Source organism: Adiantum capillus-veneris, chromosome 3 (assembly GCF_014529385.1).
Source record: "Adiantum capillus-veneris isolate H3 chromosome 3, ASM1452938v2, whole genome shotgun sequence".
Lineage (NCBI taxonomy): Eukaryota > Viridiplantae > Streptophyta > Polypodiopsida > Polypodiales > Pteridaceae > Adiantum > Adiantum capillus-veneris.
In genome coordinates, this window is record NC_140933.1 from 11,862,568 (window position 1) to 11,934,656 (window position 72,089).

Sequence of the window (72,089 nt, forward strand, 5' to 3'; positions counted from 1 at the left end):
TCTACCTCTCTTCGAAAGACAATTTATCAAGGCCACCACCGTTATCTTCCAGATGGCCATCACTTGCGCGAAGGTCAGCTTGGTCGCGTCGAATGTCGTCCTATGCATGTACAAGAGTGGCGTCGCCGATGGGAGCAACATGAGGGACAACCTGTTCCAAGAATGAAACGTTTGTCCATTCTCCATACGTTGCCGTACTGGGGTGATCTACTAATTAACCATTTGCTGGATCCAATGCATATATTCAAGAATGTGGGAGAGCTCCTCTGGAAGACAATCATGGGAATGAAAGACAATCGAGCTTCACGAAATGATTTGTAGTCGGTTGGAAAGATGCCAGAGCTATGGCCTTTCACCAATGCAGCTGGCCAAAAAAAACTTCCAAGAGTGCCATGGGTATTGCTAAAAAACGAAGAGCGACAAGTGAAAAGGGTGATTTCAGAGTTCAGGACGCCAACAGGATATATGCGATGTCTCAAGACAGCAGTCACCCGTGACGATCAACTGTCAGGATTGAAATCGCACGACTGGCATAAGTTCTTGCAGTTCATTCTTCCAATTGCGATCAAGGGGTGTTTAACGGAGAAAGTGCGGACCTGCATATACAAGATTTCAGAGCTAGTGCGGTGGATCTCTTCCAAGGAAATACGGGAGGAATCTATTGCAGTCGCAAGGGCTAACTCCATTGAGGCAGTTTGCATGATTGAGAAGTATCTACCCACGAGTTGCCTATCTATCCAAATGCACTTGCTCGTCCATGTAGTAGATGAGGTTGCAGTGGCAGGTACAGTCCACAGCCCTTGGATGTTCTTTCTAGAGCGGTTCATGAAAACACTTAAGGGTTTTGTTCGTCAAAAAGCGCGTTCAGAGGGGAGCATGGCAGAAGGATGGCTGGTGCAAGAGTCTCTTGTATTGAAAACCGAATTTCTATCCGTTTCTGACCCAGAAATGCCTCGATTGTGGAGCGATGAGGAGGATGCAAGACTGGTGGGGGAGGATCCGCAAGGGCAAGGGGTGCCGAAGAAAATGAACCTAGCCATGCGAGAAAAGATCATGAAGTTCTGTATACTAAATTCAGCGCCGATGCAAAAATGGCTTGAAAGGTACGAAGAAGAGAAAGAGAGACGCAATAGGGAGCGACAGGATTTCAGGCGAAGTCGAACGACTAGAGGCTTACCCTTGCCAGACTATCTCGCTCCTCTACCTGAATTCCCTACAATGGCATGGTTGGACAAGACAGTGAGAGCAGCTCGACAGATCGGAGAACCCATATCTCTAGAAGAGGAAGAGCTGGCTATTGGATGTGACTCGAAGTATCATACATACATGGCACTGTGGTCGCATGGAAAGCATTTCAGAACACAACAAATTGACAGCAGAAGAAACACGTTTGACAGTGGGGTAATGGTTAGTTTCATGCAAAAGAGCAGGGCCAATGCTAGAGACACGAATGAAAGCACTAGCAACCTGGATTACTGTGGTCTGGTGTCAGATATCCTGAAAGTAAGCTTCAGGTGGTTTGAGATGTTTTTGTTGGATGTGAAGTGGTTCAAGGTGATTACTTCTGGTCACAATGCAACGGTACGCAGAGATGGAAACAAACTTGTGCAAATAGATTCTACAAAGATTTGGACAGATGCGAGCGACACATTTTCTCTCCCCAAACATTGCGAGCAAGTGGTCTTTGTACCGGACCCTCGAGAGCGACAATGGTGGTTTGTGGTTCAAGTTGCTCCAAGAAATAAACAAGTATTTGAAGGGCAAGATCTCCTGGAGGAAAGCCAGTCAGACGACGTCCATACTACTGTGACATTAGATGAGATGGAGAAAGGTATGACAGAGGAAGCTGACAGATATACGAGGGATGACGCAGACGAGCCAGAATTGACACTTGTAGATGAAGATGCAATGGATGAAGACAATCTGCCAGAACGAGTTGGGACAGAGTTATGTTTTCAATTAGAGATAGACGATGATACGGTGCAAGATCTTATCGATGATGCCTCACTCGTCGAGGCCTAGGCCTGTAAGTGTTTGTGTGACGACGTTGATTTAAAATTAAGTGGACCATGGCATGCCTATAGCTATTTCTTGTATAGACATAGTTATGGTTCAGGTTTTGTTAATGGTTATGTTTAACTTTCTGGTTATGCTTATGGTTATTGTTAATTTTGTTTATCGTTATGGTTATCTGCATTATGGTTATGCTTTTAAGTTATGGTTATGGTTCGTTACGGTTATGCTTTTAAGTTATGGTTATGGTTCGTTATGGTTATGCTTTTAAGTTATGGTTATGTTTCGTTATGGTTATGCTTTTCAGTTGGTACAATACTTGTCTTTCATTGGCCTTAAATCTCATGTGAGATCCTACATGGATAGCATGTAGGAGGCGTATACATGATATGGTTTTTTTAAAAAAGTTTATGTAAAAACAAAGGGAACTCTGCCGAAATTTCTGCGCACGAGAGCATGGTTGATTTTGGTGTTGCTCGCTTTCTTGGGCAGAGGGCAGGAAGTCTGGCTGTGGCTGTGTCCATCTTTTAACTGGGCACAGGCCAGGCTACCTGCCCTCTGCCCAAGAAAAAAAAAAATCTGTTATGGTCGTCGCTATCTGCGTCACTATGCGCGTCGCTATCTGCGTCTATATTTGCGTCACTATCTGCGTCTATATATGCATCGCAAATAGCAATAGGTTTACAGGGACACGTATATCGACGCATATAGCGACGTTGTGCGTCGATGACACCTTTTTTGGTTGTAGTATCTGTTTCATACATTTGTCACTAGAATTCTCATGTGTAATGCTTACTATCCAAAGAAGAAGAATTGAAGGTAGCAGCATTACCATTCTTACTATTAGTAGCCACAAAGGCTTAATTCAACAACACATTGCTTCGCTCTATTTCTCCTTCACTCAGCCTTCTATAGCAATATAGAGATGAGCATATTGAAGTTCACAACATTAGGGATGCTTCCTGTCCAAACTCCAAGTGGGACACAGGACTAATAAAAATCCAAAAATATGGCAAGGATTGTCTACGAAAGGAAGCTATTAAGCTTGACCTTACCATGCACAATCAATTGCTTCGTGAGAGTTATAGTCTTTGTCAGAAAAGCATCCATATCATCATCCTCCCACACAATCTAAGATTGTATTTACTCTCATTGTGACTTGGATACAAAGTAGTTAGAATATTAGAATATCCCATGTCTATCTTACTAGTTTGCTAATGAGAAAAGGTATGGAGTATGAGAATTCTTAATAGAGCGCACAATCAATATATGAACATGTAGTTACTAGAAAGTGGGTAAAACAATTGCAGCAACAAAATTGCTAGAACCTATACCATCCTCAGCATACTCTGTGTCAACGTAAGACAGTTTACATTATGGTCATGTCCACTATTCCATACATCCTTGCCAACGAGAACATGTTGCCAACAAGAACACGAGCCTACCTTAAGGGATTTTCACTCAATGAATGCTAATCAAAGACCCCCTCAACATAGAAAAGTAAGATAAGAAGGTGTTGGTGACCTTACCAACAAGCACATGTTGCATCATATAACCCACAATGGGTAGGTGTCTCCATCCACTTTGTCATTAGCAAAGAACAAGCAAAAAACATCATTGATGTCATTCAAACTAGTGATTGCGTTTAATGCAAAAGTTTCCTATGTAGGGGAAAAAGTACAGAAAACATATGTGTGTTTTATAGCACAACCTATAGATGACTACAAAATGTTTATTCTGCAAAAAAATATGCTATCAAATATTTTACGCCTGTAGAAACATTGCATGTGCAATGCTATGTAATGAAAATCAAGGTCAAAATGCTCTCAAATGAGAATTTTAAGAGCAGGGGTCACTAGGAGCCCACCTAAAGGTTTTTTCACTCGATGAAGACCCTTGAGTTAGACATTGTTAAAAATAAGTCTCTCTTAGCTGCCTTCACGTGCCAAAATACTCACACTCTAGTGAACTCTCTAGGCCATTCAAGTAGAGTGAATTAATTGAGCACAACTCACACTTCAAGGACGTCACAATATGTTTTTCATTCCTTTCAAGTAAAAATCATGCTTCAAAAATTAAACTTAAGCCCATGCAAACGACAAATTTCACAAAATTTATTCTCCTAATGTCAGAGTGAATATTACTACCTTTATACCTTTCTGCAAAAAATTTCCTTGACAAAATTATCAAACATAACATGGCCAACCAAGCAAGAGATCTTCAACAATATCAAAATTGGCCTCCCGTGCAATACACCGCAGAATCTGTACCTATTGGGGCGATAACGGCCCTCTCTGGAACAGAATCTGCCCTTTCCGAGCGTGAAGCTCCTACGTTCCTTGCTCGAGTGGACGTGTTGTGAAAGAACGTTATACATCGTGTTGACATGTGCAGCTTGCCTTGATACATCCGAGAAGGAGATGTTGGCGCATCTCGCGATGCACGTGCCCAGGGTGGGCTTGGACATTGAAATAGATTCCCACGAGCTGTATCCTTTCTACTTGATTACATTCCTAGTAAGGGATTCTTGCAATTTTTTGAATAAGCCCCTAGTGTCATTCAACACTTTCACTCTTAGGTAAAACATTTTTTCTTTCATTATGAACTGCTTATGCTCTATGGCCTGATCTTGCCATTTAGCAACCAGCTGTGTCTTGTGACACACGTCCACTCGGGCAAGGAACGCGCGGAGCTTCAGGCTCAGAAAGGGAAGATTTTGTTTCAGAGTGGAAGGGTTGAATGACACCAGGGGCTTATTCCTTGGAGCAACATTTCGCAAACGCATGAAAGGAAGTTTTCGCCACCGTCAAAGATGCAGTGTACCACGAGAAACAGCTCGCTGCTAAATGGCACAATGTGTCCTTGACGCTAGCGAAAACTTCCTTTCCTGCATATGCGACATGCTGCTCCAAGGAATAAGCCCCTGGTGTCATTCAACCCTTTCACTCTGGAACAAAATCTTCCCTTTCTGAGCCTAAATATCCGCATGTTCCTTGCCCGAGTGGATGTGTGCCAAGAGAAATAGATGGCTGTTGAATGGTAGGATCGGGTCATAGAACAGAAGCAGTTCAAGATGAAAGAGGAATTGTTTTACCTAAGAGTGAAAGGGTTGAATGACACCAAGGGCTTATTCAAAAAATTGCAAGAATTCCTTGCTAAGAATGTAATCAAGCAGAAAGGATACACCTTATGGAAATCTATTTTAATGTCCAAGCCCACCCTGGGCGCATGCATCGAGAGAGATGCGCCAACATCCCCTCCTCGATGTAACAAGACAAGCTGCGCACGTCGAAATTTTTTGAAGAGTGTCACTAAAGAAGCACTTGTGTGTCAAAAGGTCAAAATATTTGTTGTGTTACTCATACATGCCTTCTTATTGGCTCACCTACCCTAGTGTGTTAGTCAATGAGCCCAACCCAACCCGCGCACCCCAATGGTAGTGGTGGTTTGGGGGGGGCGGGGGGGGGGGGTGGTCTTCATCTAAACCCACTAAGGTGAAGGGGCCCATGCTGCTGCAGTAAATAGAGCATTTTTTCCCCTCATAAGGATTTTACTGCTTCACAATACACTACACATGGCAACGGAAAAGCCCTGCGTTGATCGACATTGACTAAAGAGATTGAGCGACTAAGCGAAGCCAAAAAGTAATGTTGCACCAAGGGACCAATGGCGAGGAGGATGTGACCCCTAGACTCAAGCGCCAGGGTAGAGACACATCAACCACTAGGGTTACGTGTGTTCTATATAGTGATGCTCGCCCGCAATACTATAGGCCCACAGTAGCTCTTGTAAAGGGGGCCGCCACTTTACTGGCCCTCTTACCTTAACGAGTAGGCATGGCAAAAATAGCAACTTGAAGAAATCAAAAACAGAAAATATTTGTACAACGATAATCTCACAAGGAATTACCTAGGACATCACAATCTTTTTTGGGCAAATCGCACAAATCTCGTGCGCAACGACCAACACGTCCATGAACGCTACCAGGGTCGCTTGGCTGCACTCAAACCCATGACCCGGGTCACGACGATTGAGTGCTCAACCAACCAAGCTAGTTCCTTTGGACTGGACATCAAAATCTTACAAATGCAAACTTGCAACAAGGACAACTATATGTCTCTAGTCACCATAATTTGTCAATGGTAAAGATATTTTTGGTTCCCACATTTTGTGGAATAGGGCAGTGCCATTGTGCACATGGGCTATTTGTTTATATGCCATCCATTAAAGCAATTAAGAAGCTCTTGTCAACGAGTGCTAGCTCAGTTGGAAGAGTCATAGCCTATGAGTTCAAAGGTGGTCAGTTCAACACCCCTTCCCTGCTCGAAGACATGTTCTAGCCCTTAGAGGCATTTCCCATGTGGTTTGACCAACCTTATCCGGCCGCGAGAGCTCACTTTAGGAGTTGGGCTGCCTCCACCTACAAGGGTTGGGGTGTGTTGTAACTCTCCAAAAAGGAAAAAGCTTACGTTTCGCATTAAATCTTTTCCATTACTCCACTAATGGCAAATTTGTTATTATCCACACACTTCCTGTGCTTCATGTGACTATGCCAGTGAAGGTGGGAAACAATCAAAGCTATCTCCATGTGTGAGGCCATAATGTAGTACATCGTTGAGGGACCTCACCAACGGCCCTCACACACAATTCACTCATGTAGAAACTGCCCAAGGATAATAGCTCGCGAACCAAAAACACACCTAGCAATAGGCATTTCAACCTCTCTCACATTCGAGTGATCCTTCACACTACCTAAAACCTTAGAGATGTTTTGGGAATATAGCCTTTCCTCACAATACTGCAATGGATCTTCCCCACAAAATTTTTGATGCGGAAAATTGCACTCTCTTTTCTAAGCTGCCCCACATCTTTGGGCTTTGTTGATAATCAACTGTTAAAAACCATTAGCCAGAAATGGATGACTTGCCAGTTAAAGAGATACTCGGCGTCTCCGATGTATAATTTAGTTCTTCTTTACTACAATCAGAATTACATACACTGATTCTCAGACTTCTTGCTTGCTCAAATGTTCGATGTTGTCTTCATTTTCAATGGACTTTATGTGCTTTGACAACCTAATCATATTAATCCATACAAAAGTTCTGTAAAGTGGTAGTGTACAAAACGTCACTGTATAACAGTTTATAAGCACTCTTTGTTGGGTAAATACAATGTACTACGGAAACTTTGGCAATCAAAACCTGGAAACTTGGGCTCTTCCATCATAGTTTTCAGCCCCTATGCCGCCATAATTTTGGTTATCAGTTGACAGTTCTTTTGTGCAAATTGAAGCAATGTACCATCAAGGGAGACAAATAATGTATAGAGCTCGAGGCACTGCTCGAGACATCTTCGTGCTACAGAGGGTAATGATGCTTGCAGCGTTACGACTCTGAGCTGAATTGCGTCCACTCCATGTAGCTCAAAAGGGAGAACTTAACCCTCAAAGAAATTTTTCTTTTCTCGCGCTCTAATCGAGCAGCTGTAACTACCCAGTGACCAGGAGCATCTTGAGGTCCCCTCGTCAACTCTGTCGTGTCAACATACTTGAGAAGCATTGGACTCTGTATTGGCCTTGGTGGACCGCCCACAAAAACTGCAGAATCTACGACTACCTGAGGACCTTTCTTCCCTGGTCTTGCTGTAGATGAAAATGTAGTGCTCAAGGATGAAAAAAAACTACTCTTCTCTGCTGCAGGAGGCTGATCCCACCTTGATCTCTGGATAACACACCCAGGTACGTTACTGAATTGCAAATGAAGATGCAGGACACTCTTTAGTCCATGCACCTTAACCTCTAGCCTTGCACCCGTAACTACAAATGCACTGCCTTTTGTGTCCAGCCATTCAGGCTTGTACTTCACAGGTTGGGTACACACATGCGAAAAGCACTTCCATTCCACAGGCTCAAACCACTCCTTCGCTGCATCATTGGAACCATTCCAATGCAGCAGCTCCTTATGGGTATCTTCGGTCCAAAACTTCCTGAGACTTTGCGGTAGCACCGAGAGGTGCTGTAGATGAATGGCCACTCTATTACTCTTCCGACCCTCCAAGAAAAGCCGAAGTCCAGTTACTGGCTTTTTATCAACAATGACCTGCAGAATGACAGCAAGGCACATGTAAACATATAATCCAAGAAGTATAATAAGTATGGCAATGGTGCTTTTTCCAACCTCGCTAGTATTGACGTAGAGTTTCGAGCCCATAAAGCTGAATTGAAGCGACGGTGAAAAGGCCTGCTTCCTAGCAAGTCTTAGCGGTAGCTCATTGTGGCTTGGTATCCATTGCCTTGGGACTTGGAAATCCAAAAAGTATTGAATATCGCTCACAGGAGGTTTATCTGAAAAGAAGGAAAAGTGGTAAGCTTCTACCAGAGACAGGTTACACAGTGTAAGCAGTCAAGATCTCTTTTCGAACATAAAACAAAAAATTGAGCTTATAGCTATAAGACATTATCGAAATAGAAGCGTTCGACTAAGAAGGGAGAAACAACATACATCGAAGGTAAAGATTGATAGCGTGCTGTAAAAAGCCACACCCGGCCACTCCCAATAACAAAGATGTTATTGGGACAAAAGACAGCGAATTAGCTTCGGGAAAAACATTTACTGTTTCCTGCCATTCAGAATGGGACTTACAGAAGTAATGGCCTCCCCGCCTCTGGGATAGTATTGTAAAGTCCTACAAAGAACACATGAAAGATCTGTTAGCATAAAAACAGACCGTGGCCACCTCGCACATCCCCACAACTCACGTGTACAAAATAAGCATTTGGCTGTACAATCAAACAGATCTTTACCCTGTTGCTAATGAGGAGTTGTGCGCTGTGAATAAGTGGAACTGGTGTTCGAGACGCTTGGCTCTTTAATATATTCAAGGGCACAGTCTGCAAAACAACACTAAAAACGATTTTAGCATTCCCTTGACAAAAACCAGGATAATATACGCAGAGGTAAATCTGGGTAAATACAACCCACTGAGTGCACAGTTCATAAAATGCTGACAGATTCTAACACAATGAAAAATTAAATTATCCAAAGGGTGTGCACAGGTTTCAAAATTCAATACAGAAGCAAGGAGATTACAATGCAGGTTTTTTTTAAAACATCTCCACTGTTCCTGCCTACTTTGGAAGCTAATTCTTATGGCCAATTTCATCCAAAATATTTTTTGTCAAGTACACCTGGAAGATGCATGTAATTTCCTTCCACTAATAAAATAGCCGTCAGAAGACCAGTTGACAGCATCCTCTAAAATTTTTACCTCCATGGGCACTAGGAAGAGAAATGAAGTAATGGTAATCCCTAATCAACAATAGAAACAGAACCATTACTTTGCAAAATTTCCAGAACTTGGTATAATTGCTTGGGGTTATTATGTTTCCAACATCCAACAATTTCCTCTGGCATGCATAGCTCCTGAAAAACATCATCAACTAAATACAGCACATCTTTACAACGACTACTTCAAAATCTTCACTGGAGAAGAGAAGAAGCACAATGTGTGTTCCAGAAAGGCTACACTAACAATCATCCACAAACTCTAGCATAAAGTCCAATGACAAAGTGTAATGTGTCCAAAAATTGAGACAAGGGGTCACTTATATAGTGACCAAGTGCAAAACTCGACAGCTTGAAAATTGGGGGGCACCCAAAATAACTGAGAAACCTCACCTAAACTGGGTCAACTGGTTGAAAATAGCCATACTTCAGACACGAACAGTTGGGTCACAGGCTAAAGCGGTAACAGCATTTGCAAGTGAATGAGAATAGGGAAGAATGTACTGCAACCAAGAACATCCAAGATTTAGTGTAGCCAAAGAGCTTCTACAGTAGTCAGGACTCTAGATCTACAATTAAGCCATCACAAACGGACATCTCTGATGCGTCATATGATGGGTAGCATAAAGCATCGCACCAGATGCGTCACAAAATGGGTGACAGGAGCATCGGTAAGATGAGTATGAGTTACGCGTAGAAATGCAGATGCTTTTTGAAAAGCAGGTTGCTTTTTGAGTGTTTTCCTATAATGTCTGCATCGCATCTATGCATGAGATTGAATCTAGGGACGCTTGGGTTGTGTTTGTGTAAGCATGGTTTTCAGCTCATAAGTTTTTAATACGGTTTTGCAAGTACTCTACCTCTGAGAACGGAGCAAGGAGGCTTTGGCCCGCTCGAGGGATTCCGAAAACGAGATCCGAAATGGTTTGCCCCGCCATCATGCTCTGAGAGCAAATCAGAGGAACAATGAGTAGAGAGTTTGTCTCTCGAGTTCCCAAAAGGGAAGGAAACTATCATCGATTCTAAATCCTATAACGGAGGGGTTTTTCTCCGGTTCTTGTGCTTGTAAAAGATTTCCCCGTTAATAAACAATTCTCTTCGAGGGGAGGGACCTACCCATCTTTTGGTCTCAAATACTGTGATGATCTTCTCCCTTTTCTTTTTTTCTAATTATTTATTCGTGTGCGCACCCGTTTGTGACACCATCAACCTCCGCCTTGCATACTCTCTCTCTCTCTCTCTCTCTCTCTCTCTCTCTCTCTCTCTCTCTACATACATATATATATATATATATATATATATATATATATATATATATAGAGAGAGAGAGAGAGAGAGAGAGAGCATTTTCTCCAACTCACGGAGGATGGTTTTGTGATGAAACCAGGATACATGGATACTCGTCTATCCCACGGGATACGATGTGCTATTGGTTAGATACGCACATCCTCACATCAGCTAGAGATCGAGACAGGCAAATTTAGAGGAGTACCAGCTAAGTCCAGGATTTGTCAGGTGTGCCAGATAGAGCCAGAGACAGAGCTACATTACATATGTCACTGCCCAGTATACTATGAGATACGAGGCCGTCTATTCAGAGAGGGTTTTGGGCCACTTTCTAGAGTCATGAGATACCAGGATCAGAGATGCCTCGGATTATGCTTACTAGAGATTCGCAAACACAGAGAGGACCTCTTGAAGAGGGGCACAATGAGAGAGATCCAGTAACAGCCGAAGATTACAGATTTCTTTCAATCACAAACAGAGGAGTCCGAGCAAAGCCCCAACAGCATAACAACACCAGAGGCATACTGCTTGATCGCGCGATAGAGCTGGGGCAATCACGTCGCCCACGGATGAGGGGGCCCTCTCGACATCGACGCAGATTGCGACAGAGGATCCATACCATACTGGCGTGACATAGGAGCCGTCCCGACAGAGTGCCTACCTTGGAGGACATTGAATCTCTATAGCCTTTTAAATACTGATGTATATGTATACAATGCCTCGACTGTCAGAGAGCTCCATTGTATCAGCTCACCCCCCCCCCCCCCCCCCCCCCCTTTTTTTGTATTCCCTTTGTATCAGCTTTCACCCCACCCCTACCCACTATTATCTTTTCAGTTCTTTGTACTTTTTGTACCCAGACCTGGTAATAGATTCACCACATGTAACCTTTTGGTCTCATAGGTCATTTTGGCCTTTTGAAGACATTAATATTACATTTCTCTCTCTCTCTCTCTCTCTCTCTCTCTCTCTCTCTCTCTCTCTCTCTCTCTCTCTCTCTCTCTCTCTCTCTCTCTCTCTCTCTCTCTCTCTCTCTCACACACACAATTACACCGTCTGACGGATGGTGCCGAGCCCGATGGTCCCATGAATGATTTTTTGAAGCTCTAAAAGATCATTGTTGCATAAAAGATTCAACGATGCAAAGAATGCAAGTCTCGAAAGTGCTATGAATTTTCTTTCAACAAGACAACATTGGATTGCCACTCTTTTTGCAACTCTCTCTCTCTCTCTCTCTCTCTCTCTCTCTCTCTCTCTCTCTCTCTCTCTCTCTCTCTCTCTCTCTGTGCGCATTAGGGTTTCTGCTGTCCCAGCAACATGCAAGGCTGGGACAGCAGAAACCCTAATGTGCGCGCACACACACACACAGAAAGAGAGAGAGAGAGAGAGTGTGTGTGTCACATGACACATCCAACCCTCTGTGTCCGTGGACAAGCTACAACATGACAAGGGTTCAGTCAGTCCAGTCGGTCTAGAATAGGAAGTGATCTGGCACTTTTGTGAGTCTGTTCGCAGACCGTGCATGACCAGACACTTAGATTAGATGCATATCCTCCGGTTGCACACAACATGATCATCAGCATTCCCATCAAAATCCATCAGGGGAATTTTCCAATGCATTAAACCTAGTTTCCCTATTTTTGACATTTTTCACTTATTTATTAAGTGAGTTTTGTTGGGAACTGAGTAGGGCAAATTGGGTAAGATAATATATAAGCAAACCTAGGCTAGCACTATTTGGCAGATAAGGCAACAGGAGCATTGCTCAGCAGGCCGACTCTCAGCAAGAACACGAACACTCAACCTGGCGTTTTCTCTCCACAAGCCTTAACGTTTTTGGTGAAGCAACATCAGCGTTTTTCAGCCTTATGCCTTGGCGATTTCAGCAGGAGTACCAGCCAGCAAAAGGGGAAGAATTTCAGCGTTTGCTAAGCCTTCCAGATAGCGTCTACAGCAGTCAGCCACTAGCGTTTTTAAACCACAGCAGTCAGCGATTTTCAGCAGCCTTGCACAGAGTTTTTGACATCATTGCATCAGCCAGTAAGTAGGATTTGCAGCAGTAGAAAAGACAGCGTCTTAGGAACAGATTTCAGCAAGTAAAATCGGCCATCAATCTAGCGTTTTTGCACCAGCTTAGCAGCGTTTCAGCAAGGGTTTGCCACAGTTTAAAGGACCAGCAAAAACAGCGTTTTTGGCATACAATACACAGCAGCAGATCAGCCCCGATTTGGAGCAAGCACTTGCAGATTCAAAGCATGCAGTTTTCAGCCATAGCCTCGTCCTCGTCGTCCACACCGTCGACATCGACATAGCCTTAGATTTACATTCAGCCATTGTACCAGATTGTGCAATCAATAGTAGACCACTCTCGCCATCGAGAGTGGGGCCCTTGGAGGAGGGTTTTACAACGTCTCTGGTGTCGTATTCTCTTCTCTATCTCTCAGTCTCATGCACCTTCACACACAGTGTCCATTCACTTTGTTTGTGTCGATTGCACTCTCTCATTAAGAACGGAAGGCTCTCCCTTCCATAAGAACAAAAGGAACCTTGAGCACAGTTTGGAGCACTCATCTTGAGCAAAGTTCAACATTCATTCCGCTGCACCTTACATTGGTATCAGAGCTTTGGTAGTGTTCTGTATCACTCAAGGAAAAAACCACAAGAACCACAGAATTTTTTTTGCATGTTGAGGTCGCACGAACCCAAGTTCACTTGGGCGTGTCGATTCCTAATCGTGTTTTTGAAGAGTGACAAGAAACCCAAGAAAGAAGGGCTTGTCCAGCCTCCCCTTGTGCCTCTTTTCACTCATTGAGAACGGACCGTGCACTTAGCGGCCGGCCAATCGACGTGAGGTGGAAAAAAGCAACCTTGGTGTGAGCGCAAGGCCGCCAAGGGGTGCACCCGCGGAAAAGAGCAGACCTCGGGTGAAGAAAAGATCCTTCTCTAACACAAACTGCAAGCGAAAGAAGACCCTCAAGAACCCAAGAACCTCAAGAACCCAAGACCCACAAGAACCCAAGTTCCTCGTGAACTTAAGCACCAAAGATCACAGTGCATGGTCATCACCCGAAGCGGAATGGATACTTCGCATGGAGGTGATGGGCATGAAAGTAGTGAAGAAGAATTTCCTCACCATGGAGGTTTTCCTGACCCTCCCCCTTCGCCATGTACGCCAGGGATTGCACCAAATCCTATGGAGGCTTTGGTGAAATCGATGATGGACATGATGGCACAACAACAAGAAGCGAATCACGTTGCGCTGGCACAACAAGAAGCGACTCGCATTACTTTGGAACGCGAGCGCGATGCACGAAAAGAAAGAAAAGCACAAAGAAGGGAGGAAGCCGAAGCAAGACGAGCAGCCTTGGAGGCCGATCGAGAGGTTCAAAGGGACCTCCGCACGCAAGAATTGGTTCGACAAGTTCTTGCCTCGAAGTCCGAACCAGCCAAAGATGTTGGTAGTTCCTCAAGTGGCGCAAGCCGCGATTCGGACTCCAACAACCCGGTCACAGAGAAGTAGACTTTCAGTAAGTATGATGGTAAGATGGATGCTACAGTTATTCATTCTTGGTTGCATCAATTTAATGCTTAGTTTGCGACAACTAAGAAGACACGAAATAGCAAGGTTTTGACGGCAGCTATGTACCTTGCCGGTGATGCCATCAATTGGTACCACGCATGGCAAGAGGCACAGTTAGCCGCGCACCTAGAGGAAGCCGACGAATTCACGCCCCTTTCCTTCAATTGGGTTGATGTCACGTGACACATCCAACCCTATGTGTCCATGGACAAGCTACAACATGACCAGGGTTCGGTTCAGTCAAGTCAAGTCTAGAATAAGAAGTGATCTGGCACTTTTGTGAGTCTGTTCGCAGACCGTGCATATCCAGATACTTAGATTAGACGCATATCCTCCGGTTGCACACAATATGATCATAAGCATTCCCATTAGAATCCTTCAGGATAATTTTCCAGTGCATTTAGCCTATTTTACCTATTTTTGACATTTTTCACTTATTATTTTAAGTGACTTTTGTTGGAAAGTAGGTAGGGCAAATTGAGTAAGTTTGTATATAAGCAAATCTAGACTAGCACTATTTGGCAGAAGAGGCAGCAGGAGCCCAAGCTCAACACACAGCTTCTCAGCAAGACCCTTGGTGGACTTTCCTCCAAGCAAAAACCCTCTCTCCCCTAGCGTTTTCCATCAAGCATCATCGCCAGCAAATTTGCAGTCCCTAGCGTTTTCAGCAACAAGGTCCTCATCACCAGGAGTTCCCACAGCCTAGTGTTTTTGCAACAGTTGCCATCGCCAGCAGATCCCCATGCCTAGCATTTTTCAGCCCATATCGCCCTCCCTTCTGGCTCGCGTTTTTCAACAATGAAGCAACAGCAGATTCAACCCTAAAAGACCTGCAATTTCAACCCAAAGAACATTAGTTTTCAGCCCCACAGTAGATGCAGATTTTCAGCCATAAAGACCAGCAAAATCAGCGTTTTCGGCAACAGCAGATTTCAGCCCATAGCGTTTTTGGACAGCAGATAAAAGGTTGCAGATTTCAGCCCTTAAGTCGGTCTCGCCATCACCGTCGTCGACACCGACATAGCCAAGACTTGCATCAGTCACATGCATTCAGTTTGTACCAGTTTGTGCAATCAATAGTAGACCACTCTCCCCGACGAGAGTGGGGCCTTCGGAGGAGGGTTTTACGTCTCTGCTGTCATATATCTCTTCTCTCTCTATCTCTGAGTCTCATACACTTGCACGCACAATGTCCATTCACTTTGTTATGATCATTGCACTCTCTCATTAAGAACGGAAGGCTCTCCCTTCCATAAGAACAAAAGGAACCTTGAGGACATGTAGTACTTCAGAGGACTCAGTAGTGCGCTTTGACGCTCGACTGGCCGCCTTGTATGTGTCATGCAGCGACCACCAATCCAACCAAGCTTTGGGGAAGAAAACCTTGAACTGGTTGAAGACTGGTCTAGACTCTACTGCAAGTGACTAGACCCACGCTGGACCAGGGACGAGGAGGACTAGACCAGGGTCGAGGAGGACTAGACCAAGGTCGAGGAAGGACTAGTTCAAGGACGAGGGCTGGTTGGACCAGGGCGAGAGAGGACTAGGGCAGACCAGGACGAGAGGAGAACAGTGCAAGGCAAGGTAGACGAAGCTAGATAAATTCAACTAGCTTCAAGATTTGTACCTCACAGAGAGTGAGACTTCAGTTGAGATCCCATCGTGGTCGCCAAAATGAGAGCACCTGTAGCGCGGATAGTGTGTCGTGCTCTCTACAGTGGGTGCTCCTCGATGCAATGTGCGTGACAATCTCACTCAAACAGACTGAAAACAAGGAACAAATAGACAACAACTGAGCTCACAGAGACACAACAGCAGACCACAACATATGACTCGACTATCTCAAATAACTGATACAGACTCTGGCGTGGCAGCACACTCAGCTCCAACCCAGGACTCACAGGTACAATGGGGTGTCGAGGCTCAGATGCGTAGGGATAGTGAAGACGTGCCGTGTGTATAGACCCGCTACTCCTAACGACGACACTAGACCATAGAGCTAGAAGATGATCCGATGATAGCTGCTACTCATATGTACGATCATAAAGAACCACCAACGGCTCATAAATGTCAGCCATCTAAATCTATCCCCAAACTAAGTGACTGAGTGGTGGTGACCTGGCCACGATGTCCACTAGACCACCATCTATATCCCTGCTGCCACGTGTCACTGCCCAGCCAAGAGCGTCCGTCCACTGTGAACCAACCTAGATCAACTGTACTAACTGTGTATCCTGTGAAAGTGACATTGTAGCCTGCTCTACAGATTTCTACAGAGAGCATCTTCTCCAGCTTACGGAGGATGGTTTTCTGATCAAACCATGATACATGGATACTCAACTATCCCATGGGATACGATGTGCTATTGGTCAGATATGCACATCCCCACATCAGCTAGAGATCGAGACAGGCAGATTTAGAGGAGTACCCGCTAAGTCCAGGATTTGTCAGGTGTGCCAGATAGAGCCCGAGACAGAGCTACATTACATGTGTCACTGCCCAGTATACTATGAGATACGAGACCACTTTCACTGTCTATTCAGAGAGGGTTTTAGACCACTTTCTAGATTCATGAGATACCGGGATCAGAGATGCCTCGGATTATACTTACTTGAGATTCGCAGACACAGAGAGGACCTCTTGAAGAAGGGCACAATCACAGAGATCCAACGACAGCGGCCGATTACAGATTTCTTTCAGTCACAGATAGAGGAGTTCGAGTAGCCCCCACATCAAAGCAGCTCCAAAGGCACTAGAGGCATACTGCTTGATCGAGCGATAGAGTTGGGGAGGTCCCGTTGCCCACGGATGAGGGGGCCCTCTCGACATCGACGCAGATTGCGACAGAGGATCCATACCATATTGGCGCCACATAGGAGCCGTCCTTTTGGATACTGATGTATATGTATATGATGTCCCTATTATTAGAGAACTCCATTGTATCAGCTCCACCCCCCCTATTTTCTTTTTAGTTCTTTGTACTTTTTGTACCCAGATCTGGTATTAGATTCACCACATGTAACCTTTTGGTCTCATAGGTCATTTTGGCCTTTTGAAGACGTTAATATTACATTTCATTTTTATTCTTTCTCTCTCTCTCTCTCTCTCTCTCTCTCTCTCTCTCTCTCTCTCTCTCTCTCTCTCTCTCTCTCCAACAAAAAACGCAGCCGTTTTTTGACCTAGTAGATAGCAGTTCACTCTTTTGATCATAACTTCTTCATCCGAACTCCGATTTGAGTGATCTATAGCCTCAATTGAAGAGCACGAAGCCCTCTACGCATTGGTGTAAAGACAGAAATTTTTAGAGTTATGAAGGCGTTTCTGTAACAGCATTTCCGAAGTGAACAGATTCAGAAAAATTGACTCTCATATCTTATTTTACATACAATGTCTTCCGGCACTCGCAAGGGTTCTTCTTCTTCAACAAGGTCCACAACCATTGTGGAAAATGATCCAAAATCTCCTAAGTGTGGAGATAGCAACACAACCACCCAACCAACGACATCGGAAATTATGATCATGGCATACTTGGTATCATTGTAAGAGACTGTAAACAGACAAGGCGAAGACTTACGAGCACTTGCAATGGAGAATGGCACACTAAGGGTACTTGTGGTTGAGAAATAAGAATCTCAAGAGGACACTTGAGATGCAAACAACATGTTTGATGCAACTTGAAGAGGAAGTCAAGGGATGTAAACGCTCTCTTGTGGACTTGAATGCTTTGAAGGAGCGGATGAGCAAAGTAGGGCATGACCATGTATTGAAAGAGGAGAAATTTGACACCATGAGCCGGGATATATGGGACATGAAAAATGTATGCACAAACAAGTCTTGGGTTGATGTATGTGGTAGCAATGTGGTTTCTAATTCCTCACTCATACAAGATATGGTTCAAACAACGAATGTTGAGAATGTGGATGTGGAGGAGTTGAAGAAACGGGAACGACGTTCCAAGAACATTGTTATTCGTGGAATTCCTTAAGAGAAGCTAGAGACACCTCCTTCTCTTGCCATTGTTATTGAAGATATATATATATATATATATATATATATATATATATATATATATATATATATATATATATATATATATATATATATACGTACATACACGTACGTATGTATGTATGTATACACCTAGATGGATCCATGACAAGCCCAGATTCACCCTTTTAAGGAAAGTGCAATGTATAGACTCATGGTAGTCACCCACAAGACAAGTATATCCATCAGCTGCATCATGCATAGTATTGACTAAATACTACGACGTCCCCACTAACGTCGTCAGTGCCCAATAGTGGGTGCAGAACTAGGTACCAATATATGCTCCACACACACACACACACACACACAAAAGCATACATCAATACAAAGATCTACGTACTGAGTTTCTGTCATAACTCTAGAAACCTTAAGTGTATGATCACAACTTTGTACAAAAGCACAAGTTTTGAGTCATACACTTCGAGGACAAAACAATGCACAAACTTGATTTCTGAGCTTCACATTCATACAACAACACACACATAAGAGAACAAGGCAAGTTCTTATTTCCATAAGCAAGCTATAAACTAAAATGAGATACGAAAATGTACAGGTCTGGAATGAAGCAATACAAAATCAAATTAGACACAATCTGGAAAAATAAAAGCTTTGATTAAGATAAAGACATCAAGACGCAATACAGGGCCGGGGGGGGGGGGGGGGGGGGGGGGGGGGGGGGGATTAATGCAAGGACGTTCAAAAGAGACTCATTGGCAAAACACTTGAAGCTTCATGAGCAGTCTTGCAATTGACTCAGGTAAATCTATTTATGTGGTTACTGAGGAAACAACAAAAGATGAAAACAACTATGAATGCCAGCCTCGTCCTTTCTTACCATGAAATATTCTTTACAACTATCCCTTGCCCCAATGTCAGCACCCAACTTTTTGTTAGTCCCGAGTTTGTGTCTACTGTGATCCAGGCAACACTGCATGACTACTATTATGACAGTGACTCCCCAAACTCTCTGTGGCGGTGCCCAGGTTGGTTTTTGTGTAACGTGCTGACAACATGATTAATTTACCACGTTGCATTGCATCAGCCATAAAAAAAGAATGAGATAGTAACAATCACTTAAAACAGACTCATCAAAGAATTCTACCAAGCACACCCATAACAATGTTTTCAGTAACTAATTCCCGAGATACAGTATACAAAATACCTCGGAATCCTGGACATTTAGGCTTCTGCCTGCACCATTATCCAGAAAATAATCCTCTCCAGCAGACTTCAGCTGTTTATGAATATCCTGAGGTGAGAGTAATGAGGACTGATTTTCTTTTAAATATAAGACATCCTGGCCTCCTATGCTTGCAGAAACAATAATATGTGTTCCATATTTCTCTATAAATCTGCAAGCAGCATGTGATCTCTCTCTCTCTCTCTCTCTCTCTCTCTCTCTCTCTCTCTCTCTCTCTCTCTCTCTCTCTCTCTCAAATGGGCTTTTGACCCTTAGCATTACGTAAAATCAACCATACGTCCATATACAAGAGATATGAGAAAAACCTTAAAAGATATACAATAAGATCATGGGGAAAACTCCCAAAACAAACCACAAGAAACATCTAGGGATAAAGATACTCTAATCAAGAAGTGAAATGTAGCTATCTCGCTTGTGATAGGCCTACACAAATCTGCCCAAAGCTCTATCCACCTCAGACGTTATTGAAATGTTCCTGAGAGGTAGAGACTTTTGACTACTATCTTTGCTTTCTCATACCTCTACATGAGCTCACCCCCTTCCTTGGTTCAAAATTCCTTGGTGCCTTAGTTGTACATGACCTCTCTACATAGGTTGTGACATGTGGCTTTGGTGCCCATAATTGTCTTTGACCTTCAATTTAGCCTTGCTTTTCCAAGCTATATTGAGAAGAGCTATCCATCCTTTATGCTGGTCCGTAAGAAATGGTCCATCCTTGCTACATGTGGATCTTTGAGCCATACTGGACCATTGACTTGAACATAAGTGCTTGGGACAAACACTTTCTTCACTTGTTTCCACTTCAAAGATCTTAGGTAACGATATTTTGGTTGATAGACCTTTGATTACATGTGCAAAGCTTCTTGTGGTGAGCCATTCCTTGGGCTTATTACGGACTCTTGTGTCGTCTTTCCATATTTGGATGTGGAAATGTCTCTAGGATTCTTTGGTGTAGATGCATACGGGATGTTGAGGTTAGAGGCTTTGGAAAGCTCCAGTTTAGCTTTACCTTTCCCTCAATATGTGTCCTTGGCAATAGTAGAGGTTCCTTATCTAAGTTTCTAACTCTAAGGTTGTTGCATTTGGCTTCTTGTTGAACTCTTCCACCAAAGGTACCTAATGAACTCTTCCACCAAAGGTACTTGGATTTGTAGCTCTGTCTAGCCTAGAGATACAAGAAAAGTGTTATAGTTCCTCTCTAGCATTGTCGTTGTGCCATCCAATGTCAACCAAGAACTACCACTTCAAGCATTTCTCCTAGAGCCATCATTTTAAAATCCACCCTCTCTTCATGCGACACCCTATTGCCCTTCACTTGACGATCCAGTAGAGCTATGCATCTAATGTTCGCTCCATTTTCACAAGTACGTACAATTGCAATCCTTGTTGGTGGCACTGTAGAGGATGTTTGCTTGCTTTGTTTGGATTAGTGATAGAATCTAGCTCGATCTCCTTGACTTTGTCATCATTTTGCACCTCTGATTGTACCCGTTGAATGGTAGTCGTAAAGCTTGCTCCTCGGCCTTTGGGAAGCTCCATATTACCACTCTTGATTAGCTCTTGTAGATGAGTTGCTTCTTGCTTTGTTGCACCCTTAGCAACCTCTGTTTGTTTGCACTATGGATTGTGTGATCTTGTCAGTATCTTTGACAACATGTAATCTGAAATCCTTGACATCCACTTCAATCCCTTTGGTTGTGGCCAACTCCTTTAAGCTCTCCAATATTATGTGTTGGAAACATGGGCACTACGCTCAAGTTTTCCTCCTCATTTCAACCACAAACTGATGGACAGTCAGAAGAGGCTAATTCTACTGTCTTAGATTTATTGAAATGTTGTGTCAAATGATAAGGGAAAATGGGAACAGTATTTACCCATGCTTGAGTATGTATACTACATTCGTCAACAAGCAAGGCACCTGTAAGGTGCAGAGGAAGTGAATGTTGAACTTTGCTCAAGATGAGTGCTCCGAACTGTGCTCAAGGGTTCCTTTTACTTACAAACAAAGTGGTGAACACTGTGAATAAAGGTGCTGAGACTGAGAGATAGAGAGAAGAGAATACGACACCAGAATGTTGTCAAACCCTCCTCCGAAGGCCCCACTCTCTATGGCGAGAGCAGTCTACTATTGATTGCACAAATCTCTACAATGCTTTGGACTTGCCGACGATGAGGACGACGACGAGACGGGTTGAAATCTGAAAACGCTAATGACTGGAAACGCTAATGACTGCAAATCTTTATCTGCTGAATTCTGACTCTATGTCGATGACGATATCGATGGCGATGATGCGACGACAACGCGCTGAAAACGCAGATGCTGAAATCTGCGTTTTTCGGGCTGAAACTGTAAACGCTCGTTGATCTGACCGTGGGGCGAAGGATCTGCTGCGGGAAGGTGAGATCTGCGATGTTCGGGGCCTCTACTGCAGTGTCCATGCTGAAAACTGAAAACGCTGGTGCTACTCTTGGCTCTGTCGTCGCGATGGAACTGCAAAATGCTGGTCTGCTATGCTGCTCCAAAAACACCATGCTAAATTGGGGGTCTCTTGCAAAAACGCTAGGCTTCTGTTGGTCCTGCTATCGCCAGGGAAACTGCAAATTGGGGGTCTCTTGCAAAAACGGTAGGCTTCTGTTGGTCCTGCTATCGCCAGGGAAACTGCAAGTGCAAAACGCTAGCTGATTTGCACTGCTGAGAACCCTGGCTATGTCTTGGTTGAAAACACTAGGTTTTGTCGCCAGGGGGGTCTTGCTGAGAAGGTGCCTATTGAACAAGTTGTTCCTACTGCCTCTTCTGCCAAATTATGCTAGCGCTAGGTTTCTTATGTACTTGCTTATCAAGATTGCCCTACCCAGTTTCCCAACAAAAGTCACTTAAAAATAATAAGTGAAAATTGGCTAGAATAGGGAAAATAGGTTTATGCACTGTAAAAATGCTCCTGATGGGGTCTGATGGAAATCTGATGATCATGCTATGTGCAACCAGAGGATATGCATCTACTCTAAGTGTCTGGAAATGCATGGTCTGGGAACAGACTCACAAAAGTGCCAGAACACTTCCTAAGCTAGGCTATCTGCATGAACTGAACCTTAGTCATGAAGTAGCTTGTCCACGTACACATAGGGTTAGATGTGCACGTGACAACACCTTTTGAAATTGTTGAGGATGGCAAAAAGGTTCCTCCCATTTTGCACACAGAGGACAAGATTTTTGAAGCAGATAGATATGTAGAGAACATGGATGAAATGTATAAGAAAATGTAACAAACTTGGACACCCCGAGTCAAGATTCTACCGCGACACAACAGAGATTCACTTCAAAACAGTTCACAAAATTGACACGGCCCGGCGTAGTTCCGTGCCCAGATGTATTGGCCCCAATGTCACGTGACACATCCAACCCTATGTATCCGTTAACAAGCTACAGCATGACCAGGGTTCAGTTCAATCAAGTCAGTCTAGAATAGGAAGTGATCTGGAACTTTTGTGAGTCTGTTCGCAGACCGTGCATGTCCAGACACTTAGAGTAGATGCATATCCTCTGGTTGGACACAGCGTGATCATCAAATTTCCATCAGAACCCATCAGGAGCATTTTTACAGTGCATAGACCTATTTTCCCTATTTTTGACATTTTTCACTTATTTATTAAGTGACTTTTGTTGGGAACTAGGTAGGGCAATTTTGCTAAGATAATATATTAGCAAATCAAAGCTAGCACTTTCTGGCAGAGGAGGCAACAGGAGCATTGCTCAACAGGCCAAGTCTCAAGCAAGAACAAGGACCCCTTCAACCTGGCATTTTCAGCCAGAGGACTCCAGCGTTTTTCAGCCCTGCACTCAGCGTTTTTCAGACCTGCAATAGGTGATTCTGCATCAGAAAATTTCAGCCTCAGCCAGTGTTTTTCAGCCATGGAGACAGCGTTTTCCTGCACCATACCACAGCATTTTTGCACCTGCAAATTCAGCATTTGAAACCTTGCAAGAGCAGCGTTTCTGGACAGCAGCAGAGCAGCGATTTGTATGACAGCAGTCTAGCGTTTTCAGCCATAAGAAAGACAGCGTTTGTTGCACACGAAGTCACAGTAGCAGATAGTGTCGTCGTCGTCGCCGTCGTCATAGCAGCATTCATTTTTCAGCCATAGTCTCGTCATCGTCGGCACCACCGTCGGCCTCGACATAGCCCCATCTAGATTTGCATCAGCATCTTGTACCAGATTGTGCAATCAATAGCATAGACCTCTCTCGCCATCAAGAGAGGGGCCCTTGGAGGAGGGTTTGACAACTTCCCGGTGTCGTATTTTCTTCTCTCTCTATCTCTCAGTCTCAGCGCCTTCACGCACAGTGTCTATTCACTTTGTTTGTGTCCATTGCACTCTCTCATTAAAGCACAAGGCTCTCCCCTTCCATAAGTAAAAGGAACCTTGAGCACAGTTCGGAGCACTCATCTTGAGCAAAGTTCATCATTCATTCCGCTGCACCTTACATCCCCAAAGACTGGCACCCCTTTCGGTATTTCTTTTTGTATTAATCTGTGTTCAAAGTACAAGGGAGCAGGCAAGTGCTCACTCTCAGACTCTGCGTCCAGATGCTCTGAGAAGTGAGGCCTTGCCGACTTATTTAAAGGTACAAGGGATGCCCAAAAGCAGAGCCCCAAAAATCTTCTATTCTAAAAGCTTCTTACTCAAAAGCATTGAGCCCAAAAGCTTTTAAAAATAAAAGCATTCAAGCCTCAAAAGCTGCCGTAAATCAACCAACGCTTTTTAAGCAAATTTCCATACGGAGATGCCACGTCAGCACTGTCAACGCAGATTGCACCGTAAAATCCGGGTGTCCGTATAACGCCCCGTGTCAGCCTATCGGCGCATATCCGGGGTTTGCCACATCAACAGTGTGTGTTTGTGTATGTGGACACTACCACTCATTAGTTTGTGACATACCCCCCTCTTGAAAGAATTGTAATCGCCCTCGATTACGCCTGCAAAACAGACAGAGGCCATAAACTGTCTTAGCAGACACTGACTATTAGTACCAACGCACTAGGCACAACACATCTAGCACATGTACCATTCGACAGTCACATCACCAAACATCACAAGACATCACATGACAAATCACATTCAAATTCATTCCAAATCTCAAACCATGATTAATCGGCAATGTATTTAGTAATCGCATCTAGATCCACTTGGAACCTCACAGATGCCCGATTAACTAATACATATTGCAATCATGTCTATAGAGATTTATGATACCGAAATGCTACAGCCATTTCGTCTTTCAGTTCCTGCACTCAAACAAGTCAAGTACAAATCAATCAATATCATTTTCATTTTCAGGAATTCCAGTTCATAAAGTCATACAGCAGAATACTGTCAGCCCAGCAGTATCCCTGAAACCCAAAGCGGAGGTCAGTGACTATATCAAAAATCGGAGTAATCTGTTGACAAAGGAGCGGAGTGACTCCCCTCTTGTGCAAGCCCACTGCACTAGATTCACCCATGCTGAAATCGGGGTTCTATTGGAGTAAACTATGCTAAATCGAATGCTTCAAGTAAAGTTCCACAATCTGAGGAGTATCTGCTAGGTCCTCCTCCATCCACTTTGCATCCAATGCAGAATAGTTCTTGAATTTAACCAAGAACCGCCCAATCACTTTACCTTCAATCTTTCTATCTTTATGTGCCAATATCTGTTCTAGAACGAGTATCTCCTCGCTTTTCTCCGCTTCGGGTTGCTCATCTGGCTCCCCATCATCGGGCACATCTCCTTTAAAAGGCTTCAAGAGACTCACATGAAAAGCATTGTAAATTCTCCAAGTATTGGGCAGCTTCAATCTAAAGGAGACATCATTTATCTTTTCTTTTATCTAGAAAGGTCCATAGTATCTCATACTAAGCTTTGGAAAAAGCCGCTCCTTTCCCTTTTTCTTTCTCAAGCATGCCTTCTCAAAACGTAAGAGCACCCAATCATCTTCCTTTAATTTCAAATCGCGACCATGTCGATCTGCTGCTTTCTTGTGTCTTTCTTGAGATTTCGCTAGAGCCTCCCGGACCTTGGCAAAAGTAGTGTCTGAGTCCTTCGTGTACTGGTCGGCTTCAAAAAACTTATCTTTCGTGCTTAGGAAGGGTGGAACCTTCGTAGCACCTTCAATAATCTCAAATGGCGCCTTCCCCGTCGAAGAGTGGATCGTGTTATTGTAGGCAAATTCCACCAAGGGCAAAAACCTTTCCCATTGAGTCTTCTGATCAAAAATGTAAGACTTCGATAAATCCACTACGACTGAATTTGCAATCTTAGATGGCCCATCTGTCTGCGGGTGGAAAGATGACGAGAACAACAACCGTGTGCCAATGTTCTCCCAAATAGCCTTCCAAAACAAACTCGTAAATCGGGGATCTCTGTCAGAGACTATTGTCTTAGGCATGTCATCCCATATGGAATATCCTGCTACTACCTCTTCATTCTGTATTCGTGTGAATACATCTGAAAAATCTAGATCTGTGGCGTAGTGATCGACCATGTCCTCGAAGCTTCTATGATGAATCGCGAAAATAGCCAAGACCAACGGCTTCCGAGACAAAGCATCTGCCACGAAGTTCTTTTGTCCCTGTATATGGACAATCTGGAAGTGAAATTGTGACAAGATGTTCACCCACCGCATCTGCTTTTCCAAAAGATGCTTCTGTGACGAGAAGTAGCGTAAACTTTGATGATCAGTGAAGACCGTAAAATCGGCTCCGAGTAGGTAATGTCGCCACTGAGTAAGAACATGGATAACCGCCAAAAGCCCTTTCTCATAAATCTGTGCTGTCAACTCCGGCCTTGAAAACACGCGGCTCTCATAGGCAATGACATGGCCTTCTTGCATTAAGACCACCCAGACTACCACCACAAGCATCACATTATACTTTGAATGACTTTTGCAAACCCAGTTAAGTCAAAACTAATCCCGTAGTCAATTTCTCTTTCAAAGTCTGAAAGGCAGTCACCTCTGTGAGTCCCCACGAGAAAGAGACTGCTTTTTGTGTCAAAATATGCAAAGGGGAAGCAACCTCTGCAAATTTTCTAATGAACCGCCGGTAGTAAGAACATAAGCCCAAAAAGCTTCCTACTTCATGAACATTCTTCAAATCGGGCCAATCACGTATAGTCTCAATCTTAGACGGGTCCATCTGTACTCTTGCTACTGAGACTATGTGTCCCAAAAAGTGTATCTCCAGTAAGAAAAATTCACTCTTCTTCACATTGATTACTAACTTGTGATCTCGCAATGCCTGAAAGACCCGTAGCAAATGATATCTATGTTTTGCCTCATCCTTGGAGAAGACTAAAATGTCATCAAATAAAGTGCCAACAAAAGATCTGTACTCTCTGAAAATCCTATCCATCATTCGGTTAAAAGTCGTTGAAGCATTGGTAAGGCCAAAAGGCATCACCAAAAATTCATATAAGCCGAACGGCGAAGCTCGTCCAAAAAGCTGTCTTATAGACATCTCCCAGTGCAATTCCGATTTGATGATATCCGCTTTTCAAATCAATCCTATTGAAACAAGAGGATCCATGTAATCTGTCAAGAATATCATCGATCCTCGGAATTGAAAATCTGTTCTTGATGGTGATTTTATTGAGAGCTCTATAATCAATGCACATTCTCCAAGATCCGTCTTTCTTTAAAACCAACAACATCGGAGAGCAGTAGGGTGAAGTACTCGGCTGGATAAGACCCTTTTCCAAGAGGTCTTTCACTTGGTTCATAATCTCTTCATTATGGGCTCGGCTCACACGGTAAGGTGGCCGGTTCGGTGGAGTGCTTCCAGGTATCAGATCAATAGTATGATCCTTAGGACGAGATGGTGGGAACTCGCCTGAGGCCCTCAAAAAAGCAATCGGCAAGACTGTGGAGAAAATCTTGGCGTTCTTTATCAAGTTCAGACATATTTGTCATGTGTTCATCATTTAACTCTTTCAAATAGATTGAGTAAACAAACAGACTGGATTTCATTAATTTGAAAACGGTCGAAGCTGATACAATAGGGATAGACACGCCCTTCAGTTTCACACCATGTACAATTTTTCGGCCCTTTTCATTTGTCAATGTCTCTTTCTTCGCTCGATAATCAACCACGACGTTGTTCTTATGGTACCAAGGGACTCCAAGGAGGACATCACAACCTTCCAAGGGCATTATGTAGAAGTCCTCGTGCCCCAAATACCCCTGACAATGCAACCGAAGTTTGCTAATGACAGGTGCAATGGCCACGTCCCTGCCGGGTGCCGCTAGAACTGCCTCTGCTTGTGGTCCCATCCGATCGGGTGTAATCTCGAGCAGCGCCGCCAATTCAGGTGAAATGAAGTTGGCCTTGGCTCCTCCATCAAAGAAAATCAGGGCTTCTTGATCTTTCACTTTGCCCCAAGCTCGGCAAAGTTCTGTACTTTCATCAATCGTGCTTGGGTCAGTACCCATGTAATCTGGAACCAGTCCTGCTTTCATCTTGCCTTTTCTCCCACGTTCCTCAACTGCTCTCGAACTCTCTGGCATGTCTTCATTTTGTTCTTGTTGTGCCTTTTTAGAGCACTTTGCGAGACGTGCCCATGTTCCCCGCATCCCAAAACACTTTCCCTCTTTGATGTAATTGGCCCTCTCTCGTAGAGTGAGCCGGAATCGTGAATCCTGGTCTTTCTTTTCTTGGAAACTCTCTCTTTCTACTTTCATTGTTAGAAGTCTGTTGGGTTCTCTGAGTCAAGATCTCATCAGTGGGCTAAGTCAAATTGCCCGAATGTATCGCAAAACCCAGTTTTGCATGACCCATCAATTCTTGAATAGAATTTGACTTTTGTTCCAAGCAATAGTCTTGGATCTCTGTAGGAAGTCCGCAACAAAACCGCTCAATTTGTTCTTTAAACGAAACCTTCTTAAATGAAGAGGCTGGTAGAAAAGAGTTCCAAAATCTCTCGCAATAAGCGTCCAAAGAATCTCCCTTGGTCATCCGAAGATGATTCCAAGCAGTTCATATATCTCGTTCGTACTCCCGAGTTAGCCAAGAAGAAATTAAAAAACCTTTTGAATTTCAACCGTTTAATTGGAGCTTCCTTCCTCACAAGAAGGGTGGACCACCATTCGAGCATTTCCCTTGAAGAAAGATGTAGCCCTCCTAATCTTGGAGCGCTCTAAGTAATGCCCTCCAAAGAATGCTATGTCAAATTGTTGTATGAAAACCAAAGCCCTCAGAGCATCTTGGAATCCAGAAAAAGATTCAAACTTAATTGACTGTCCACCTTCTTTGAATTCTTTTACTTTCTTGCTTTTATCTTCAAGGAAGTCATATTGGTTGGCTTTGTAAAAATGCTTCTTCTTTGCATAAAACATGTGATCGTCGGAGTCCGAACTATCTGAGGATGACTCCTCTATAGAACTATCAAAAACTGGGTGAAATCTAGGCTTCTTTGCCTTTTTCTTGCCCTTTCCAAAGCTTTGCTTTTTGCTTCTCTTTTTGCCTTTTGTCTTCTTCGCTCGAGTCAGAAGAGCTAGAAGAACTGTCAGAAGAAGAAGAAGAAGAATAGGATAGTCCTTCAAATCGTACACGCTTCTTCTGCTTTCTTGCCGATGCAAAAGAAGATTGACAACCCAAAGAACCCGGGAAGTCAGTCACTTTCTTGTGCTTTTTATCGTGCTTTTTGGATTTGTTGTTGCGTCCAAAAGCCAGCTAATCTGTGTCTGAACCACCTCTTGTAATTCTTGCTCTGTAAACATCCTCGGAGAAGGAGGTTTCTTGATTGCAGGTTTGATGTGTGGTTCTGTGGCCTTCTGCCACTGGGTGTGTACTTCTGCGAGGGATTGCTGAGACAAAAATTTTGCAAATTTTGGATCCTTCGCAACTGCTTTGTTGCTCGTCAACCAATTGTCGACGTTCCATCTCTTCAATCTCGAACTGAGTAGGCCGAGGTGGGCCGTACTCTTCCTCTGATTGTTCATGAGAATCTTCTTCGTGATCTCCTCCCGCATTTGTAGATGCAAAAGAAGTCGACTGATTTTTGTTGGAATCCATAAGTGCCGCGAGAAAAGGATCAGAATTCCCGATAGAAGAGAAATTGGTCGCACTCTGATACCACTGTAACAAACTTGGACACCCCAAGTCCAGATTCTACCGTGACACAACAGAGATTCACTTCAAAACACTTCACAAAATTGACACGGCCCAACGTAGTTCCGTGCTTAGATGTATTGGCCCCAAAGACTGGCGCCCCTTTCGGCATTTCTTTTTGTATTAATCTGTGTTCAAAGTACAAGGGAGCAGGCAAGTGCTCACTCTCAGACAATGCGTCCAGATGCTCTGAAAAGTGAGGCCTTGCCCACTTATTTAAAGGTACAAGGGATGCCCAAAAGCAGAGCCCCAAAAATCTTCTATTCTAAAAGCTTCTTACTCAAAAGCATTGAGCCCAAAAGCTTTTAAAAATTAAAGCATTCAAGCCCCAAAAGCTGCCGTAAATCAACCAACGCTTTTTACGCAGTTTCTGTACGGAAACGCCACGTCAGCACTGTCAGCGCAAATTGCGCCGTAAAATCCGGGTGTCCGTACAGTGCCACGTGTCAGCTTGTCGACGCATATCCGAGATCTGCCATGTCAACAGTGTGTGTTCGTGCATGTGGGCACTGCCACATCATCAGTTTGTGACAGAAAATGTCATGTGCGCACTTCACTTGTGCTACGTGGACATGTTCTACCACAGATCTAGCATGATCCAATAGCTTAGGACTGAGCCTGGCACTTTTGTGAGCCTCTAGTAGGACGTGCATGCCTAGGCAAGTCATGATTGCATTACCCTCTCTTGCACTAAACAGTCATTTTCAGCATGTATGCATTTTGTGTCGCGTGAACGACCTCTTATTTTAGTCACTTGATTAATAAGTGACTTGGGGGCAATTTATGAAATCGTGGAGTCTTCTTATAGCTGCTCGACCCATCCTCTGACAGATATATAAGGAAGGCCAAGGCGCTCAGTAGAAGGCAAAAGAAGCAGAGACACAAGGAGGGAGGCACCTAGCAGTCAGGCAGCACCTCAGGAGCTCTAGCGTTTTCTCCAGGATCAGCCCAGTGTTTTCAGCCACAGAAATTCAGCGTTTTTCCCCGGTATCCATCTTGCATTTCTAGATCGTATCAGCATTTTCAGATTTCAACCTGTCGTCGTCGTCGACATAGACCCCAGCAGTACCTCGTCGTCGACCTCATCGTTGTTGACATAGTCCCATCAGTAGCCATACACACCATCAATACCCCTTAGCATCAGTACCTCACCATTTAGCATCATTGTACCAGCATTGTGCGAGAATAAAGAAAGTACTTGCTCTGGTAACAGAGCAAGGGGGCCCTTGAGGGTTGGGACCCGACATCCCTGTGTCGTCTCTTTTCTCTCTCGTCTCTCTTTCTTTCAGTTCAGTTCAATCTTTCCAGTGAAGTAAAGTGTCCCATGTGTTTGTGCGGAGTACTAGATCCGAGCTAAATCCATAAACACTTCTGTTGCGCCTGACAGAAAAGCCAGCTTGCCTTGGAGAAAACTCAGGCAAAGCAGAAAAAGGCTGTTAATCGACATCGTCGTGAACTCTTAATTTAACCTGGTGACTGGGTTCATTTGCCGTTTGAAAAGGCAAGGTTAAAGAAGATGAAGGGCAAGGAAAGGTTGTTTCCAAAGCTCAGCATGCATTACTATGGGCCTTCTCAAGTACTTGACAAGATCAACGATGTTGTTTATAGGTTGAAATTGCCTGACACTTGGAAGATTCATAATGCATTTCACATGAGTCTTCTAAGACCCTTGTGGGTCATGTGCCAGAAGATATGCCAGATGAAGATCAACCAAAAATTGAGGAACTTGATGAGATCTTGGTACCTGGACAGATTTTGGCACATAAGGAAAGAAAAGGGAAAAGTTGCACAACGTTATTTGATGAAGTTTAAGAACCATCCAACTATGGATGCAAAGTGGATGGAAGAGTGTGAACTGCCAGAGTCACCGAATGTATGGCAACTTTACCTTGAAGCCTTTGGGTTACAACCTACATATGCCCCAACTCAACACATTCAAAAGAGGGGTAATGATGGACCTAGCAAATCATATGTACAGTGCAGTAGAAATGTACATTGCTTGACAAGTGTATAAAGGTATAATGCTCACTTCTATGATAGATGGAAATGACAAAAGTATGAAGGTTTCATTAAGTCATGTTTCATAACCATACATATATTGATGAAAGGGTGCTAACCACACTAAATCATTTGAGGCATGTATATTTGGCATGCAATCGAGGACGTTTGCGATTTCAAGAGGGGAGTATGTCACGAGATTGTGACAACAATTGTTGGTCTTTATTTAATTTTTTAAACGCTCTTTTTATAGTCACAAATGGCCGCACATTGTATGGGCTTGTGTGAAACGGCCAATGGTCGCCCACAGCAGTGAAGGCCAGGCTGCCACTAGTTGGTCGGGCCAATCGGCACTATAATCCGAGCAGTAAAACGTTGGCTAGGTTCAGTTCAAAGTCATTTAGGCCCCACGCGACACTTTGTAAGTTGGTGGGTACTAGGAACTATACTCAAATGAGCAAATGGGACACATGGCGGCTCCAGGTGCAATTGCCAGACTAATCATCAAGAGGGGGTGCCCAAAATCGATGAAGGAGAAGAGGGAGGCTGATTTTGACTCACTGTGAGCTACTCTGTGTGTAAGTAGTGGGTGCACGTGATCACAGCTTTAATGGAAATCTTTCCTTCAATGTAGCACGATGATTCCTCTCTCGTGCACCTCTCCCCCTTTTTGAATACAGAAATGTGTGGGTTTATGAGCAGTTACCGAGGCAAGAGCCTCTTGCATAGGTACTAGATTGGCTAGTTGCTAATCCCCCGCAGGTACATGTTAATTCGGAGAGATTTCACGCAAGAAATCTCGTCCAAATCAAAGGACAAGTAGCCTACATATGCAAGAGCTCAAGAACTTGCTACGGATGCGACCGGCACGCGAAACGGAGCCCGAAACAAGAAATTACAGTCTGCTGCATATTTTTGCAGGTTTAGGGGGTTGACCCTTTTTTATCTTTAATAGTCCCAAGAGCTTCGGGGAAGCTAGAGGATCACCGTACAGGTGTTCTGATGCATTTTTGGGGCCAAAAACATAGAATTCACGTGCTGTATTTTCTCGCTAGGGGAAAGTCACCTATGTCATGGGGATTTTGTTTGTGAAGCCTCCTACAATAGTTATGCTGCCAAAATTGGGCTAGAATAGACCATTTTCAGCCCAATAAAAGTGGGACAGCACGTGGGGGATTACACGTTCTTCTCCAAAATTAATTGAATAAAGAAATACCGAAAGAGGCATCAACCTTTGGGGCCAACACGGTGTCAATGTCTACTTGGAAGCACTCTAGCTGCCAAGCCGTGGTTTGTTTGAAGTGTTAAATTCTAGTTACAAGTTTATTTGAGTATTTTCTTATGTCGTAAAGTTCAAGTAAAGATCGGGTGAAAGCTGATGTCTACCGTCCTTTAGCGATTCTACAAGCCAATTTCATAACCTCTGTCAGAAAGGTGTTACAAGAAGCAGCTATAAATCTAGGTTTCATAGGATTTTGGTGGAACTTCCAAACATTACACAAAAAAGGTAATTTAGGCTGGCACTTGAAACCAAAAGACTTACAAAAGTCTTGATGTTTCAAGATAACCTCTTGCATCGAAAGATCACAAAAGTTTGAGAGTTTATTTCACCTAACAAGCATTTTAAATAGAACTTTTTGCACATAACAACAAAGTTATTAGAGCACTTATCTACGTTAGAGATTACAAAATCAAGATCAATTTCCCTAAGAGCATAACGATCAGATAAAGATAAGCTATTTCTTCATGAAGAAACGTTCCTAGAGAAGATGCTAATTTCAAAGAAGCTTTCTTGAGGACTACATACTTCCAATGCGTAATAACATCTTAAACTCCTAAAGACTCCTAAAACTTTACTACGAAACTAGAAATTCCTTTCTCTATGGGTTTAAGAAGGCAAGAGTCATCTGAGGAAGGGCGCATATATTCAGTACCTCTAGAGAAAAGGTCTTTCAAGGAATCAGAAGGAAGAATAGAACAATCAGCACTAACAACATGACCCAAAGCTCCATTTACGTAAGAAGAATAGGCACATCTACTACAAGGGCAATCAATACCTGAGATTGCTAGCCTTTCTTGCATTTTAAGATTACGTCCCATGTCACTATAGTTGAAAGTTGTTTGTCCTAGAGTTTCCATATATGTTTGAGTATGTGTCGAAAAGATGAAATGATTGTAGCGTTTTATGTGTTTCACCTGACCTCTGATGTGAATATGCTAGTAACAAAAGTAGTAGATCGAGACATCCGTGAAAAGATCAATGCGGTTGGATGTGATTGCTAGATAAGTTACAATGATCATGATTCATATCTCAGATCTCGACGAGGATAATGATGAATGTGATGTGACTATTAAGTGATTGGTGTCTTTGTGCAAGTGTTAATTGTGTGCGATCTAGTGCACGTGTACATAAAGTTAGTGTCTACTAAGCCAGTTTCTTTCCTTTGTTTTGCAAGCGTACTTGAGGGCGATTACTCTTCTTTCAAGAGGGGGTTATGTCACAAGTGTGATGATGTGGCATGGCTATCAAGTGGCCACTGAACAGAGGGGCCAGACAAAACCAAACCAGGCCAAAAACTAACGCAGATGACACATGGCAAGCTTTCATAAAGCGCGCCGCTAATTGCGGTCTACTAACATGGGATCCATATGGCCTATTTTAAGCCAGCTTTTGAAAACACTTTTGGAGGCCCTATTTTTAGTTGCTACTTTTGGGGGCGCCCATTTCAGGGCCTCCTTGTTATCTATTTAAGAGTGCCTTGGGGGTGGCTCTCGAAAAACAACTTGGAAGCTAAACGCAGAGCACACCTCCCGACAGTTGTACTTTGCGATCATCAATCAAGAAAGAAATACCGAAAGGGCCACCAGTCTTTGGGGCCATTGCAAGGGGGCCCTAGGTTCTGGAGCCCAAGCGTATTACAGATATTCCAGGTGCAATGGCCCCAAAGACTAGTGGCCCTTTCAATAATTCTTTCTTGATTAATGATCGCAAAGTACAACTGTCGCGAGGTGTGCTCTGCGTTGAGCTTCCAAGTTGTTTTGCGAGAGCCACCCCCAAGGCACTCTTAAATAGATAACAAGGGGGCCCTAGGTCCTGGAGCCCAAGCATATTACAGATATTGTGCTCTGTCAAGTTCGTATATGTATCTACCAAGCTCTTCTTCCATGATAAAATCAAGAACCATGTGGTACTTAATCTTGGGGGTTTGGCTATGCTCGCTCTTGCCAACATTGGAACTTCCAAATTTTGGTGCAAGTCCAGGCACTTTAGAGTAGTTGCATACCCTCTAATTGCACATGAGCACGAGTGTTTGCTAGGTGTAGGCACTAGGGAGTGCTCCCTAGAATTTGAATAAAGATTTCTCCTAAGACCAACTATTCTACCTATTTGGTCTTATCTGTCCCAATTATTTCCGTCTTAAAAACTTTTTCTGATTATTTTTCGATGGGTTATCCACATGTATTAATCAGCTAACACAATCTCAACTACATGCCTACAAACTAAATTGGGTGTTTTGACGAGCAAACGAGGTTGCAATGCAATGAAACCAAAAGGAAGTGGTACACTACTCTAAAACAACATATTGGACCTTAAAAAAACGTCATTCTCAATGCACAAAATTGCGGCCCGTCGTTTCCTTGGCCATGTAGGTTCAATAAAAACTCATTTTACTATAATCTATTCACCTAAGCTCGTCGTCATCTGTGAATCCATTACAAGCTAGAACTCTTATTGAGCCCAGGTAGTTTAATACAATCCTGCCTTGCAAAAAATATAATGAGATTTTACAACTTAGCAGGAATTTTAAAGCGGCCTTGATATCCACCTTGGCAATAGCTCCAATTACTCCAATCCTCTAGTCGATTTTGCACCCTTGCTCCAATCCAACTCTTGATGTCACAAAAGCGTTGTTACATAGTGTTGTTGTTACAGAGTTACCTTGGAATCCCCAAGAACCCTGGTGGGTTCGGGAGATACAAGTGGTATCTACAAGATGAATTCTGTAGAGGTGGATCCCTACAACTATACATCTGTCTTACTAGGGGCGCTTCTATCTGCCTCTACTGCCCCATTCACCTCTTCTTTCCTTCTCTCCTCTTGCTCTCTCTCAGCCTGTCCTCCCAATACCTCTTATCCCTCCCAAGGTGGTAAGGTACATAGTGTTCGCTACGTGTTATGTACGTAGTTTTGAAAGGATTGGGTATAAGGTTCGTAAAATTCATATGTTATTTTAAAAAAGCCTAAACTCTACAACAATTTGATAGGTTCATGATATATTCATAAGTATTGACTTCAAAAAACCTTAAACTACAAACCAAGACTACCATATGGCACGAGTCACTTACCGCACGTAGAAACCCTCTTGTGCTTTTGAAATTTGTGTGGACACTATAGCAGACTTTAGCAGGCGATGATAAATTTCAAGTGCTTCTGCCTATGTGGCGGCAGCGCTTGCCATTAATAAGTTGAAGATCAAAAAAATCAACCATACTCGCTAGTGCCACGTAGGCACTAGCGCTCGAAATTTAACCGCATCAGACTTTAGCAAACCTTTGTAGCACCAAAATGCTCACTCCTTATAATATCCAACTCTCTGCAATGCCAAACCTTATAAATTCCAAGCAAAAATAACCCTCTTCGGACGTGCTGCCAACTTTGAGCTGAAAACTCAGGTCATAAAAAAAGTATTGTAATGCACACGAGAGTACTGCCATACGGTACGGTATCGATCCGTACGTATGTATGGATCCTACCTTGGTCCCTCCTGCGTCACTATCCATTGCCTCTGCTATGGACATTGTATCCTCCTAGTCCATCCAGTTGTCGCCTTCTGAACTAAGACATATTCTTCACAAGGGAGGGGTGAAGAATCGATCTAAAGGGTGGGGGGTGTAAACATCATCGCACTGTGCACCACCCTCACTCAAAACAAAACCCAAGCTACTGCCAATCTCTCTAATGTGCTGTTGAAACTCTAGAAGTAATCCTAGAAATCTGACTGGAGCTGTTAGACCCTTGCCAAGGCTAGCTAGATCCATCACCTGCCTCCATCTATACAAAGGACAGTAAGATCTGCTGAAACTGAGGAAACTGTGTGCCAATGCTAGAGTAGCCTCATCCAATGTCTCATAAACTCGACCCCAAAGCAACCTCCACCCCTTTTGAAACTTGAAGACTACTCAAATAGGTATCCCTTCACCCAGATGCTTCACAAGCACTGACTATCAACCCTTTTTTTGCATAGAGTCCTCAATTCTTTTTTCTTTTAATTGGAATACTCAATTCATGAATTTAACCAACCTAGCCTTGCCAGAAAAGTAGCACAAGCACGTCAACCTGCTCAATCTCAGCACCCAGAGCCGTCAGCAAACCAAAGAGTCTAAGTAGGGCATGTTTATAACTCTCCTCAGTCCCCCACAGCTCCACCTTGTGCTTTGCAGCTTTGAATACCTTCGAAAAGTCCAAAAGATACTCCAACAAGTTGTCTAATTTTACTATTCTCTCTTTTTCACTAACAAGAGTAAACTCATCTCGCCCTTCTTCTACATTTTCTTCCTGTGCATGCATTTCGATCAGATCTGACTTCATGATGCACAGCAGTACAACTGAAAGATAGTCTTGCTTGGTAGAAAATTTGAACAATTGGGTTTGATACCAGAGGCACCAGCCAGTCATCTCACACATAGGTAGTAAGCACTATACTAGACTCGAACCACAGAAGAAATTGAAGAATCAGAACAAGATTACCTTGATTCAGCAATTCAAGAAACCAAAGTCAATGAACATAAATAAACAGTAAAAAATGTGTCTAATTTCCACCTACACCTAAAGACCTCTGAATACTAGATAAAGCTAACATATATACACAAATAGGCACACATGGTTTCTCACCTGGCTAGACCTTGAGGATCCCATACAGAAGGAATATCATTTATCACAGCATCCTGAAGAACCAAGTTCGACCTTGTCAGATAAAGTTTATAGAGTGTGATAAAGCATCCATCAAAGGCCAGATTCTTGATTTGACTTGCATCATCTTGCCAGCATCCTGACAGATCAAACATAGCATTGAAGAGACCTAGAGGGATTTTTCCCTCAACAGAAGCATTCTGGTTGAACCACTGCGACATCTGTACACATTGCTATGTGTGAAATGTTGATCATCATAAAGAAACAAAAATACGAAACTCTCTCAAATCCTTGCCTTACAAAAGTTAAAAACAGACCCCTTGTTTGTGTATCATGTGCATACCCACAATGCTCAAATTGTACTGCAATCTTCTTAGCAACAACTCAACCAAGCCACAGCCCCTGGTAGACACGCTTAGGCATCCACTATTCCCAAAGGACAAATCTGGTTTTAGAAAAAAGCCCTGGAGACCTCTCATATGTTGCTTTCACACAAGGACAATGCTGTTTTTCCCAAAACAGTAACTTTCCATGGTCCTAAGATCTACATATGCGATACTGTAAATGCCACATGGCATATAAAAAATGCAGCATCACATGGAAGTACTGAAGGCTTAAAATGCTGCTAAGTGTTAAATGCAGTCTTTGAGGTGAATGTATAAGGACTAGATTGCAAATATTCAACTAAGTATGTAAGTCTGCATGATTTACACACATAGTGCACATTCTGCTTGCAAGAGTGCAAATGAAAAATCGCTGCCTCAATCAAGATCTATTATGGGACTCAAAACACATTCATAAATGCACGAACATAATGGCTTGTAGCAAGACAGCTTAGATCAGTAGGAGCAAAAATATGCAAAGTTCTTCTTTCCTCAATTCACATGCATGCCAAGCACAGCTATACACTTGACCTGGGCCAACCTGTTGAAACTGCATCACTTCGGAAGCAAATCGCATGCGCTCGCCTTTGTCACATTTGACATCTCTAGAAATGTCTGGGATTGTAATGCCTCCAGGAATGGTGAGGTCCCTAATGGAATTGTGCTGCAGCTGAAGTAAGGGGCCCTTTCTGTATTTTAAGCGACAATCAGAGGTGAGATCGAAACCGCAACCGAGTGACTCCACAGCAGCTAGGGCCGCATTCCGTGCTGCTTCTCTTTCAGAGGCCATGGAAAAACGTGCTAGCACATACGCTACCCACCAAGAGTCCAGCAGTGTTAAGAGAGGCTGGTTGAGAGATTTCTGATTCTTCTGTACAACCCGAATCTAGAAAACCGGGCAAAATGGCCACGGTGCAGAAAATCTGCTCAAATGCTGTGGGACGAAAACTTCTAGACTTCTGTACAACGGCAGAGAAGCGATCCTTTTCAAAAGAGTTATTGACGAGTAGACAGCGAGAGTATTGAGGACTCGCATTGTCTCAACACTGTTTTCGCTTAAGGTCTTCCCCATGTCCCGGCTGACCAGTCATGAGGAGCCTTGTTTTCAAATGCCATAATAGCCCGACCATGGAAAAAGTCTGCATCTGCTCATCATTTTGTAACCAAAGTCTTCCCACTTTTCTTCGCTTTCCAATTTCCCGAGATGCCCAAACTTCAAAGAATGCCAAAGTTCTCTCTCCCTGTCTCTCTCTCCCCCCCCCCCCCGCCCCCCTCCCCACACCATGACATTGCCTCAAAGTAAGCAAAGTTCCCCGAAAGGCCGGCTTCACAAGCGTATGCCTATGCTGCGATGCTAGGAAATATACCTTGAGCTTAATCCCACCTACAAATTTGCTCTAAATTTTAAGTTTGATGGTAAGAATAAGGGAATTAGTTCCACTCTATCTCCAAAATTTTCCATGTGTAGGTTTTCCGGTCTTTAGAAAAAAGTTTATTTCGAGCACTCGAACTTTGTCATACTTTTCAGACAAAAAGTCTAGGCAAATGGCTCGATGCCACCTCTGACCTTAAAAGCCTCGAGTTATTCACACATAAACTACGTGTGTGTGAGCTAGTGATAGCCGATTTTCAGAAATCAAAAAAAAAAAGGTTATTTTTTTTCCTCTGTCGGAGCCTTGGCGACACCGTCGGAAGGCTCGGCAATGCTTGGTCAACCTCACAACCCTGGTTTTTACTGGCATGGCCTCATCACATGCCCCCCCCCTCGATTGGTCGGCCTTATCACCCTCATGCCCTCGCTCGTCCATACGCCAACCTAGCAGGCCGCCCTCGGTTTCACTCTCCCTTCTCTCTCTCTCTCTCTCCCTCTTGTTTTATTCCCCTGGCGGGCCGTCGTAATCCATCTCTTCCTCCATCGATCCAACTCTCTTCCCCTCTCTCTGACCAAAGGCCCCACGGGCATGGAAGGAAATATCCCACTCCCTCTCTCATTTTCCCTACGCACCCCCCTCTTCCCCTCTCTCCATTCTCGGCGCACACTCTCTTTCCCTCATCCACTCAACTCTCTCTCTCTCTCTCTCTCTCTCTCTCTCTCTCTCTCTCTCTCTCTCTCTCTCTCTCTCTCTCTCTCTCTCTCTCTCTCTCTCTCACACACACACACACACACACACACTCACTCACTGACAACCAACAAGGCCACATAGCCGCAGGTGGCCTGGCCATCCTCCCTCTGTATCTCCCTTGTGGCCTACAAGAAGCCGAAACTCTCTCTCTCTCTCTCTCTCTCTCTCTCTCTCTCTCTCTCTCTCTCTCTCTCTCTCTCTCTCTCTCTCTCTCTCTCTCTACACACACACACTCACTCAGCCCTACCATTTCTCTGGCCCGCTATTCCCTCTCCCCCTCTCCCCACCCATTGACTCTCTCCCCTCCTCTCGTCCTTGAGCCACCATACAAAACAGGGGGATAATATTCCCTCTCTCTCTCACCACACACCCCCCTTACCCCACTTCATTGCCAAAACACACCCCCCCTTCCCATGCTCTCTGTCGGCCGGTAGGCTGGCCCGAATATCAACTCTCTCTCTCTGGCGCGGTGCTCACAGCCCATGCAGGCCCGAGCCTCTCACTCTCTATTTCTCACTCTCTCCCTCTCGCTCTCAGCCGCTCACGGCTCCAGCCTGTGAAGACACGCAGATAAGGAGCTCTCTCTCTCTCTTATCCACACACACACACACCCGCCCCCTCACACTCTCCCTCCCTCACCACCTCATCCACTCAACCCTCTCTCTCTCTCTCTCTCTCTCTCTCTCTCTCTCTCTCTCTCTCTCTCTCTCTCTCTCTTTCGTTCTCAGCCTGTGAAGGCGCGCAAAACAGGAACTCTCTCTGTCTCTAACACACACACACTCACACACACACACACGTCAGACCCGAGCCATCTCACTCTCGTTCCCCACTCTCTCCCTCGCTCTGAGCAGTCGGCAGGCCTGCGAAGAAAAAAAAAGATTTTTAATATTTATATAAACTATAGATAGTTTATTACACCCTCATTCCCACCCACACTCTTATCCACACACACACTCATCCACACGGCACACTCTCCTGCCTACACACATACACACGCTCACATACACAAACACTCACACTCCCGCCTACATACACACGCAGCATATACGCACACACCGCTAAAATACAAAAAAACGAAGGACTAAACGACATCGATGCCATCAACAAGAAGGAAGACGGCCTAAATCTCGCGACACTGACACCAAAACAAGCAAAGGCGCCGAAGGCATGCCCTGGCTAACCCCGAAGTAACAAACGCGCTACACCGACACACCAACGAAGCTGCTATTCACCGGCATCACGTCCACGACGCCCTCTTCAGTAAAACCGTAGGTTATTATCATCATTTTTTTCCAGTCTCGACCAAATCTTGTAAAACAATCCCAAACTTGTAAATTCTCATCTCTCTAGGTGATGGTCACAAAGGCCCACCTAGAGGTTTTCCTTATAATATTTCCCAAGACAAAGCAAGGGTCAACCACCCAGGGCCCATCGCCTTGCTTTGTCTCCCCTGATTAGATTACCCTAATCACATCAGATTATCCTAATCTAAAGCAGCCAACACCTATAAAAAGGCACTGAGAGGTCACTATGGGGGGGGCAAGTTCATGAGAGGTCAACACTTGTAGTATTTTGGTGGGAGGAATTGGCAACATTTGCATCACAAGAGAGGGGACTTAGCATAGTGGTTTGCTTTAGGAATTGTATGATGTAAAGGAAGCGATGTCCACATCTCAACTCCAACGGTCGATGCACACACACTCATGTTAGCAAGTTTTCATGTCAATGAGTCATCTCTAGAGTGTTAGGAAATAAGACGTAGCTAAATAGATAATTGAGTAGATTACTTAATGGAGAGAGACAGATTTACATACACGAGATTATAGAGTAGAGAGAGAGAGAGAGAGTACACACGATATACGTGGTTCACCCAATGTGGGCTACATCCACGGGAAAGCAGCCACTCAATGGCTTTAGTACTTCAAAACAACAGGTAGTTTACAAAGGGATTATACCCTTAATGGAGCTCCCGCCTTGCTTCACTCTCACCACCTCACACTCACCTTGTTGCATCAACTTCACACTATGAAATGTGTATAGAAATGGCCTCCTTTTATAGGCCAAAAGGGCTACCCTCTCTCATGAGAGGCAGCCATGTGTAGCCGCCCTTGTGTAGATAAGTCCAAATCGGACCCTCCAATCTGCCCATGTGTGGCCGCCCTTGAGAAGACAAGTCCGCTTTTGAATTTGGCCACCGGCCATTGACTTCCGACCACCGGCCAACCGACGGTTGTTTTCCGACCGCCGTCCGGCCATAATATTCCAGCGAAAATGAATATTCCAGCGAGGGAAAAAAAAGTCTCGGGGGCAGAACCGAGGCCCCTAAAGTTGCCCCTGGTTTTTGGCTTCTCCTCATAATGGGGGCCTTACAAATGTACGCTTTTACCACAGAAAATTACAAGGGTAAATCAAGGCTCCATACTTAACAATCTCCCACTTGGAGACTGATCTCCAAACCAAACCTGTGACTGCTTTCCATCCTGGCTTCTTATCCTTGAATGCCGAGTGAAGATGAGCAAAAGCTCAACTTCTCCTTGTTGACCACCTTTGTAAACATGTCCGCGGGATTTTCACTTGTATGCACCTTTCCTAGCTTTAGTTGTCCCTCTTCCAAAAGAGTACGTATGAAGTGATATCTCACCTCAATGTGCTTTGTCCTTGAATGAAAGGCTGAGTTCTTCGCAATATGGATAGCGCTTTGGCTATCACTGTACAAGACACAATTGTCTTGTTTGAATCCAAGCTCTTCTAAGAATCTGTGAAGCCACAAAATTTCTTTGCTTGCCTCCGTCATTGCTACATACTCTGCTTCCGTGGTAGAAAGTGAAACCACTTTCTGCAGCTTTGAAGCCCAGCTTACTGCTGTGCCTCTAACCGTGAACACATAGCCAGTAGTGCTCCTTCAAGTATCTTTGTCACCTGCCATATCTGCATCAACATACCCTTCTAGAAAAATATCAGTTCCTCCAAAATCCAAAGCATTTGTTGTTGTCCCTTTTAGATACCTAAGTATCCACTTCACAGCTTGCCAATGCTCTTTACCTGGGTTGTCCATGGACCTACTCACAACTCCCACTGCATGTGCAATGTCTGGCCTTGTCCAGACCATAGCATACATTAGAGAACCTACCGCTGCAGCATATGGAACTTTAGACATATAGGCTATCTCCTCTTGTGTCTTTGGACACATATCCTTTGTTAGTTTAAAGTGACCGGCCAAAGGTGTAGAAACTGGTTTTGCATTTTGCATTGCAAACCTTTCTAGTACCTTCTTGATGTAATCTTCTTGAGATAGCTTTATAGTCTTCTTCGTCCTGTCCCTTGATATTTTCATACTAAGTATCCTCTTTGCAGCACCTAAATCTTTCATTGAAAAAGATTTAGACAGTTCCTCTTTTAGGTCTTTGATGTCATGCATGTTAGCACTTGCAATCAACATGTCATCAACATACAACATTAGGATGACAAATTTCCCATCTCTCAAATTCTTCGTGTAGACCCAGTGATCTGAGTTGCATCTTGTGAATCCATGATCCAACATCCATCAATCAAACTTCAAGTACCATTGTCTTGATGCTTGCTTTAAACCATACAAGCTCTTCTTTAATCTGCAAACCATTTTCTCCTTACCTTTTACTTCATACCCCTTTGGTTGAAGCATGTAGATTTCCTCCTCTAAGTCACCGTGAGGGAATGCCGTATTTACATCCATTTGCTCGAGATTTAGATCATGAGCAGCCACAAGGCTTAAGACAAGCCTAATTGAGTTCATTTTTACAACAGGAGAAAATATTTCATTGAAGTCAATACCTTTCTTTTGAGAAAACCCTTTTACCACAAGCCTAGACTTGTACCTTTTCTCCCTTGGCAACCACCAAAGATCCCTTTGAGATCTTCCACCGTTTGTTTTCGAATGCAATGTTGTGACCTTCATTGTCCAATTGTCCTGTAGAGATTAAATTTTTGCGAAGAGAAGGAACATGCCTAACATCTTTAAGCTTCCATTCATTTCCGTTAGCAGTTTTGACAGAAAATGTACCTTTGCCGACAATCTCACAAGCTTCATCATCTCCCAAGTATACATACCCAAAATTACCTTTGGTGTAGTCTTGGAAATGTTGCTTGTGTGGTGTCGCATGGAATGAAGCCCCGGAATCTACTATCCAGGAATTAGACACATTGTCTAATGAGAGAATTAGAGCATCTTGCTCTACTTTACCTGCCACATTGGCCTCCGATGTTGGCTTGTTGTCTTGAGACTCTGTCTCCTTCTTCTTCTTGGACCAACAATCCTTCTTGACGTGGCCCTTCTTGCCGCAGTTCCAACATTCAAGAACTGACTTTGTGCGTGACTTGCTCCGTCTTGAGCGATCACGACCCTTTTGGTTTTTGAACCTCTCCTTAGGCCTTCCTCTTGTTTCCACTGACAGTGCAGCACTTGATGATTCTCCTGTGCTTCTCCTTCGTATTTCCTCGCTTAGGAGAACACCCACAACATCATCAAACTTAAGAGTATTTGTGCCAAAAATAGAATTAGTTATAGCCATCACAACGCTGTCCCAACTATCCGGTAGAGATGATAGTATAAGGAGAGCTCACACTTCGTCATCGAAATTGATTTTCACCGATCGAAGTTGACTTATGTTTGTGTTAAAGTCATTTAGGTGTTCTGCAACTGAACCATTCTCTGCCATCTTTAGATTGAACAAGCGCTTCATAAGAAATACCTTATTGGATGCCGATGGTTTCTCGTAGAAGTCGTCAAGTGACTTCATCAAGTCCTCCGTGGTCTTCATCTCCGAAACATTGAAGGCCACCGTTGACGCCAAGGTTAACCGGATTGTTCCCAGTGCCTTTCGATCAAGGACAATCCATGCTTCATCTGCCATTGTTGCGAGCTTCTTCGCAAGACCGCCTAGTGGCAAATAGAGGTCCTTCTGGTAGAGATAGTCTTCAATCTGCATCTTCCAATGTTGGTAGTTTTTGCCGTTGAACTTCTCAATCTTGAGCTTCCCTTCCTCCGCCATAACTCCCACTCAATTCAAGGAATCCTTTCCTTGAGATAATTTAGCTACGAGCAAACCTTGCTCTGATACCAGTTGTTAGGAAATAAGACGTAGCTAAATAGATAATTGAGTAGATTACTTAATGGAGAGAGACAGATTTACATACACGAGATTATAGAGTAGAGAGAGAGAGAGAGAGAGTACACACGATATACGTGGTTCACCCAATGTGGGCTACATCCACGGGAAAGCAGCCACTCAATGGCTTTAGTACTTCAAAACAAGAAGTAGTTTACAAAGGGATTATACCCTTAATGGAGCTCCCGCCTTGCTTCACTCTCACCACCTCACACTCACCTTGTTGCATCAACTTCACACTATGAAATGTGTGTAGAAATGGCCTCCTTTTATAGGCCAAAAGAGTTGCCCTCTCTCATGAGAGGCAGCCATGTGTAGCCGCCCTTGTGTAGATAAGTCCAAATCGGACCCTCCAATCCGCCCATGCGTGGCCGCCCTTGAGAAGACAAGTCCGCTTTTGAATTCGGCCACCGGCCACCACCGGCCATTGAATTCCGACCACCGGTCAACCGACGGTTGTTTTTCGACCACTTTTCGGCCGCTGTCCGGCCATAATATTTCGACGAAAAGGAATATTCCGGCGAGGGAAAAAAAGTCTCAGGGGCTTCCGCCCCCGAGGCCCCTAAAGTTGCCCCTGGTTTTTTACTATGAAAATTTTGGTTTTCGGTGAGTGATTTACCTTCATGCACGATGGCTTCTCCTCATAATGGGGGCCTTACAAATGTGCGCTTTTACCACAGAAAATTACAAGGGTAAATCAGGCTCCATACTTAACATAGAGAACGCACCAAGTAGGTTCACTATCTCTCCCTCTATCTCTCTATCACCATGATGTGCCACCTCGCCAGAAATAAGGTTGTTGTAAATATGGCAAGAGAATAATTCTCCCTCACACCCCCGAGGTTTTCATCACCTGTCTATTCTCTCTATTCTCTCTCTGTGTGTGTGTGTGTGTGTGTGTGTGTGTGTGTGTGTGTGTGTGTGTGTGTGTGTAGAATTCGTGATATTTCAAATCACCGTTGTCTGCGTCCTAGTCGCTCAAAGCTAGGTGGTGTCCCCCCTGTTCGCTTTACCATGACCGGCTTGCGACGTGCATCGGCTCTCGGTGTTTTAGAGGCCGTCGGGGTTCGTGTCGCGCTTTGCTCCCGTCATTTGGTGCCCCCACGGAGGAGGGCTTCTCGAAAACCTTCAGTTTACAATGTTGAAAACAACACATATCATCAATCATGGAAGAATGGCTGAAAGAATTCTCTAACTGGAGAATGGAGGAGGAAGAGACTGGAGAAGCACTGACCGCCTTCATCGAAGTGCTATTGCCAGAATACACCATCATAAACACCCAAGAGGTAAATTCTCCATCTCGTATTTCTCGTGCTAACCGCAAGTTGAGAGCATCAGGTGGTAAGGCTATGAAGTGCCATCACTGTTGTCAACCAAAACATTTTGTCAATGAGTGCCGACAGAGGAAGTGAAGAAAGAACGGTGAGTTTTTCTTTTGAAAACTGCGGCACTCTCACGACAGTCAGATTTTATGTAGCACCAAATGTTTTCTCTCTAATGCCTTCGAGAGGAGTCATCAACTACATCAACCACAAAGTCTAAGTCCTGAAGCCTAAAGCATTTGGTGGACGCAAGTGGGCCTACACTCTCTCTAGGCCTGGAGAGTTCAAATGAAGTTCGACCACCCAGGCGTCGTCGCCGCATGCAGGATGGAAAGCCGATTGAGGTAGACTCTTCTCACCCAGTTTGTTTTGAACCTAATGTGGAGGATTGTGTGGATTTCTACAAGAGGTGGAAGCATGTGGTGAAGGTGTCACCTCGTCAACACCTGAGGTACGCAACCCTAGTGGTCAAGATCCTTGCCCTACACCCGACATGGATAATAACAATAGGCCAGAAGTATTTCCTTTCGTTTCTTGCAACACATGCATGTAAACGTGTATATTGATAGGAAGATATTCTACCAGCAAAAGATTGTTTTCCTATTCGGAGCCGAGATGCTTGATGAAATCCTGAGATCTCCACATCCCATCATCTTTCCTCTTCTGGATTACTACCACTTTTTCGATGTAAGCCTCTTTATTCTATCCTAGCTTTGCGATCCATTCTTTATCGTGTTTTTAATCTATCCACCCAACCCTGTAAAAAGCCGCTATGAGCTGCTACTGTCATTAAGATTAAAAAAAAAAAAGAGTTTGTAATTTCCTGAGTCACTACCATGGCAATTGTCTCTTTCCCCACGTTCAATGGAAAAAAGGGAGAAGACATCACCACCGACTTTCTGGATGATTTCGACATCGCTTGTGTGGTTTCCAACAAGGATGACGACGCCTCACGGCTTTGAATTTTTCCTCTATTGATGAAAGTAGAGGCCAAGTCTTGGTACAATGCTTTGCCCCAAGCTACCAAAAATGCATGGGATGTATTATGTGTTGCCTTTGTGAAGAGGTTTGGTGGAGGCACAACCTCGGAGAAGCTATGGCAGCTACTGACGGAATTGAAGCAGGGAGGTCTGCTAGAGTATGCCACCTACGAGTCCAAGTTTATGGATTTGTGGGAGAGATGGGTTGCCTCACTGGAGGAAGGTGAAGGAGCGCCTAATTTCCTAAAGAAGGACCGTTTCATTGCTGGCCTATGGGGTCGCCGCTTAAAGAGAAGGTGAAGGGAAGGTTTCTTGCAACGTATGAGTTGGCAGTAGAAGTAGCCCGCCTTGAAGACAAGAAGTTGCGCATGCAAGAAAGAGTTAACGAGTCAGAGGAATCAAGCTCAGTCCGACTAACCCCAGCGACTGCAACAGCCGTTCATAGAGCCCAACCACAAGAGGCATCAGAAGAGCAGCAAGACCTGCTGAGTCGCATCACTACCCAACTAGAGAGTTTATCCGTGCATCTGGTGCAGCAAGGGCATGCACCTGTCAGAAATCCAGAACAAGGAAGAGAACAACGAAGGCAAAACCAAGAGTACCACTGCTACAATTGCGGGGAAGACGGCCATGGCATGTACTACTGCCCACATCCAAGGACGCAAAATTTCAAGGTCTCTCCACCAAGGGCAAGACCACCACCACCCAGGCAACCAATCTCACCTGTTCAAATCCCACCACCAGCCGTGCAACCACAGCTAGCCCCACCAGTTCAATTCCTATAGCCACCAATGCAACCACCGCCACAATCACCACTTATACTCATCCTACACCCACCACCAATTGGTACCCGCACACCAAGTATCATTGGTCCTGCATAAGAGGTCAAGATGAAGATAACAGGAAAAGAATCAAGCGAGAAGTTTATTCAAAGGACTGAAGCACTGGAACAAGAGGTTAAAGAATCAAAAGTGTCAGGACAATCGTAGGACCAGTCACGGCCAAGGACCTATATAGGGCATGGCTGGGTGGTAATGAGCATGTGCCAATCCCCTTGTCCTTTCACTGGTATCAGAGCTATGGAGGAGGGGCGAGCTATGGAGGAGGGGGAAGGACTCTCTCTCTCTCTCTCTCTCTCGGTCTCTCTCTCTCTCGGTCTCAGCATGGGGCATGGCCTCCACCTCTCTGGATTCTTCTCTCTTTCCAACTTCTTGAGGAACAAGACGTGCATGTCTCGCATGAACATGCAACCATGGTGGGCAAGGAGGCTAAGCAAGCGGTCGGTGTTGAGGCATATGCAATCGTGGTGTGCATGGAAGCTAAGCAGGCGGTCGGGGCCGTGGCTTGTGCCGAATCCCTTGCTAGGCGGGAGGAGTTGCTCGTCGATCTGCAAGAAAACGAGTGTTGTGGGGCTCGTTGGAGGCGCTGGAGAAGGTGATTGAGAGTTCGTCATTGGGCCGCCTCGTGTTGACGGCCTTCCTGCGCGCCATGGCTCCCCTTTCTTCGTGCGGCGCATGCAGTCCGCCATGGCTGCAAGGTGTTCACACAAGGTCAATTAAGTTAGGTTTTCTTGGACAAGAGGATGTTCCGACTGAGTTTGGTTTTGAAGACGACAAGCTACTCTACACACGAAGGCCACTCCCATAGAGCCAAGGATCAGCAGGCTCAAGTATTGCAAGCTACAATAGTTAAAGATGGTTGTTAAAGGCAACTCCAAAGCACTTGTTGGGCATATGATCGTCGACAAAGAACGGCAAGTACTTAGCACCACCAGTAAGGGAGGCATGCAAAGCATGCAAGGTGCAAGAATGAAATTGGAAAATCGGAGACATGCAGGGAATGCAAGGTGCAAATCAAAGTGTGTTTTGGGCGGTTGTTGAAAGCCGTAACTGGCCTCGTAATACATGTACTCGGTAACACAAAGTGTTAGCCTAATTCTCCAAGAAAAATCGACAAATAGCATGTTTTCAAGATGCTCTAAGGAAGCTTTAATCCAAGGGATGTGCTCGTGGCTTGACTTGACCAAGGTCCAGATGGAGCACAAGGATCAAGATTGATCAAGAAGCAGCGGTGGCATCGAAGGACAATGCACTACGGGACATGGCTCCTAGGCGAGTTGTCTATCATTCATGAAATCAGACAACGGCGGGACCCACACATTGTCGACAAGCATGCTTCGACAAGTTTTCTATGCCATCTTGGGAGCAGAGCTCCGTCTACAAATCCTCAGGATTACAATAATCCAGCCAATCAGGTACAAGGTACATACTTTGCACGAAATTTTTTATCTTTTATTTTTTGGTTTATCGATTAGTTGTGAATGCTTGACAAGGTCGACTTTCTTTTGCAATGGCCTTGTCAACTGGCAAGAGTATTTGTTTGCTATCCGCATCATATCTACATGAGTACTTATGTGAAGCAAGGCTTCCCTTTTGGTATTTGGCATCGCGCTTTCCACAGTTTGGAATATGCTTTTAGCATACGAACTGGGAAAAATTGCCATGATTTTAAATTCCATGTAGGTATATATGATACATATGCTAACTCCCCTGCACAGTTCATCTGGCTAGGCGCCGGAATCAAGCACACTCCCAACCTAAAATCCATTGTTAAGGGAAGCAAGGCTTCCAATTCGGCATCTTGCATTGAAATTTTCTCGTCTGGCTTATGCTATGAGCATAAAACCTTGGAGGAAATTGTCAGTTTGTCAGCGTGTTCTTTCATTACATGCAAAGCGGGTGTATATGATATACACAATAACTCTCTCTCGTGCAGCAGCTATGGCAATGAGCCATCTTCCAGCGAGTTTTTCCTTCAGAATTTCCAGACAATTGGTTGCAACGGGATGACCAGGTTAGACAATTTTTAGTTTTGCTTGTTTTTCCATGTTTTCACATTTATTTTGGATAATATTGTATGTGGTGCAAAGCAAAGTGCTTTGACAGTTTTACGTGAAGCCAGCAAGGCACTTTTATTTTGGCTCTCACGTTTGCGGCCATCACTCTCGGCGAGCACTTACAATTCTACATGGAAGGCATGCTAGCTAGGTGGATTCAATTCTACCGCCTAATGAATTACGCTTTCGCTATCACACTTGCAACTCTGTCAAGGACACGATAAGTGATGGATTGTTTAGCATGATTTTTGGTTGCTTTGAACACACAAAAACACTAAAAGGAACCTAAAAATAGGACTTATTTCGTAGGCAAAGTGCCCTATTTACGTCATCCTCTTATCGTCACGACCGCTACAAGATTGATGGGTCAGATGTGACTTGTGTTTTTTGTTTCCTCTCTCGATGAGAGCGTTATACAGGCAGATTGTTGCATGCTTATAGGATAAGCTGCAAGTCAGGCATAAGATGCGCTAGAGCACACAGATTGGGTACAACATATACAAAGTCATCACTTAAGGAAAGTTCCTCAGCCCAGCATTTTCTCTCTCTTTTTCTTATTTCTCTCCATGAATAATGAAAACTTTCAATGCAGTTTTTGATACATGTTTTGTTTGGGAGTCAGCATGAGCCAAGGTGCTCTAACTCTCAGCTAGATATTGGGCAAGACACCCTCTACATTACTCTTCATCGTTTGAACACTAATTGCCATAAGGATTACGAGCCACACACGCTGGCTACGAGTCATTGTCTGATCTCGGGTACGACCCAACTGTTGGGATTCCTTAGGTGATTGTTCTTAAGATCGAAAAGATCTACCTAGTGGAGTACACAACGACGTTAATGGACAAGCAAGAGTCTTGTCATTGCGGATGTTTAGGGTGTCATTTTTGCACGACATGTTTTTAGTGCGACACTCGAGTTGAGTTTTTGATAACCATAAATTCAACTCAGTGTCACACTACCACGGACTTTAGATGCAACAACCCGTTGCAACGGCATGGCTGTCCATAAGAGCTAGGCTTTACATTTGTGTGGATCTCTTGCTTTCTCTATAGCACTACGAGTGTCTATGGACGCATTGTTTTGGGGTAAGACCCTGCGGATGCTTACTAAGTCACCCCATAGGCATTGAGGATCACAGTTTGATCTAATTCCGTTGTACTTTCAAGGAAAGAAGTCCGCAATCTACCAGGGGTAGTGGACAACTTCAACTTTTCAAGTTGATTATCATCATTTTGTACACGGTTGACTATGTTGGTTACCATTACCTGCTAGTTGAGCAGTTTCTACAAAGGGTCTTACCAAGGGGTTGACTACGTAGATTCTACCCAACGGGTTTGGATTGCGAAGGCAACACACAGGGTTTCCAGTGCAATGTTGCTTCCTTTTGCACAAGTGTGAGACGTACTCTTGTGCATTTGAATACGGGTAACTGAACTTTCAGTTCAATCCCCAGGGGTTTCGACATGCCAAGGGAAGGTCGAAACGAATATTTTGGGCCGTAGTGTCCAATGTACATTATGTTGTTATGAATCCACTTGTAGGATTCGATTTGGCACATGTTGTCACATGGGATACAACATGGTCTAGGGACTCAAGGAGTTCGGTTTAGCCAGTGAGGAGTAATGAATAAGGGTCCCTCTCACTCTTGTCGCGAAGTGTTTAGAGTTACCTCCACACACAAGTACATCTTGTACTTGAAGGATGCTCTTTTTTAAAAACCTCCTTACATGAGACATATTCCACATGCGGAGAATATGAGTCTCTGGACTGACACTGGCGCCCATTATTTCAAGTATGTTTCACGACAAAGTCCCTAGGTGCTGGTCAAATATGTTTTCTAGACCATTTTCAGCACGATGTATCAGGAGCAATTTCGGTGGCAAAAAATTGTCGGATACTTAGAATGACTTGTTCAGGTACAAGTACTCCTAAACAACATTACAGATGGTTGTTTATACATATAGCAAGGCTCTAAGTTGTTAATGAAAAAGTTTCATTGTTTGTACCTAAAAGTGATCACTATTTCACCTTCTATTATGGTTCAGACGTTTCAGGAAGGCTTGCAAAAGATTGCAACTGAAAGTATTTAGTTTCTTTTCAGAACTATTTACATTCCTCTTTAATGTGTGCTAGGCACATCACATTCGCCATCAGTATTGGCAAGGATGATCATACAGGTTCGGATCTGTTTTTTGCTAAATGCATGCACACTAGGTGTTATGGGCCCTCCTAGTGTTTAGCAAATACTGATTTGGAACGGCATGCATATTCATCAAGTTGTTGCTTATGAAGGATTTTGCACTCTATGTGCAGTATCTCTCTGAGATTACTTTTGGATCTACCAATCACCAATAGAGGTCATGGCTCGGTTTGGGTGCTTGTGGATTTTTCACGTTAACCAAGATGGTTATTCATCAAGACATTGTTGTTTGCTCAGCAATGTTGTGTAATATTGTGATCCCCGTTTATGGGCCATCTGGGATGACTGTCTGTAAACCGTGAGGAAAACACACCTCAGCACTATTAGTTATCCAAGGGGATAGGCAAATTACAAAGAGTAATCTTGTGTTGAAGGATATGCAAAGTGCGTACGTTAGCACCAAGCGATCCAATCAGTAAGTATTTATTGCTCTACTTGGAGTTTGCTTACCATAAGTTAAAGCATGTTTGCGACTAGGTATAGTCTCTCCATGTATAAATCAAGTTCTCTACCTTGAACACTAGTGATGGTGGGGTTGTTTACTGCTGAAATTGGAAAACAAGTCAAGGACTTAAACTTGGCTGATGACTATGTTAGCAAGTTACTTTCATGAAAGTGAAAAAAGGTACTCTTTAGGGTACATCTTTGTGTAATAACTCGTTTTGAATACTCATGTGTGTTCTAAATGGAGTCTACACACAATGATAGGGATAGGAATCGGTAACACAAGCTGGTTTCAAATGGACAACAATGTGGAAAATCAAGATGTTACTCTTGGTTTCATTGAACCTCCTGGGGAACCGTGTTCCGATCGACCAAACGGCTGGATACATGAAGGATGCCACTTGGGAAAACATTAGTGTTCTTAAGAATAAGTTCTCCACTTTTGTTTTAAAGGACGAAAACTCTTCTTTAAGGGGGGAGTAATGTCAGGACAATGGTAGGACCAGTCACGGCCAAGGGCTAGGACGGACATGCAGTCAAGGGGTCCCTATATTTAGAAGGCCAAGGGCCTATATAGGGCATGGCTGGGTGGTGATGAGCATGTGCCAGTCCCCTTGTCCTTTCAAAAAGATGCTACCCCAGTGGGGGAGGTAAGTCAAGAAAATTGTGTTACAAATGAGAGTACATCTTTAACCCTGGATGAAATAGGCACCAAAGGGATCAGTCGACAGCATTGGGCAGTAAGGGTAAGAAGTTATAGGGTGTTGGTCAGGCCTCGTCAGAGTAAGAGGAACGCAAAGAGCATAGAAAAAACAAGAGAAGAAGAAAACCGACCTTCTAGCAAGGCTTTGCAGAAGATGGACACCATATCAAGCAAAGGGGAGGGCTTTGAAAACAGAAGCCTGTGCACCATCATGGACCAAGGACAGTGTAGCAAGCTAAAGGAATCTTGCATCGAGGAAGTTTCACTAGAGAACCATAACAAAGAGGTAAGCAAGACTGAAGGTTTGGAGTTGGATATTGCTCCAGAGGCTTGGCAGCCGAGCAAGACTTTATTGTGTAGTGTCATAGACTTAGAGATGGGTAATGCCTCTAGTCTACTGAAAGGTGTTATAAACTTGGAGATGGGTAATGCCTCCAGTTTGTGTGAGGGTGTTCAGAGTAAGTTTGATGATCAATATGTTGCCAACCTTTTGAGGATGTTCCATACTCCTCCACAACACAGCATTGTGTTTGCATGGGATGCATCAGACCTATGGCTATGGCTAGCCGCTATAACATATAGAGGTAAGATCAGCATGGAGATAAGAGTTAAGGAGCCATGGATAGACAAAAGGCTGATAGAATGCAAGAATGAAGGCCTCATTCCCAATTTGGTGCAATTTTTTACAAACAGTGTATCCTCTATATGGAGAGAGATAAGTGGGTTACGCTTGTATTTAAGCCGCAAGGTAGGTGGCTTACTATCAGCATTAGAAAAGACATCTCACATGTTTGAGCACACCCAAGAGATGCATGGTATGCTTGCAGGTTTTTCTAGTCATGGCAGTAAGCAAGATTCTGAATTCAACTGGAGCTCACCACACCAACAAGGCGGCCATATATGGTGGATTCTTGGCACAGTCTTGGGAATCATAATTTTCAGTTCTCTCTTTGCAGGAGACAAGATGCTCATTTCCCCTCTCGCTACTGGTGGTTACAAATTTGGTCCTATTTGGCATACAAATTTTATTCAGACACTGCAGACAATGATCCTATCCTTCACTTGGGATCCAGGAGGACACTGGCACAAAGTTCTGAAAGCCATGGGCTTCCCATTTAATCAATCAACACTATTCCAAGGAGCAGGCTATTACCGGGACCCGTTGCAGATTCATGAATATCCTAGAAATCTAACCAATGGCCAAATGGAATGGCTAGTTCAGAAGGCAACTCGATATCGGCTCCTACAGATTAGAAGAAGAAGAATCAGAGTCAGGGCAAGAGACATGAATGCCTCTAGCCAAAAGGGAAGGGCTAATGATAGCCGATTTTCGGAAATCAAAGAAAAAAAAGAAAAAAGGCTATTTTTTTTCCTCTGCCAGAGCCTTGGCGACACCGTCAGAAGGCTTGGCAATGCCTAGTCAACCTCACGACCCTGGTTTTTATTGGCATGGCCTCATCACATGGCCCCCCCCCCTTGATTGCCCTGCCTTATCACCCTCATGCCCTCGCTCGTCCATACCCCAGCCTAGCAGGCCGCCCTCGGTTTCACTCTCCCTTCTCTCTCTCTCTCTCTCTCTCTCACTCACTCTCTCTCTCTCTCTCTCTCTCTCTCTCTCTCTCTCTCTCTCTCTCTCTCTCTCTCTCTCTCTCTCTCTCTCTCTCTCTCTCTCTCTCTCTCTCTCTCTCTCTCGTTTTCTTCCCCTGGCGGGCCGTCGTAATCCATCTCTCCCTCCATCTATCCAACTCTCTTCCCCTCTCTCTGAGCAAAGGCCCCGCGGGCATGGAAGGAAATATCCCATTCCCTCTCTCATTTTCCCTATGCACCCCCCTCTTCCCCTCTCTCCATTCTCGGCGCACTCTCTCTCTCTCTCTCTCTCTCTCTCTCTCTCTCTCTCTCTCTCTCTCTCTCTCTCTCTCTCTCTCTCTCTCTCTCTCTCTCTCTCTCTCTCTCTCTCTCTCTCTCTCTCTCTCTCTCTCTCTCTCTCTCTCTCTCTCTCGCGCGCGCGCGCGCTCACAGCCAACGAGGCGACCACATAGCTACAGGTGGCGCAACCATCCTCCCTCTCTATCTCCCTCGTGGCCTACAAGAAGCCGAAACACTCTCTCTCTCTCTCTCTCTCTCTCTCTTATCTACACACACACACACACACACACTCACTCAGCCCTACCATTTCTCTGGCCTGCTATTCCCTCTCCCCCTCTCCCCACCCATTAACTCTCTCCCCTCCTCTTGTCCTTGAGCTACCATGCAAAACAGGGGGATAATATTCCCTCTCTCTCTCACCACACACCCCCCTTACCCCACTTCATTGCCAAAACACACCCCCCCTTCCCATGCTCTCTGTCGGCCGGTAGGCTAGCTTGAATATCAACTCTCTCTCTCTCTGGCGCGGTGCTCACAGCCCATGCAGGCCCGAGCCTCTCACTCTCTATTTCTCACACTCTCTCCCTCTCGCTCTCAGCCGCTCACGGCTCCAGCCTGTGAAGGCACGCAGATAAGGAGCTATCTCTCTTTCTCTTATCCACACACACACACCCCCGCCCCCTCACACTCTCCCTCCCTCACCACCTCATTCACTCAACCCCCCCCCCCCCCCCCCTCCTCTCTCTCTCTCTCTCAGCCTGTGAAGGCGTGCAAAACAGGAACTCTCTCTCTCTAACACACACACACACACACACACATACACACACACACACACACACACCTCAAACCCGAGCCATCTCACTCTCGTTCTCCACTCTCTCCCTCGCTCTGAGCAGTCAGCAGGCCTGCGAAGAAAAAAAAAGATTTTTAATATATATATATATATATATATATATACATACATATAAATAAAATATAGATAGTTTATTACACCCACACTCTTATCCACACACACACTCACCCACACGGCACTCTCTCCAGCCTACACACACACACACACACACACACACACTCACATATACAAACACTCACACTCTTGCCTACATACACACGCACGCATATACGCATGCACCAATAAAATACAAAAAAAAAATGAAGGACTCAACGACGTCGATGCCATCGACAAGAAGGAAGACTGCCTAAATCTCGCGACACCGACACCAAAACAAGCAAAGGCGCCGAAGGTATGCCCCGACCGACACCGAAGTGACGAACGCGCTACACCGACGCACCAACAAAGCTGCTATCCACCGGCATCACATCCACGACGCCCTCTTCAGTAAAACCGTAGGTTATTATCATCATCTTTTCCAGTTTCAACCAAATCTAGTAAAAAGATCCCAAACTTGTAAATTTTCATCTCTCTAGGTGATGGTCACAAAGGCCCACCTAGAGGTTTTCCTTATAATATTTCCCAAGAAAAAGCAAGGGTCAACCACCCAGAGCCCACCGCCTTGCTTTGTCTCCCCTGATTAGATTACCCTAATCACATCAGATTATCCTAATCTAAAGCAGCCAACACCTATAAAAAGGCACTGAGAGGTCACTATCGGGGGGGGCAAGTTCATGAGAGGTCAGCACTTGGTAGTATTTTGGTGGGAGGAATTGGCAACATTTGCATCACAAGAGAGGGGACTTAGCATAGTGGTTTGCTTTAGGAATTGTATGATGTAAAGGAAGCGATGTCCACATCTCGACTCCAACGGTTGATGCACACACACTCATGTTAGCAAGTTTTCATGTCAACGAGTCATCTCTAGAGAACACACCAAGTAGGTTCACTATCTCTCCCTCTATCTCTCTATCACCATGATATGCCACCTCATCGGAAATAAGGTTTCTGTAAATATGGCAAGAGAATAATTCTCCCTCACACCCCCGAGGTTTTTCATCACCTATCTATTCTCTCTATTCTGTGTGTGTGTGTGTGTGTGTGTGTGTGTGTGTGTGTGTGTGTGTGTGTGTGTGTGTAGAATTCGTGATATTTCAAATCATCGTTGTCTGCGTCCTAGCTGCTCAAAGCTAGGTGGTGCCCCCCCTGTTCGCTTTACCGTGATCGGCTTGCGGCGTGCATCGGCTCCCGACGTTTTAGAGGCCGTCGGGGTCCGTGTCGCGCTTTGCTCCCGTCATTAGTAGTCATGTCCCACTCTTGAGCTTCCTCTTTATAGGCAATACCCCTCCCCCTGTATAGGCAAGTGTGATTTTCACGTAAAAGTTTCAGCCAGGAGGTTTGTTGATCTATGTTTGTCACACATGGCATTCATGTGCTTTAACCACCACAACCTATTGCTCATGTGCTTTGTAGTGGGAAAATAAAATTATTATGCATTCTTTGTGAATTTACCATTGGTCAACCATAAGGCCACCACTCGCTTGTTGGGCCACCTAGTCCTATCAGCATCATGATGGGTGGTGCTTGGTTGTGAGGCTACTTTAAGCAAAGTGGGTCATCAGAGAGGAGATTTACAATAGTAGTCGCTCATATATTGTATCTTACATGAGTAGAGGCATGCTAGCAAATTTTGTCAAGGCTATAAAGGTATTCCACCAAAATTGGCAAACTGCAACAAGGCGTGAAGAAGAAATAATTTTTTATGCATATACTATTGGTGTTGAGCTTGCACGGCAAGTGTTTTCTTAAATGAGTCAACCATTGATCACCTTCTAGGCTAATCAATGATATTAGAACAAAAATTCTATTCAGAATAAAGATTATAAGGGATCTGTTATGGAAGATCCTAAGACTTGAATTGATGAGAAAATATAAATATGGTAAAGAGAGAATGCTCAATAAGCAAGCAAGAGAACATTGTGACTAGAGCTAGCTTCTTACTCTTCTCTCTTTTGCATAGAAGAGAGGATTGCCATAGGTATGCCTTGAGTCGCTAGCCTCATGTTGACAAATCTAAGGATATGGGTGAGATCTATTGTGGTGCTATGCTACACTAGTGGTGGCACCATTGTCGTGGGAGATGCCTATTCACTAAGAGGTTTGAACTAATTGCTCCTCCCAATGTTTCTTGATCGTAATATAAAGATTAGCTTAATCATGCGTATGAGAGCATTGAGTGTGGTAATGCTCTTATGCATGGTTAATTAGCATTAGGAAGTATAGAATGTTCTAGAAGCTAAGCTAGATTATATAGAAGAATAGGCGTTTTGAGGTGTGGGTGCCCTTGGCAAAACCAGCACACACAAACACATCAGTAATTTTGTAGATTGTCTAAAATACGGTATTAATAACTAGTGTTGGGGTAAGCCTTTAGCTTACACTCTATATGTGACCAACTTCTAAAGCCAAGCATATCAAGCATGCACCTTTATGTGTATGCATGCATACTACTACATAGATTTCCCTAAAATATACTTCTTTATAGTCACATGCTATTTGATATAGACACATGCTATTCGACCTTTTTCCCACATGTAATGTACATCACTTTCTAGCTCTAAATGCCACTATCCACTTTGAGCCTATATAAGGCCATAATGCTTAGCTTGTAATTTCATAATCAATCAAGAAAATCTATTTTCCATTGGGTACATTGTCTTTAATCTATTTGCCTATCCACCTTAAGCTTTACATATTGGTATCCAAGCCATAGAGTGGTTAGTTGTCAACTGCGGGGAGTTTGCCCAATGTCGTTTGCGAGCCACAGGGGCTGCAACCACACAACCTATACACACTGACAAGATGTATGACTATAGATGGTGTGTCACTCACCTCCTGCGCTACTGCCGCTGAGGGAATCCTCTGCACGTGGAGAGGAAGACGCAGTCACTGCTGTTGTCCTCCTCGTTGCCACCATGCTCTTGTTGCTCGATCGCCTACTCTCTCTCTCTCTCTCTCTCTCTCTCTCACACACACACACACACACACACACACACACACACACACACACACACACACACACACACACACACACACACAGATAGACAGAACAAGAAAAGGCAAGAGCAAGATTCATACGTTCAGAATGATAAAAAGGACTAGTTTTACAACCTTATCTATGGGTTGCGTCCATCCCTTTCACATACGGGCGTCCACATCAGCCAACTAGACGAGTTTGGTGTGCATTCTATTGAGTCTCTCATCGGCGATCACCAGCCCTAGACTATAGACCTATGGGACCAACAAGCCTGGCCCATAACTGAATACAAATAATAATAATAAGGATGACACGCAAAGTTAGCATGCCCCCCTTCCTGATGTAAATTCCGTCCTTGAAATTTAGGAAGGTCTATCTGAAAAATAGGAACTCCATGTATCCACTCGTATGGGTCTTGTAGTAGTTAAACATCTTGATGAGAGTACTAGCCCATGGACGTGCCATCAATCAAGAATTCTAACACTACAAGAAGTTGCACTTGTCCTCAGCCAAAGTGCAATCTTGATCTTCAATCGAACGCTGCAAAATTAACAAGAAATAGCATAGTAACGACATCCTCATAAGAACATGGTAATTAAAAGTCAGCAGTTGTGAAGGTCAATGAATCAAAAAGTCTAGCGTCGCTAGTTTAACTGTCAATAGGCATCAAAGGTCAACTATTAATACCATGGGCAATCTTCTTAATTCTCCCAAATCAATTGAGTTATTTAATCGCGAGAGTAGAGTGTTTCATGTCCCAAAGCTGACTAGAGGCTATACCTAGAAGACCTTCAAGTTAAGATACGATAAAGGAAATCACACCTGTAATAATTGCATGAATTGTTGCCTTTGTTGACCCCCCAAAGTGTTTATTTTATAGACTTTGTTGCCACATAGAGCCTTAATTGATATTTTGGGATCTTTTTGAAATATTTAAAATAAAAAAAAGTGGCTTTTCCTTTCATTGATAATCAATTGTGTAACTTTGGGGGTTCATTTTGACAATGTCACCCTCCCCAGGCTCATCACAATAGTCAAAATTCCTTTATAATACTTCAGCTAAAGATCAAGATGGATTAAGCCCACTAGAAATTCTTGATTAATAAACCTTGACAAGGGACTATGTCATAAAATTATATTGAATCCAATGTCTAATACTAAGCAAATGTGTGAAATACTTTGCTACCAATCATGATTAAGGCAAACAAACATGAATGTTAGAAAAGACAACCAGCGATGAGAGTGGACAAGAAACACCTGTTTGTGCTATCCATCGTGCTCGATTTCATGAGTGGACCTGAGAAGGATTGCATGATGTTTGAAAGCTGAGCTATTGTGATATGCTCCTGTATACACTAACGAACAAAGGAAATACCTCTAGGAGGCACATCAGTGGGAAGAGGCATCAATCCTTATTGAACAAAACCAAAACACAATAAAGAACCCTAACCTATCTATTTGCACCACCCTATAGGGTCAAGGAAACATGATATTGTGTAGGTTGGTTGGCATACCTAAGGCTAGGCCTCTATCCTCATCATCAAGATAGACATAGTCATCCTCGGTGAGACCATAGCCTTCCGCGGTGTCATCTATTGGTTCTTCTTCATATTCTTGTGCATGTAAGCTAATCAAGAATGCTACCATCCGTGGATAGTCATTTTGTGCAAAGGGGTAAGCATGTGCCAACGGGACAATATCTTCTATTGCATAGGGATTACTCATGGTCAATAGACGCATCAGCCATTCTACCTCCTTAAAATTTTCCTCACATGCTAGACTAGCTACCAGGTCCCATTCTGAGGTAAGTACGGGGTAGATCATGTGAAACACTCAAGAAAGGTAAAGAGGATACCCTTCATCCAAAGTAGGGGTGGATGACTCTAGTGAACTAGCCATATCTGTACGCATAGATACATTCTGGTTAGTTTTCAAATAACATAAGGGTTGTCACTGTGCATGATGTGTCATTGTGAGTTTTGGTTTATGCACCATATTTTGTAGGTTTCAATCTTGCTGTTTGGTGGCTCTTGCTCTTTTACTTTTTTCACCCTTTTTTTTTTGCTTTGGTTTGTTTGAGTATAAGGCTATATATATACATTCCCTAGATTCGGAAGTTAAAGGGTCAAGGGAGGAAGGTTAAGTGGGAAGTAAGTGAATGATGGATGTGAGTAAATACTCCCCCCTTCCTTGGGTAGATCATGATTTTGGAAAGACATCGTCACCTTTTGAAACCACTTGTTCCAAATTTTAATGGGTGAAGACTTTGACCAATAGTTTTGTCGAGTTGCAAGAATGGTAAGGTACTTTCCCATGATCTTACTTGAAACATTGCTTTAGGTAATGAATTCACAATGGGAGGCGCTACTTCTTTTTTGGTTTTGTAGATATTTGCAGTGGTAGGTGGAGATTGTGTATTTTGATGGATGAACTACATGAAGAGCTAGAAGCTTCATTTGAGTTTCCTATTCCTGAGCTAGGTGGAACAAAGAGTTCTTGCTTCAGTACCCAAACTAGATCTGGAGCATGCTCCCTTCTGCGGTCTTCAATTGGCTTTGGGGTTACTGGATTTGTGTCACATGGATCTGTAGGTGACAAGGAACACAATTGTACATTTAGGTACCCAGATTTGAACATTTCCATCATAGTAGCCTTGGGCTTCCAATAGTTGTTTAGGAATCCAACACAACGTACCCTTGCATTTCTTGGGGCGAGTGAAAGGTCTCTTGCGAGGCTTTTGTTTTGAACAAGATTGAAGATCGGAACTAGTGGTCATTAAGGAAGCTTTAGGGACACATTTGTATGTTCCCCTTTTCAAAACACGTTGATTCATGGGTGCCACATTCTCTGTTTTAGGCATGGAAGTTGAAATTTTAGAGGTTTGTGCTACATGTACGGATGCTTCAACCTCTTGAATATGCAATGCTTTGTTCTATTCCTTGAGAGGCGATAACTCAGGATCTGCTACTTGAGGGGTAGGGCCAAGAGTTGGGTTCTGTGTCGTGATACTCCTGGTTCCCCAATCAATACTACATTTAGTTGCAGATATCCACGTGCACCCTAGGTTTATGTTACACTCCATAGTGCCAACATGCATGATGAAAAAAGCTTTGAACCACAATCTCATTGTCATAAATGACAAGAGTGTGTAGGATTCCAAAAACATTGGTCTTCTTCTTATTGAAACCCTTGACTTGGATGGTACTTGTGGATAAGGGTGGTTTTCCTAGCTGACACCACACTCCATAGGATAAAAAATTATGTTGAGCTCCTGTGTCCAATAATGCATTATACAGTACTTTCCCATAGGAGCTATTCAACTCGATTGGGTATCCTAGAAGTGGTTCAAAGTCTATAGAATCGTCATGTGCTTCGACTTGGAATGAATGTGTAACACCCAGATTGGCTTCTTACTAGCGTTTAATAGGTTGTTGTCGCTCTCGAGATTCAATCCTAGCTTGTATCTTTTTTAACTTAGCTTGTTCTTTTGCTACTTTCTTTTGATGGGTGGCACATAATTCCTCTTGGCATAGGGGATCATAGTATCTTTTGAATTTACTCCCATTGAGGAATCCAATGGTTTTAACTCCGTCTAGAGTCTCCACACAAAGGGTACCTTGTAGGGTAATTTCACATGCTCTATATTTCAATTTTTTCTTCTCGTTACACATTCCGTACATAAGAACTTTATCATCGACTTTGATGTCCCTATTCTTTAAGTGGTGATCATACCACGTTTTTCTCCTATCTGTCTCCACAAGGACATTTCGCACAGCCAACTGCATTTCTTCCTCTAGCCTTTTGAGGATATATAAATGCTCGACTAATGGGTTACCTCCCAATCTTCTTGAGAAGCTACTTAAAGACTAGGAATGACGAACTCCCATGGCATTATTGCTTCTTGACCATACACTATTTTAAACGATGCGCAATCCACTTTATAAGCAATACGATAAGCCCATAGAGCTAGCGTAAGCTTCAAGTCTCAATCTGTATGATGAGCCTCTACTCTCTTATGTAAGATAGAAAATAGAGTCTTGTTGGTACTATCGGCTTGGGCATTTGCTTGTGAATAATAAGGTGTAGATTTATGGTGAGATATCATGAATTTTGAGGTGAGTTCTTTTATCACTTCGTTTATAAAATGGGTACCATTGTCACTCACAATCTCAAAGGGACATCCAAATTGTATAATAATGTTTTCAAAGAGGAACTTAGTTGTTTTCTTTGCGTGTAGCTTTAGCTTCAGCCCATTTTGTCACATAGTCAATAGCCACGATGATATATCGGGATTGAGTATTACGCACTGCCAGACTAATTGGCCCTACAAAATCTAAGCCCCACTTTTCAAATGGTTGGGTCACCTTAATAGGATGTAGATGCATCTTATCTTTTCTTTGTGGTTTTGCATAACGTTGGCATTCATCACATCCTTTTGTAAAGAGTAATGCATCCTTAAACAATGTGGGCCACCAATAGCCTGATTGTAATACCTTTCTAGCAGTCAATTCTCCTGAAAAGTGACCACCAGTTACGCCCATGTGTGCTTCTTACAAAATGTACAAATATTCATCCTCACGGGCACAATGTCTAAGAATGTCATCTTTTCCTTGCTTATAGAGAGTTCCAGCAATCAAGCAATAAGGTTCGCATTCCTTGATTAACCTTCAAGTTAAATCCTTTCAAAGCTCTTTGGGGGGAAACCCATTAACTAAAAAGTTGACAATATTTTCACTCCATTCGGGCATTGTCTCAACTATAAATAGGGAAGTGTCGGGAAAATCTTCATCAACTCCAACAGGGGATTCATCATTGGGTATGCAAGACAAATGATCTGCCATAACATGTTTCTTGCTAGGTCTTACAACAACAGTGAAATCAAACTTGAGCAAAATTAACAATCATCAAGTAATTCTTCCTGTCGAACATGGCTTGTTTACTAGATACAACAACGTTTGATGATCTACGTAAAACACAAACTTGGTAGTCAGAAGGTAATATCAAAATTTCTTTACAACATAAATCATAGCTAAACCTTTCCCCTATGTGGTGATGTAATTCATCTTGGCATCATTTAATTGGTGACTTGCAAAGCTAATAGGGTAGTCTAATTTATGTTGTGCTGGTTGAGTTAGAACACGCGCAATAACTTTTGATGCATCAATATGCACATGGAAAATTACGTTCCGGTTGGTCTAAAGTACTAGTATGTACAAGAAACTAGGTGAGAGACTCTCTCAACCTACGTCCACTCGCTCACTTTGTCGATCTACACGTAGTCGTATTGGCTCTGGTGGTAGGCTAGTATGCGTACCCATGCTAGAGCTTGCATGTAAATCCCGCAGACAACTCTCTAGTCTACAAAGCTCCACAAAGCGTCATGCTAGTGTCAGCCACTATATAGCTGACAATCCCTACTCCAAATGCTCCTACTACAGTTGTTAGGTCGGGCCTCGATAGTAGCAAGTCGAACATGAGACTCCCGAATGCTAATGACATCTGCACAAGAGTGGTTGTACTCACCTCCCCTGTGCTATTTGCAAAAGCTGCATCCTCAGGACTACCCATCGTGTATGGATGTGTCAACACCAACATTGGGGAAGCTACGTCCCTCTCACCCATTGGCAAAACTGTGCATCCTGGCACCAACTCATCAGCCTCTAACATGAGCATGTTGAAAAACTCCATATCTATCAGCTATGTCTGTATCTCTAGGGAGCAGACCTGCTCTACCTCTGCCTGCACAAAGTCTAACCACACCTACTGTGTCTCACTAGAGCACTGCCGCTCTATCTCCGTCTTTGCAGAGTTTACTAGAGCACTGCCGCTCTACCTCTGTCTACTAGCATGTCTTGCACGGTTAAATGCTCTGTCTCCTAAGCATGATGGAGATGATTGGCGAAAAAGACACGTCTTGTCTCTCGCCCAAACCATGCTAGCAACAAAACTGAGACTACGTCGTCATGAGCCTCAGAAACATGCATAGGATATACTAGGCTGTTGCGGGCTCCTCTGGCAATCACTACTGAACCGCAATGCATCTAAAAAGACTGCTCTCTAAGCAGTAACTGACAACCAAAAGCTGCCAACTGTCTCACTGAGATCAAGCTCTATCTTAGCTGAGGAACGTACTGCACATGTCATAGTGTGTATGATGCACCACTGGACAAAGACAAACAAACGTCTCCTGCTCCCTCTATGTCAAATACCGAACCATCGACCAAGTGTACACAACCAAGTCTCCGACTAGAAAATGTGCTAAACCACTCACGACATGGTGTGACATGGAAAACAACATCACTATCTAGTAACCACTGTGGAGAAAATGTGCTAACCATAGACAAATCTGCAAGAGGTACATTGGAGGCAAGCGTGACATCACCGTCACTGGCATAGACTGCCACTGAAACTGCCTCTCTAATATGTGTCAAAGCCGTATCTACATCTCGCATACATCTTCACCGTTGTCTCATACGTCTGAAACAACAACGTCTAATGTGCCTTGTGTGACCGGAATGCCAACAACGCAAGTATCGGCAAGTACGATACCGCCGTCTCTCAATGTCACACATGTCTGCTGCCATAAGCAAACGCCAAAATGGCAACAAAGTGGAAGATCACTCGACCACTACACTAATCAAGCATAAACCAACCAGTAGCTCAATAGTGAAAACCTATAACCTGCATGCTGGAGTCTCACGCTTGCAATATGCGTCAGAACATGAAGCAAAATCAAAGGAAACTTGTAACCACTACGAGCATACCATAAATGTATGGCTAAGAACCAAAGTATGGCAAGAAATCTGGGAAAAATCTTACAGAATCTCCCCTGTAAAGTGAGCAAAACCTCAAGTACAATCTCAACCATAAACCATGTCAAACTAGCAACAAAGTGGGAGGTAACTCGACCACTACACAGTGCTCAAAAGCATGATCAATCGCATCAAAACTAACGCTCACATATGCCTAAAAGCAACTCCATAATCTGCAAACTCTGCAAGCATAAACTGGGACAAACTGCTCAACTGAGCGTAGTGCATAACCATATACGCAAGTAGAGAGCAAACTAGCTCAAATGCCATCCCACGAGAGAAACTGCCAACAAAATATCTGCAAAAACCTGTGAAACCTATGACTGTCTGTTTGTAGCCACACAAGCATACACAATCACAATCCTCACTTGTGCGAGAGTGGGTACAAGAACACCAAACTGTGTCCAAACTGACAAAACCTGTCAAAGTATGTCAAAGTGAGAGTAAGCACTCCATCACTATCAAAGTGGGAATATATCGACCACTGTAGAAGATGGCATAACATTGCGAACTTTTATGGCGAGAAGACGGGGAAAAACGAACAGAATTTCCTTTGCAAAATGAGTCAAAACTCAACGCAAACCGCAAGCCAAAAAACTACAGATAACTGCCAGAGTGGGAGTCAACTCGACCACTAAACCATCAGAGAGCAAATTGTGAATACGTGCAAACCATGGCAAGAATCTGGGAAAAATCCGACAGAGGTTTCCCGTGGAAACTGAGAAAAAACTCAAAAACTCTCACCAAATCGCATGAAAACTAGACACACAGTGTCTTAGTAAACAGATCCACAAATGGTCTACATACGCTGCCAAAAGCCTAGCAAACTGGCTCACTCCTGACCGAGTGGCTCTATGGACTTGTACCTGTCCAAAAACACCTGTAAACCTATAAATTTGCTACCTGCAAGCTATCTCGGCTCAAGTTGTATCCACATATGCATACATAGCATAAAAATGCACCAGACTGTGCAAAAACCTGCTCTCTAGTGCTCCATACAAGCTGCACTGCAACTTGTGAGCAAAACCGCTGAGAAACTGGCAAGTACTAAACATGTCGATTGGAAACGCTTTCCAAGAGCTGTGTGCGCTCAAGGAAAAAACCTGCTTTGGAATGATCCTTCAGAGCTGTATGTGTCGGTATGTGCCGTCAAAGCCGAAACTGGAGATGACGGTCGAAGTTGGAAAGCCGGGGATAGCCAGCAGAGCCATCTTCCGCCGTCGAGCAAAAGTGCCAAGGCTATGGCCGCTTGTGCTCGAAGTCGAGAAAACAATCGATTTCAGCTTCCGTCGTCGGGCGAAAGCACGCTAATTGAATAGCCGCCTGATCGGTATCAAAATCAATGCGCCAAGATCAAAGCTGTAGAGAAGAACACCGAGACGCCAAGAAATACTGCCAAAATTGGTGTCGAAACCGATGTTGGGTCGCCGAAAAACTAAAGCTGAGAAGAAAGAGAAAAATTATCGAGAAAATCGACGAAGTCGGCGGGCTTACTCGCTTGCACGTGCACACGTTGGTGTGTGTGCGTGTGAGCGCACGCCAAAAAAATGCTCACTCTCTACCTCTCTCTCTCTCTCATGCTCGCACACACTCTCTCTCTCTCTCTCTCTCACACACACACAGCTGGCTAGCTCTCTAGCTCACTCTCTCTTACTGGCGTCTATGTCTCACGCTCAACGGAGAGTCGGGATCCGGGGGTGTGGTAAGAGAGAGGTGGTTGGAGAGTTTTGGGTGGGGGGGGGGGGCAACCACACTTGCACACAAGGGGTATAGTAAGTTAAAAAGAAAATTTAACTTTCAGCAAATTAGAGCAAATGGCCTGCAGGATCCCACAAGCGTTGTCTTCGACTGCAAAATCTGAAACTCAGCACCGCTTCGATGTAGTAGGGCCTTGTGAGGCTGCGCGGCACCACCAAATCCCCGCTCCCAGGCCCCACACTCGGCCCTTGTCCTAGATCGCTGACACCACGTCAAGGCTAGGATCTGGCAAGGTGAACCGATCTGCGCTCTGATCAGTCTGCTCGCTCATAACTCGGCGCTCAACTGCAATCACCCGATGCTGCCATGATTGGCTCTAAAAATCCCCCAATTGCTTACCTGCTCGGGTCTACTACCCACTCTGTGACCTGTTCTAGGTTCTCAGCTCTCGGCTTTTGCAAATAAAAAACGACTCTCCCCTGCTCCGAGCCTCTGCTTGCCCTTATCGTGAGTGTGTGTGTGGCTCGACCCTGCAACTGCAATTCGATGCAATGATCCCAAGCTTTGAAATGTTGCTCTAGATTTTGAGTGTGTGTGTGTGTTTTGTCACTACGCAACCATTCCCCCCAATTCTGAGCTCCCTCTCTGCCAATTAGCCTTCGACTGCCTGCTCGGTTCTGTACACTCTCAAGCTCCTCTATTCCTGCACCAAAATCCAGCCTTGTTGTCAAAACCTGCAAGCCCTCGATTCTAATAAAGCTTGAATTGCTCTTCAAGCCTTCAATTTTAGATGCTGCTCGGCTTTGGTATTGCTCACGCTTTATGACAGCCCGATTATACCAAGCTCAATTAGATGCAATGCTTTGCACCTCAAGCAATGCTCGGGTGCCCGAATTCCCTCAGCTTCCCTTCTCTTAATGAGTTTTGTGTCTGCAAATCTCTGTTTCTACAGAGATGCTTCAAGAATCTTCAAGATCCCTTACACGCCCGAGAGGAGCCGCGCGTGCCAGGTAGCCGGGAACCTCACCGATGTCGTCCGATCTCCTCCGATCCGTGCCGGATCCGCCCCGAATCAGCTCAATCCGCAGTTGTGAACCGTCGAGCTTCGATCGAGCTCCACCACTGTCTAGAGATTGCTGTTGCCACCAAACAAAAGCTTTGATACCAATTGATGAGTGCACGTGTGTGCGGATGCATGCGTGCGTGCATGGTGCGGTGCGTGTGGGGAAGGGGGAAGAGCACAAGCCAGTGTGGGTGGAGTAGCTTCACAAGACTGACGATGAAGAGCTCCTTATTCTCACATGTAATGAAGAATAAGGGTATGTACACACGTGGGCAGGCGGTCGAACACTGGACCTCCGGCGGGCAAAAGACGCAGTGCCTTTACCCCAACATAGTCACACTCCTCGGTCTAGTGAAACTCTATAAAAAGCTTATACAATGGACAAGCTATCTCAACAAAGTTTTAAATAAACCGTCAATAATAACCAACATGGCCCATGAATCTTTGAGCTCCCTTATAGTTTGTAGGTGGAGGCAAATTGGCAATGGCTTTAATTTTGCTTTTGTTTGTGGAAATCCCATCCTTGGATACTATATGTCCTAAAATGACTCCATGCTTAACCCATAATTATCATTTGAAAGGGTTAAATGAGATGCGATACAATATGCACCTTTCAAACACTTTTTGTAAAAATGATAGATGCTTCTTCTAGAGGAATAAACACAAAGGTCATCTAGGAAAGCTTTGCAAAACTCCCTTAAATATTCTTTGAACGCAGTGTTTATTCACCATTGGAATGTAGCAGGGGCATTTGTCAAATCCAAAGGCCATAACACAAAATGAAAACATGCCAAATTCAGTTATAAAAGCAGTTTTAGCTTGGTCCTTTACTGCAATCGTGGTTTGATTATAACTAGAGTATCCATCTAAACAGTTATAAGCTTCCTTTCCTGCAACCTCTTTCAAGCACATAAGTCTTGAATATGGCAAGGGATAATGATCTCTCCTAGTGGCCGCATTAACCTTCTTGAGGTCCATACACACTCTAAGTTTCCCATTCTTTTTTGGCACAATGGCTATCGGAGAAACCCATTCTGAGTGCTCAATAGGGCATATGAATCCACATTGGATAAGTTTTTCAATCTCTTCTTGAATAACCTTTGCATACTTAGGATTCATTGATGCTAATCATGGGAATTGTGTGCTGCATCACAGAAGGTGGAACGCCCTTCATATCATTATATGTCTAAACAAATATATCTTTGAATTCTTTGAGCTCTTTAAGTACAGCCTCTTCAGTGTCAGTAAGGTCTTGGGCAATGAAAATAGGTTTGGAATCCTCACTCAGGTCCACTAATTCTATTTCCTTAACTATCATCAAACCATCATAGACTCTATTACTTCCATCAATAGACGTTCTTTCAGCCTTCGTGTACACAACCTTACACTCCTCCGTGGTGTAGGATTTGAAAATGCTCAGGTGTAGAGTGAAGTCCGTGGGATCTGGTTTTTCCGTGGACTTTGATTTCACTTATGCTTCCCTTTGTTGTTGAGCTAACTCTCGGTTTTGGCATTTCCTTACATTACGGCTTAACTTTGGCTTCTCTACAATCTCTAATTATGCCCTTCATATCATGATCCCATCATGTCCAAGCAAATATATCCTTGAAATTTTGAGAAGCTGTTTAGTATAGCCTCTTGGGCAATGAAAATAGGTTTGGAATCCTCACCTGGGTCCGCTAATTCTATTTCCTTAACTATCATCGAACCATCATAGACTCCATTACTTCCATCAATAGGTGTTCTTTCAGCCTTCGTGTACACAACCTTACACTCCTCCATGGTGTAGGATTTGAAATGCTCAGGTGCAAGGTGTAAGTCAGTGGGATCTGGTTGTGCCGTGGAGTGTGATTTCACTTATGCTTCCCTTTGTTGTTGAGCTAACTCTCAGTTTTGGTGTCTCTTTACAATACGACTTAAATTTGGCTTCTCTGCAATCTCTAATTGTGCAACGTCAAAGGGTTGTGGGCTACACCACATGACACTCTGAAGGTATTCATCCCAATTATCTACTAAATTTTGATGAGCATCAAATGCCCCCACATAACTGAGCCATTGCGGTGGACTTTTTTTCTTTTATCCTAGCGCGTACATTTGCTCGAGATCGTCACCTCTTATATCTCTTACTCCTCTTGTCTAATTTTTTAGTTTGGGTTGCTACTCGCATGGAATCACTAGATCTGTCCTCATTTGTGTCCTCTTCACTTCAGGATACATTGTCATATGACATGGTATTTGGCCTTGAGGGTTTTGTTTCTTGACTTGAGCTAATATGCAAGCCAGATTCCCTTTCAAGCTCATAATCAATTTCTATCAGCAATTTAGTCTCTGACTCACATTGATCACAATCTTTCGAGGCACTAGTAGCTTGGATGTCATTTAGGTCTTCACTCTTTGTATCCTAAGAAGAGATATGCATTGCATTTAACATATTCATTAGGGTAACCTGTAGTATTCCTTCACCCTCAGGTGTTACCCAATTTGTTCCTTTATTGCCCCAAGTGTCTATGGTTACTACAAGGTGTACCCAATCAACATTGTCCAACTCAATCATTCCAGGTAGGATATCCATATAAGGAGAGTCTCCCCCAATATCCGTGTCCTTTTTACATGTGTAACAATACTTCAATGGAGTTGAGTGAATTGTGGTGTCTGATCGATTGTCAATTATAAACTTGTGCCCTAAGGGGTGCACTCGATTGCTTACAAGATCAACTTGGATGACGGAATTTGGAACTCTAAGTGGACGTGATGTTTAGACCAATCATGTACCACTTTTGATTCCCTCATGAAAGGACGCCCTACGATAATCTCAAATGACATAGGATGCTTGGAGAAGTCCATAACCATGAAGGTATGATCTTGAGATCTTTCATCATTCCAATAAGTGTAACGATAGATCCATTGGCCATTTTTACCACACTCCGATGGGGGTTCGAGGAGAGATGATGCCCCTCTCACTTGTTTGTCTCCTGTTGTGTCGAGGTTGAGAAGCCGGGGAGAGCCAAAAAATTTCCGTCAGAGAGAAAATCCACTGTGGAATGGTTGAGGGAAGAAAGC

At 43.9% G+C, this 72,089-nt stretch overlaps 1 protein-coding gene across 2 annotated transcripts; it reads right to left on the reverse strand.

The window, feature by feature from the left end:
* Window positions 1-7,070: 7,070 nt before the first annotated feature.
* Window positions 7,071-39,087, reverse strand: LOC147460504 (MACPF domain-containing protein At4g24290-like). Of its 2 annotated transcripts, none has more exons than XM_086507842.1 (7): window positions 38,388-39,087; window positions 37,446-37,684; window positions 19,373-19,562; window positions 8,816-8,902; window positions 8,514-8,697; window positions 8,190-8,356; window positions 7,071-8,111 (listed from the first exon to the last, which is right to left on the reverse strand). In XM_086507842.1, the coding sequence occupies exons 1-7, from the start codon at window positions 38,634-38,636 to the stop codon at window positions 7,398-7,400; spliced, it is 1,830 nt and encodes a 609-aa protein (XP_086363968.1). In that variant the 5' UTR covers window positions 38,637-39,087; the 3' UTR covers window positions 7,071-7,397. The 2 variants fall into 2 exon arrangements, with proteins under 2 accessions (XP_086363968.1, XP_086363969.1); XM_086507843.1 differs by having other exon boundaries at window positions 38,378-38,516.
* Between the last annotated feature and the right edge of the window lie 33,002 nt (window positions 39,088-72,089).

Bases quoted from the DNA above. Each gene is read 5' to 3' on its own strand.
- LOC147460504 (XM_086507842.1), bottom strand. From the start codon at position 38,636: ATGGCCTCTGAAAGAGAAGCAGCACGGAATGCGGCCCTAGCTGCTGTG. The intron at 37,685-38,387 runs GTTGGCCCAGGT...CAATGTGTACAG, and splicing joins AAGTGATGCAGTTTCAACAG to ATGTCGCAGTGGTTCAACCA. The intron at 8,698-8,815 runs GTAAAGATCTGT...TGTTCTTTGTAG, and splicing joins AACTCCTCATTAGCAACAGG to GACTTTACAATACTATCCCA.